The sequence below is a fragment of the Eschrichtius robustus genome, chromosome 3 (assembly GCF_028021215.1).
Source record: "Eschrichtius robustus isolate mEscRob2 chromosome 3, mEscRob2.pri, whole genome shotgun sequence".
NCBI lineage: Eukaryota > Metazoa > Chordata > Mammalia > Artiodactyla > Eschrichtiidae > Eschrichtius > Eschrichtius robustus.
The window spans coordinates 113,063,391-113,122,726 of record NC_090826.1 but is presented as its reverse complement, the minus strand read 5'-3'; the positions used below and the strand labels follow the sequence as shown (position 1 = coordinate 113,122,726).

At 54.3% G+C, this 59,336-nt stretch overlaps 6 protein-coding genes across 11 annotated transcripts; 3 read left to right on the top strand and 3 right to left on the bottom strand.

The window, feature by feature from the left end:
- The first annotated feature begins 629 nt into the window (after positions 1-629).
- Positions 630-6,417, top strand: MUC1 (mucin 1, cell surface associated). Its single transcript, XM_068540939.1, has 7 exons — positions 630-1,284; positions 1,774-4,169; positions 4,269-4,324; positions 4,476-4,606; positions 4,758-4,879; positions 4,963-5,112; positions 6,075-6,417. Exons 1-7 carry the CDS (start codon positions 1,224-1,226, stop codon positions 6,141-6,143), a joined length of 2,985 nt encoding a protein of 994 aa, XP_068397040.1. The 5' UTR covers positions 630-1,223; the 3' UTR covers positions 6,144-6,417.
- A 942-nt stretch (positions 6,418-7,359) lies between these two features.
- TRIM46 (tripartite motif containing 46) lies at positions 7,360-17,048 on the bottom strand. Of its 3 annotated transcripts, none has more exons than XM_068538240.1 (10): positions 16,918-17,048; positions 15,272-15,533; positions 14,686-15,029; positions 13,872-14,015; positions 13,656-13,751; positions 12,703-12,956; positions 12,310-12,431; positions 11,012-11,314; positions 9,879-10,176; positions 7,360-8,503 (listed from the first exon to the last, which is right to left on the bottom strand). In XM_068538240.1, exons 1-10 carry the CDS (start codon positions 16,978-16,980, stop codon positions 8,110-8,112), a joined length of 2,280 nt encoding a protein of 759 aa, XP_068394341.1. In that variant the 5' UTR covers positions 16,981-17,048; the 3' UTR covers positions 7,360-8,109. The 3 variants fall into 3 exon arrangements, with proteins under 3 accessions (XP_068394341.1, XP_068394340.1, XP_068394342.1); XM_068538239.1 differs by lacking the exon at positions 16,918-17,048 and adding an exon at positions 16,301-16,397; XM_068538241.1 differs by lacking the exon at positions 9,879-10,176 and having other exon boundaries at positions 8,338-8,503.
- A 45-nt stretch (positions 17,049-17,093) lies between these two features.
- Positions 17,094-20,297, top strand: KRTCAP2 (keratinocyte associated protein 2). The gene is made up of 6 exons (XM_068538238.1): positions 17,094-17,135; positions 17,601-17,762; positions 18,086-18,240; positions 18,377-18,440; positions 19,839-19,905; positions 20,145-20,297. The coding sequence occupies exons 1-6, from the start codon at positions 17,099-17,101 to the stop codon at positions 20,263-20,265; spliced, it is 606 nt and encodes a 201-aa protein (XP_068394339.1). The 5' UTR covers positions 17,094-17,098; the 3' UTR covers positions 20,266-20,297.
- A 9,470-nt stretch (positions 20,298-29,767) lies between these two features.
- DPM3 (dolichyl-phosphate mannosyltransferase subunit 3, regulatory) lies at positions 29,768-30,375 on the top strand. 2 transcript variants are annotated; one of them, XM_068540938.1, is made up of 2 exons: positions 29,768-29,851; positions 30,021-30,375. In XM_068540938.1, exon 2 carries the CDS (start codon positions 30,026-30,028, stop codon positions 30,302-30,304), a length of 279 nt encoding a protein of 92 aa, XP_068397039.1. In that variant the 5' UTR covers positions 29,768-29,851; positions 30,021-30,025; the 3' UTR covers positions 30,305-30,375. The 2 variants fall into 2 exon arrangements, with proteins under 2 accessions (XP_068397039.1, XP_068397038.1); XM_068540937.1 differs by lacking the exon at positions 29,768-29,851 and adding an exon at positions 29,868-29,910.
- Positions 30,376-30,808: 433 nt separating this feature from the next.
- On the bottom strand, positions 30,809-33,698 carry SLC50A1 (solute carrier family 50 member 1). 3 transcript variants are annotated; one of them, XM_068540934.1, is made up of 6 exons: positions 33,510-33,698; positions 32,677-32,754; positions 32,412-32,535; positions 31,664-31,825; positions 31,286-31,405; positions 30,809-31,204 (listed from the first exon to the last, which is right to left on the bottom strand). In XM_068540934.1, exons 2-6 carry the CDS (start codon positions 32,736-32,738, stop codon positions 31,103-31,105), a joined length of 570 nt encoding a protein of 189 aa, XP_068397035.1. In that variant the 5' UTR covers positions 32,739-32,754; positions 33,510-33,698; the 3' UTR covers positions 30,809-31,102. The 3 variants fall into 3 exon arrangements, with proteins under 3 accessions (XP_068397035.1, XP_068397034.1, XP_068397036.1); XM_068540933.1 differs by lacking the exon at positions 33,510-33,698 and adding an exon at positions 33,063-33,221; XM_068540935.1 differs by lacking the exons at positions 31,664-31,825; positions 33,510-33,698 and adding an exon at positions 33,063-33,222.
- A 523-nt stretch (positions 33,699-34,221) lies between these two features.
- On the bottom strand, positions 34,222-40,409 carry EFNA1 (ephrin A1). Its single transcript, XM_068540936.1, has 5 exons — positions 40,221-40,409; positions 36,612-36,907; positions 35,522-35,587; positions 35,310-35,360; positions 34,222-35,134 (listed from the first exon to the last, which is right to left on the bottom strand). The coding sequence occupies exons 1-5, from the start codon at positions 40,310-40,312 to the stop codon at positions 35,022-35,024; spliced, it is 618 nt and encodes a 205-aa protein (XP_068397037.1). The 5' UTR covers positions 40,313-40,409; the 3' UTR covers positions 34,222-35,021.
- Positions 40,410-59,336: the final 18,927 nt, after the last annotated feature.

Genomic DNA, 59,336 nt, shown 5'->3' with positions numbered 1-59,336 from the left:
ACCATTCTGTCGCCCCACCTATTCTCTGCCTCCTAAATACATAACTAATCTGTCCCATTCTCCCTCCCACATTCCGCTGCCCTCGCCAAATACCTCGGTGCCCCTTCCGCGTTAACTCAGGACCCCACCCACTTAGCGCCATTTCCTCCAGACACCGCCCCCACGTGCCTGAGTCCCCTCCTAAAGCTCCCAGCCCCTCCGTCGATGGTACAGTATGTTCCTCCCCTTCTCTGTCCAAGCCACTGCTTCTTCCGGCCCGGGCCTGCCCTCCCCAGCCTCTCTCTGCCCCCACTTAGGCAGCGCCACCCAACCTCCTCTCCCGGGACGAGGCAGCCCCTCAGCCCTCTCGGGCAGGCCCGGTGAGGCTCCCGGTGACCGCTAGAGGGCAGGAGAGCCCGGCCAGCGAGCCGCCGCTACAAGGTGGCGGACTGGGAAAGCAAAGACCCTAGGGTTCGGCCGAACCCAGATTTCATATTTCTTTAAGTGGAAATTTCTTCCCCCGCCCCCTTCTAGGGAGAAAGTCAAAGAAGGAACTCAGGCTGCTGGAAAGGCCGGCAGGGGGCGGGACTGTGGGTTTCAGGGTAGAACCGTGTGTGGAACGGGACAGAGAGTGGTTAGAAGAGTGGGGCTGTTCCGGGAAGTAGTTGGGGGGAGGGGGTCCAAAACTAGCAACTAGTTTACTCATTATCGAGCCTTCCCCTTCCTTCTCAGCCCCCAGAGTGGGACTCCAAGGGACCCAGGGAGAATGGGGCAATGGTGCGGGGGACCTGAGGATGAGCTTCCCGGCCTTGCCGTGCAGGACTTTGACCTAGCCCACTTTCTCTGTTACTTTTCTCACCTTGTCTGTTGTCCTGGGGCTAAAATAGGACCATGGGGACCCAGGTCAGGTTCCAGACTCCCTCCACCGCCTTCTGGAGCCAGGGAGTGGTTGGTGAAAGGGGGAGGCCAGTTGGAAAACAAACAGGTTGTCAGAGGGTCGAGTGATTGGAGCCCACGTACCCTATTTGAGGGGCCAGGAATGGTTGGGGAGGAAGAGGAAGAGGAAGAGGTAGGAGGTAGGGAAAGGGGGAGGAGGCGGAGCTTTGTCACCTGTCACCTGCTTTGGCTGAGCCTAGGGCGGGCGGGGGACCGGTATAAAGCAGCAGGCGCCTGTGCCTGCTCCACCTCGTGCGCACTGCCTGCCTGAGTCTGTTCTGCCCCCTCCCCACCACTTGGCCACCACCATGACACCGGACATCCAGGCCCCTTTCTTCTTCCTGCTGCTGCTATTCCAAGTGCTTACAGGTAAGGGGCGCAAGGTGGGGAGGGGGTCTTCCCAGCCTTTCTGTGGGTTTTGCTCCCTGGGAGATGGCATCCAAGAGGCAGAAGTTGCAGACAGGGGTGGCCCAGTCTGTGCCAGAATAAAGAATAAAGGAGTGAGGCTAAGGACAGGCTGAGAAGAGACAGCCCCCCAGGAGAGTGGGTGCCAGGGGCAGGCGAACGTCCTGAAAGAAGTCTGGAGGGGGTGGGGGTGGAGTCAGGAGAGGTAAATCTTAGGAGTGGAGAAACCCGACAAGCCAGGAGCAGACAGATATGGGAAGGGGGAGGGAGGCTGCCAGCAGCGAGGGAGGAGGAGGGCTGACCTAGGGGCCACTCCCCAAATTCTCCTGGCATTACTTCTTCAGATGCCAGAGAATGTATTTTTTCCTTGTGCTGATTTGTCCCCCAACCCAACTCTGTAACCTCAACTTCTGACAGCTGCCACCAACCCTACACTAACAATCTTTCTTACAGTCTCTCGTACAAGCAGCAGCAGTACACAGGCTTTAAGTGACCAAACCACCTCACCCCGGGCCACCAGTGGCGCCTCATCTCCGACCACCAGCCCTGCCACAGGCTCGGCTGCCCCTTCGGTCCACGGTGGCACCTCACCTGCCAGGCCCAGTGGCACCTCATCTACGACCACCAGCCCTGCCTCAGGCTCGGCTACCCCTTCGGTCCACGGTCGCACCTCACCCCGGGCCACCAGTGGCGCCTCATCTCCGACCGCCAGCCCTGCCTCAGGCTCGGCTGCCCCTTCGGTCCACGGTGGCACCTCACCTGCCAGGCCCAGTGGCGCCTCATCTCCGACCACCGGCCCTGCCTCAGGCTCGGCTGCCCCTTCGGTCCACGGTGGCACCTCACCCCGGGCCACCAGTGGCGCCTCATCTCCGACCACCAGCCCTGCCTCAGGCTCGGCTGCCCCTTCGGTCCACGGTGGCACCTCACCCCGGGCCACCACTGGCGCCTCATCTCCGACCACCAGCCCTGCCTCAGGCTCGGCTGCCCCTTCGGTCCACGGTGGCACCTCACCCCGGGCCACCAGTGGCGCCTCATCTCTGAGCACCAGCCCTGCCTCAGGCTCGGCTGCCCCTTCGGTCCATGGTGGCACCTCACCCCGGGCCACCAGTGGCGCCTCATCTCCGACCACCAGCCCTGCCTCAGGCTCGGCTGCCCCTCCGGTCCACGGTGGCACCTCACCCCGGGCCACCAGTGGCGCCTCATCTCCGAGTGCCAGCCCTGCCTCAGGCTCGGCGGCCCCTCCGGTCCACGGTGGCACCTCACCCCGGGCCACCAGTGGCGCCTCATCTCCAACCACCAGCCCTGCCTCAGGCTCGGCGGCCCCTCCGGTCCACGGTGGCACCTCACCCCGGGCCACCAGTGGCGCCTCATCTCCGAGTGCCAGCCCTGCCTCAGGCTCGGCGGCCCCTCCGGTCCACGGTGGCACCTCACCCCGGGCCACCAGTGGCGCCTCATCTCCAACCACCAGCCCTGCCTCAGGCTCGGCGGCCCCTTCGGTCCACGGTGGCACCTCACCCCGGGCCACCAGTGGCGCCTCATCTCCGACCGCCAGCCCTGCCTCAGGCTCGGCGGCCCCTCCGGTCCACGGTGGCACCTCACCCCGGGCCACCAGTGGCGCCTCATCTCCGACCGCCAGCCCTGCCTCAGGCTCGGCTGCCCCTCCGGTCCACGGTGGCACCTCACCCCGGGCCACCAGTGGCGCCTCATCTCCGAGTGCCAGCCCTGCCTCAGGCTCGGCGGCCCCTCCGGTCCACGGTGGCACCTCACCCCGGGCCACCAGTGGCGCCTCATCTCCAACCACCAGCCCTGCCTCAGGCTCGGCGGCCCCTTCGGTCCACGGTGGCACCTCACCCCGGGCCACCAGTGGCGCCTCATCTCCGAGTGCCAGCCCTGCCTCAGGCTCGGCGGCCCCTCCGGTCCACGGTGGCACCTCACCCCGGGCCACCAGTGGCGCCTCATCTCCGACCGCCAGCCCTGCCTCAGGCTCGGCTGCCCCTCCGGTCCACGGTGGCACCTCACCCCGGGCCACCAGTGGCGCCTCATCTCCGAGTGCCAGCCCTGCCTCAGGCTCGGCGGCCCCTCCGGTCCACGGTGGCACCTCACCCCGGGCCACCAGTGGCGCCTCATCTCCAACCACCAGCCCTGCCTCAGGCTCGGCGGCCCCTTCGGTCCACGGTGGCACCTCACCCCGGGCCACCAGTGGCGCCTCATCTCCGAGTGCCAGCCCTGCCTCAGGCTCGGCGGCCCCTCCGGTCCACGGTGGCACCTCACCCCGGGCCACCAGTGGCGCCTCATCTCCGACCGCCAGCCCTGCCTCAGGCTCGGCTGCCCCTCCGGTCCACGGTGGCACCTCACCCCGGGCCACCAGTGGCGCCTCATCTCCGAGTGCCAGCCCTGCCTCAGGCTCGGCGGCCCCTCCGGTCCACGGTGGCACCTCACCCCGGGCCACCAGTGGCGCCTCATCTCCAACCACCAGCCCTGCCTCAGGCTCGGCGGCCCCTCCGGTCCACGGTGGCACCTCACCCCGGGCCACCAGTGGCGCCTCATCTCCGAGTGCCAGCCCTGCCTCAGGCTCGGCGGCCCCTCCGGTCCACGGTGGCACCTCACCCCGGGCCACCAGTGGAGCCTCATCTCCGAGCACCAGCCACATTACCAGGACAATTGCCAGCAGCACTAACCAGAGCATAGTACCTCCGACCTCCTCCAGTCATAAGACTTCTCAGCAGTTGCCTATTAGGGTCTCCCTGTTCTTCCTGTCTTTTCACATTACGAACCTCCAGTTTAACTCTTCCCTGGAAAATCCCAGCACCAGCTACTACCAGAAGCTGCAGAGAAGCATTTCTGTATTGGTGAGTAGCTGCCTTTCCTCAACCGGGCTCCCCTGAAGCAGCCTTCAGAACTCTTTGAAGAACTTGCATCAAAACTTAGTCCTTTCCCTCTCACCCCAGTTTGTGCAGACTTATAAACAAGAGGATTTTCTGGGCCTCTTAGGTATCAAGTTCAGGTACAGTTCTGGGTGTGGACTCTATGTGGGATGGGTGGATGTTGTCTTGACTGTGGGGAGGGGCTGGTGCACTTGTGGTTGCGGGGGGTGGGTGGTGTGCTGACCCAGAAGCTGGGACCCATGGTTGAGTTGCCTGTTTCTCTCTGACCAGGCCAGGATCTGTGGTGGTAGAATTAACTTTGGCCTTCCGAGAGGGTACCACTGCCCACAACTTGGAGAGACAGCTTGGTCAGCTTGAAGCAGCAGCAGTCAAATATAACCTGACCATCAGTGGAGTTAGTGGTGAGACCACTTCCTCAGCTGCCAGCCAACACCACACTGCCCGGGACCCTCTCTCTCTCCAGCATCTGGATTCCTGCTTTTCCTCTTGGCACTAATAAGGGGAGGGTCACCTCCTTGGAGAGACTGCTCTGACCGCTGCTTTTCCTTTTAGTGCGTGATGCATCATTTCCTTCCTCTGCCCAGTCTGGATCTGGGGTGCCTGGCTGGGGCATTGCCCTGCTGGTACTGGTCTGTGTTCTGGTTGCCCTGGCCATCATTTATCTCATTGCCCTGGTAAGTGCTCAGTCCCCAGCCCTGACCATAGTCCCTCTGCTAGAAGGAACCCCCATGCCCCCCATTACCTCCTATCTCCCCAGGTTGTGTGTCAGTGCAGACAAAAGAACTATGGGCAGCTGGACCTCTTTCCAACCCGAGATGCCTACCATCCTATGAGCGAGTACCCCACCTACCACACCCATGGGCGCTATGTGCCCCCTGGCAGTACCAAACGGAGCCCCTTTGAGGAGGTGAGGATGGCGGAGGGAGGCAGAGGCTTTGGCTGGCAGGGGTTCTGAAAGGGTACTGGGAAAGCCCAAAGAACTTAGAAGAGGTGAGAGTGACAGTAGGCAATGAGGACCTGACAAGGCTGGGGTTGGAGGTCAGGGGAGTTCTGGGGCAAGGGCCTTGGGAAGAGACCATGGAAGAAGGGGGATCTCAGTAGGGGGTGCCCCCACTAACAGCACTCCCAAAAGAGCATTCAGTGCTCCGCTGAACTGGTGCCAGGGCTGTTCACTGGGATGCCCAGAGGCGAAATGAGTGGGGCACTGCGCCCAGGGGAGCCCTTCATGGAAGGAGCACCTGTGCCCCAGCTTGTCTCCTAAGAATGGAGGGTAGATTGAGACAGGCTAGTGGGGAGGAGGGGTCTCTGAATTGGGGAAGAAGTCTCACCAAGCCAGGTGAGCCTGGGTGCCAGGTGAGGGGGAGGTTCTTGGGAATCTCTGGAGAAGCACAGACCCCTCCTCCCTCTTTCTTCCTTTCTCTCCAGGACCTAGTAAATAATTACTTGGCCACCTGGGGCTGGAAAGCCACTCCAAGTGGGGGAGGGGAGAGGAGTTTCCTTTTCTTGACCCCATTTTTCCTCCCCCTGGGGACTTCCTTCTTCCAGTTTTACAGACACACACACACACCCTTGGGCTGGAGGAGCAGAGAATGGAGGGAAAAAGGGGCAGGAGGGGAAAGCAGGGGGAGCTGATAAGAGCTGAGGGGAGGGAGTGAAGGGGAGCAGAAGGAGGAGGAGTGGCCCTGTTTACAGTCACCTGGCTGCTGGTGGTGACCAGCAGGTGCTCTCTCCAAATTAACCCTTTGAGAGCTAGTCAGGCTCCTGGACCGTTCACCCCAGCCGCGGGGTGCCATCCAGGGGCCTTGGGGAAGAAGCTTCTCCCAGGAAAGCTTCTGCCCCTCACCCTAGATCCCTTCTCCCCCTGCCTAGGTTTCTGCAGGCAATGGTGGCAGCACTCTCTCTTACGCGAACCTGGCAGCCACTTCCGCCAACCTGTAGGGGCACGTTGCCTGCTGAGCATCCAGCCAGCGCAGACTGCCTCCCTGGGTTTCTTCACTGCTGCAGCCCACCCCCCCTTGCCCCCAACTCTGTTCTGGGCTGGTGAGCTGGGCATTCAGGTGGGCTGCCCACAGTCTCCCTCACAGGCCCCACCAAGTCCCCTAACCCATCTTAGCCCTGGCGAAGCCCATCCGAGCCCCTGGGGACAAGCCTGAGGCAGTGGCTCCCAGGAGGACTGGCGGGAACAGCTCGGAGATGGGAGTGGGAACCTGAACATGGCTGAATAAAACTCGGGCCTCCTCTTCGCTGACCGCCAACTTTTGATCTGTCTTCTGTGACCTGTTGATAGAGGGGCGGTCAAAATGTGTGTGAGGGGGTCTGGAAGAGGCCTTGGGAAAGGAGAGGGAGGAAAGAAAGCCAGAAGGAGCGGGGTTCACTTGAGAAGTAGGTGACATGGGGGCGCAGGAGTGCTTGGTGGAAGAACTCGAGTCACCTCTGTCACCTGTCCTGCATGGCTGGCGGCGCAAGAGGAAGGAGGAAACGAAACCCGGCGGCTCCATCGGCCAGCGTGACCCGGCTCTGCCCGCAGGCCCGTGGCTCTCCCCTTTCCCCGGGCCTGGGTTTCACTCCTGCGCCCTCCTCTCCCCTTGGCACGGTGCCCCCAGGCGGCTCTATTCTTAGCTGTCCGGGTGTGAAGTAAGTCCTCGGGCGGCGATAACAGCTGCAGAGTCAACAGGGCCACGATAAGCTCATGTCATATCCGGGGGCTGGCACCGGGCCTGGGCCCCTCCCTGGCCGCCCCACCCGCCTCTGGCTCTGGGGTTTGCTACCCAGCACCCTGGGAATGGGGAAGTGGTTCTGGTTCCCTGATCCCTTTGGGCCCAGGCACGGGGCCCGCCCCCTCCGCATTCCCGCAGAGCCCGGCGCCGCCGCCCGGACGCCCCGTCGCGGGGCTGACGCAAACAGCCACCGCAGCGATGCGCCCCCTGGCGGCCACGATCGGCTCGGGCCTGGGCTGGGTACAGGTGTGGCAGAAGGCGGGGAAGCGACGGGCTTGGCGACCTCCTTCCCTCAGGCGCCAGATCCACCGTGCACGCCTGCTCTGAGTTATAGCAGGGAACCCTCGATCCCCGCCCCCCCGCCCCGCCCCGCCTGCCACGTCCAGCACAGAAACTAAGAGGAATGGGCTCAGGGAAGGCAAAGATATCACAGGAAAGCCTGGCATCACAGTTTATTGTTTATAAACCATGAAAATAACAGCTGTTGCTTGACACAGGCCTAGCAGTGCCCACCGCAGGGGGAGGCAACAGCGGGCACCAGAGGCCTTGCCAGGCCCAACCCAATGGGGACACTCAACCTCAGCTGGCTCCCCAAGGGAGACTTGGCACGTTGGCATGGGTGCAGGACAGGTAAAGCATGCAAGAGGGAGAAGAGGGGGATAAGAGGCATGCGGCTGGGGGTACAGGGACCCAAATAAATAAAGCAGGATGATAGGGTCCCTTTTCCCTCACCAGGGAGTGCCTGGGCAGTGTCCAGCCAAAAAGCCTGCACGCCCCAAAGCTGTAGTTCAGCATGGATGGGTCAGGGAGCTTGGCAGGGCAGAGGGCAGAGCTGGGGAGCATGCCCAGTGTTCCAGGTGCCTTCCCTCCCAATCAGCCTGGGGAGGAGCACAGGGCAGGGATGGGGAAGGGGCTGTCTCCATGACTCGGGTAAGATGCCAAGGGCAGGTCACGGGGCAGAGACGTGGGGGTGGGAGCCTGGATTAACAGGCAGTGGAGAGAATGGGGGACATCCAGAGAGGTGAGTAGAGGAGAGTCCCTTGGTCAAGAGAAGGCCCTGGGAAGACACAGACATAGGGGAAGGGACAGGACCACATGGGAGGAAGAGTTTGAGGGAGAAGCTGCGGGAGGAATAACCCGGCTTCAGGAGGCTTGGAAGGCCAGGGCCCAGGAGAGGCCTGGAAGGGTCAGTCCAGCTTGGCAAAGCCCCCAATGGTGACCTTCCTCTCAGGCTTAGTGCCCACGGGCTCCTGTAGCTGTACTGCACCACCCCCAATGAAACAAAAGGCAGGGCACACAGGTCCCGAGCAGTCCAGGGGGCACTCCAGGAGCCCTCGGAAGGACACCGCATCCAGGAAGGAAACCCGACCCCGCTCGTAGTCCAGGCAGATGCCCAGGCGGGGCGGCAGGGGCACTGTGCAGCTGGCCGCCGGGCCATCCCTCCCTGTCAGCCCTGCATTTGAGCTGGCCCCGGCCCCCAGCAGGATCTTGCCCATGCCAATGGTTAGGAAAGCGAAGGGTGGCGACGCCTCCACTGTGGCATCCTCGGCACCGCTGTCATGCCCACTGTCCGGGTCGTACCTGCAGGGGTGGGCGTTGGGTAGGAGGATGTTGGGGGGTGGAGTAAATGTGTGGGGGAGGGGGTACCAGAGGGCTGAGATGTTGGAAGGATGGACTGTTGGGGAGCAAGTGGTTCAAAGGATTGATTTGGGGCGCTTCCTTGGTGGCACAGTGGTTAAGAATCCGCCTGCCAATGCAGGGGACACGGGTTCGAGCCCTGGTCCGGGAGGATCCCACATGCCGCGGAGCAACTAAGCCCGTGTGCCACAACTACTGAAGCCCGCGCCGCCTAGATCCCGTGCTCCGCAACAACAGTAGCCACCGCAGTGAGAAGCCCACACACCGCAACGAAGAGTAGCCCCCAGCTCGACGCAACTAGAGAAAGCCCGCGCAGCAATGAAGACCCAACGCAGCCAAAAATAAAAAAAATTTAAAAATAAATTTAAAAAAAAGGATTGATTCTGGGCATTGAGAAGAAAACATGTTGAAGAGACAGGGGTTAAAATATAGGGCTGGGGGTTTGGTTTGGTGGGAAAGGGGTGTTGAAAGGAAAGCACATTGGCCAGAGAGGTGGGGGGAGGGGAAGAAAGACAGGGTATTGCTAAAGCACACTGAAGAAATGCAGAGCTTCCAACACAGGAAGGTGGTGAGGAAATGGTGCTGGGATATCATGCTGAGAGAGCATTTTGAGGGTTAGAGAATCTTGGAAGGATGAAGGGTTAGTGACTAAGGTACTGGGGAGAGGGGGAGAGCAGAGAAAGGAAGCTGGGAAGGTGGATGTTGGGAGAGAGATGAGGGAGGATCAGTGTCTTAGATGAAGAATGTTAGAGGGATGCAGGGTTTTGGGGACCATAGGGTTAAGAGGGAACTGGTGTCGAAAAGAAGGCATTTAGAAGAAATGGGGTACTGAGGGATAGAGTGCTGGGGAGGAAGGGGTCAGGGAGAAAAGTATGTGTGGGTGGGTGTTAAACAGGATGTTGTGGATGAGACAATATGGAGATGGAAAGTTGAAGGGAAGAATTTTAGGATGTTGAGAAAAGATGTGGGTGAAGGAGGTACTGGAGGGAAAAGGCTTTGTGCAGAAAGGATGTTGGAAATGGGGTGTTAGGGAGAAAGGACACGGAGACTTGGAGAGATGGATGGAGGGAAGTGGAGATGGCTCCCTTTTCTATTGTCCCTTTCCCCAGCCACTCCGAATATCAGTCCACAAAGCTCTTTCACTGAGCCCACATTTCTCCAGACCACAGCCACCCCCCCAGCCTGGCTCCTATTACTTCCTCCTAATCTCCTCCCAGCTCCATCCCAGCAAGTGTGTCCTCCCCTTGCACACCGCCCCCCTGTCCCCAGCTCCCCCACCCAGGTCCCCAAACCCCCATCCCTTCCAGAGAGGCCTGACCTGGGGCTGATCACATCAGGGGCACCCTGGAAGCTTTCCTGAAGCTTGCTCTCCAGCCCGACGCCCACCTTCACCAAGTAGGAGGCTGGGTCTACGGCGCAGGCCCAGTAGCTGCGGCCCTGGGTCACAGCCACATCGCCCAGGACCACATCCACGCTCAGGTGGCAGCCCGTCAGTAGCCGCTCAGCAGCCAGCAGCAGGGGCAGCCCTGGAACACTCCGCACTGCTCGCTGGTCCTTGCTGATGGCCAGCCGCTCTCGGCTTGTGCCCCAGCGGCCGTCGAGGAAGAAGTGCAGGACTGGAGTTGGGGAGGGTTGAGACAGAAGGAAGGACTTCAGGGACAAACACTGGCACTGGGGGGAACTTGAGGTGTTAGCACGAGACACTGGGAGATTTCAGAACATGGAACGAGTTGCCAAGGGATGGGCAGGGGGCTCTGGGGAACAGGGCCTGGAGAACTGGAATGGGGAGCATAGGAAAAAAGAAGGGGCATCCCATCCCAAGTGGGTATGGGACCACAGGAAGAGTTTTAGTGATGACTAGTGGGCACAGGAATCAGTCTCCCAGACCCAGCTGACTCGCTATGCTGCCTCCCACCCCTTTCCCATGGCTGCACCATGGAGGGTCCCCACTGCTGTCCATTCCACCTGGTGACATCCCACCACCATCCACCTATGCTTTCCAGCCTGCGCTCTGGTGCTCTTACCTGGTCCTTACACTTAACCCCTAACTCTTCTGCCCCGTACTTGGATGGTGATGCTTCTCTATTATGCCTACACCCCAGAGTCCCCACTATTTTCTGGAGAGTCACTTTACCAACATTTATTGCGCCCTTACCATGAGCCAAAAACTCAGCTAAGCCCTTACACGTTATCATCTCACTTAATTCTCACAACAACCTTATGAGATAAGTATTGTTACTATCCCTACAGAAGAGGAATTTGAAGTTCAGGGAGGGTGAATAACTCGCCTAAAGCCACACAGCTGGCCAAGAGGCAGAGCTGGTATTTGAACTCAGGCAGTCTTGCTTCAGAGCTAGTGAGAGTGATGCACTGTGTTATGCCATCTCTCTGGGGCCCACCCAGCACCAGCTGTCAGTGCTTGGGTCCCAAGTGTACCCTGTGTCCACTCACCGGGCGCTGGGGGCGTGTGCAGGTGCACATCTTCACTGTACTCGCCGTAGCCGGCCTTGTTGCAGCCACGGACACGCAGCACGTACACAGAGCCTGTGTCAGGGTTCTCAAGCAGGGCGCTGGTGCCCCTCACCTCTTCCCGCCGCTGCCAGCGGGTGGGGCCTGGCTGGGCCGGCACATCTGTGCGCCGGAACTCAATGGTATAGTGCCAGGCAGGTGGTGAGTGGGGGGGCAGCCGCCAGCACAGGAAGATCTGGTCGTAGGCAAAGGTGCGCTGGGTGTCAATGACCGGAGCCTCAGGCACTGTTGGAAGAGACAGCGGGGGTCAGTCAGGGCCTGGCCGCGGGCCTGGCATGGAGGGTGGGCAGGAAAAGGGAAAGCAGCGGGAGCCGGGGGGGTGAGTGTGAGTGAGAGGGATCTGGAGAAGACACCTGTCTGGGCCCTGGGCAGGGATGGGCAGGGCAGAGCCCACAGGAGAAGGAGAGACAGGAGGCCTGATGCCAGTCCCGGTCTGCCACTCCTTTGCTCTGGCCTTAGGCCCGTCACGTCCCCTTTCTGGGCCTCAGTTTCCTCCTCTGTCAAATGAGGGTATGAGATCACATGGTGTCTCTTCTTTCTATGACCCTTTTTATTCTATGAATAAAGAGGAGCCCCAGGGAAAGGCAGGCAACGGCCACTGAAGCCCAGGCAAGAGGGCACTGAACAGGAAGGAGGGAACCAAATGGGAGGGAGATAGATGCAAGAGTCAGCAAGACGGAAAATAGGGGACAACAGAGGGCAAGCAAAAGCTTGATGGCAGGGGACAAGGTCAAGGGGAAGAGAAGGAAAGGCTAGAGGGCAAAGGTCACAAGGACAAAAGGTCAGAAAGGCAAGGATTAAGAAAGGAAGGCATAAGAGAGACAGAGGGCACTGGTCAGGGGAGAGGAAGGCGGGGATGGGGTCTGGTCAGGGCAGGAAAGAGAAGGAAGCCATGAGTGGGTAGCCGGGCTGTGTGGGAGTGGCAGGGCAGGGCAGGGGGCCTGGTGGGGGGCAGGACCCCTGGGGCAGGGCCGCTGACTTGCCTGGGGTGCTCCGGAGCAGAGTCCGCGGTGGCCACAGCCTACAAACAAAGAGAGGGAGAAGCGGCGCTGAGCGCGGTGGGACGGTGTGGCCGGGTGGGGTGGGCTAGGTGGGCAGGGCGCTGGCCAGGCCAGGCAGGAGGCTGGGGAGTTCCCCGGTGGGCGCTGCCCCCCGGGCCCGCTGCTGGGGAGGAAGGGAGGAAGGCTCTAATTGGGCACGGGGCCTGGCCATCTCCTCACCTCGCAGGAAGTTAAGCTCTGTCAGCAGCTTCATCTCACGCCCCACGTCCAGCTGGCAATGGCGGAAGGAGGAGCTGGCAGCTGGCCGGAACATCTGGAGGGCCTCCGTAGCTCGGGCAATCCTGGGATGGAGGCAGGCAAGGGTCAGGCACTGCCATCTGGCAGCCACCTTTCCCCTTGATTCTGCCTTGCCTGCCCCTAGAGCCTTGGTATCTGCTGGGGGGTCTCTTCCCTGTCCATTCGGGCAAACTGATATCAGTGTGGCCTGGTGAAAATCCTCAGGACCCAGCTCTCCATCGGGCAGTACTCTCGACATTGCCTTATACATGGACTACACCCACGATTGCCCCTACCCCGCAGGAGCCCATGCCCCTGTGCCATGCCCCTGAGTACCTGTTGTGCAGCTGTTTGGCTGCTTGCACAAAGCAAGGCTGGTCTGTTTCCTTAAGAACCTCCTGAGCGTAGCCCACCAGACCTGAGCCATCCAGCAGGCTCCGGTGTTCCTGGATCTGGGCGCTGAGACGGGCCAGCCGCTCCTGCTGGCACTCCTCAATGGCCTGAAGCAGTGATGCCCGCTTCTCCTCCAGCACAGCCCCCAGCCCCCGCACCAGCTGGGACACCTCCTCCTTGGCCTGCTGACCACTCACCTGCCCAGAGAGCAACATTTACTATCTTCTTCTTGAAGGCAGCACCTGCACCAGACTCCTGGGGCACCATGCCATGGCTAGGATCACAAAGGATCTGGGGAAATCCTACCTACCCATTCTAATAGGGCCAGGTTCATGGCTCCAAAGGCTCCCGTACACCCAGATGGGCTCAACTCCTGACCATTTGTGCTAACCTTCCTGGATGCCCACACCATAATCAATCCTGATCCCTTAAGGACTCCCCCAGATAAGAGGCCATGACTACACTAATGTCCACCTGCACTGTACTAACGTCTTCCAGCATCTGTGCCATCCTTATCGCCCATCCCCATATCAGCTGATTCAAGCAATCTGGCAAAAGGTATCAGAGCCATCGCCTCACCCTCCTTGGTCCAGGGATGTGCACCATCCTCAGCAGGCAGCTGAGCCTGAGGGCATCTGAGCTCCACCCCTGGGGTTTTTCAAGCTCTCCCTCTCCTGGGTGATAAACACCCTGTCTCCACTGTAGCCTCGGGTACCACCTGGCCTGGGGCACTGTTGTTCCTGATGACTTGGTTTAACCAGAACCTCGACATATCCATGGACCCTACATGGGCTTCCTGGGCTTGCAACCAGGTGATTGGGCTGTGCCCATCCACACCCCCTTCCTGCCCCCACTCCCAGGCAGGGCCCAGGGCCCACCTCCATGCCCTCCCTCACCTCAGTGTGCCTCACGGTCTCCTCCAGCTCACAGATCTGGGTCTGTACTGTGTCCTGGTTTCCCAGGATGTATGTCAGGCTCTTTGTCAGCTTGTCCTGAGGGGGAAGAAAGAGGTGGGCATCACACCTGGCTCCAAAGAAGCCAGCAGTTCAGAGGAGGTGTGAGAGGGTGTGAGTGTGGGTCAGCACTGGGGTAGAGTGAGGCGGCGTCCTCACCTTGAGGGCCTGGTAGGCACTGAGCACAGGTGTGATCTTGTGGCCGCTGTGGGTGCGTCGCACACGGCAGAGTTGGCATACCAGTCGTTGGCATGTCTTGCAGTAGTGGGTCACCTCTTCCTTGTGATCTGGGCACATCAGGCCCTAGGGACAGAAAGAGCAATGAGATAGTCAGCCAGTGGTGTGTGTAAGGGTGCTGACCTACCACAGAGCAGTTTGGTGCCCTCCCTCTGCTGGCCCAATGGGGGTGGAGAGGAGTTCAGCTGGTGGTGCTCCATGGTGCCACCTGGTGGTACACCCTGGCATCAAGGAGAGCCTTCCCTGCAAGCTCCAGGCATTAGCCTTGCTTCTCCCTTCATTTACCTCACAGAAATGTGTGGTAATAACAATAATGATGGTAATCTTAGCCTTGTGCTTAATAATTAGCCTTGGCTATCTTGTTTACTGCTGTAGCCCCAACGCCTAGAATAGCACCAGGCACATAGGTGCTTGATAAATATCTGTTCAATGAATGAATGCATAACAGACCGTTTTAGTGTATAAATAACCTACACAAACATTATCTCAGTGATCCTTTCAACAACCCTGCAAGCACAGATATTGCAGGGCAGGTATTATAATCCTCATTCAGCAGATGAGATGGAGGCTCAAAGACGCTCAAAGATTTGTCCAGTGCCTTTTTGTTACAGAAAAAGGAGAGCGGCAATGGCAACCCCCTGGCCGGCTCCTTTTGGAAGCCCCCAGTGCTGGGCACGCCCTCCCACCCAGCGCCACCATGCCCCTCCCTTCCCAGGCCCTGCAAGGGCTGGCTCACCTTGGGGCGGAAGGAGAGGGTGGGCAGGGTGGGCTCATGCTGGGCCTTCTGGGTGCCCCAGGGGTGGAAGAGCTTGAAGCATTCGTTGCAGAAGGTGGCGCGGCACTCAGTGCAGCCCTTGGTGGCCTCTAGTGGCGGGGGCTTGCACAGCTGGCACAGGATGGCGCCACCCACACTCACACTCTGGCGGTACCGCTCCACCACACGCTCCAGGGTCAGGTTCCGGAACAGACCTGCCAAGCCCCGCTCCCCCAGCTCCACATCGCCCTGGCAGGCTGGGCACGGAAACATGATCACCTGAGGGTGCAGAGCACCTCGCTTCCGCCCGGGGTATGTCCCAAAGCCTGTGGATGGGCCGGGAAGTAGGGAGGTGAAAATTATAGCTGGCTCAAAGAGTGGGGGAAGTCTTTTCAATTAAAAAATTAATTTCTATTGTGCCAGAGCGCAGCTCTCATTAGAGCCTGGATGGGCAGTATCTCCACCCCCTGAAAAACAGACAAATGCCCTTGGCCAGTGATGGACCCCTTCCATCTTCCTGATGGACATCCCAGCATCCCCACCCCCACCCCACAGGTGCCAGCCCCACCTGACTTAAGCAGTCGGTCCAAGCGGTCTGGCTTGGGGAGAGTTCTGCGGGAGAGGCGGGGACTTCGGGTAGAAGGGGTGGAGGCAGGAGAGGTGGGCTCAGAGCTGGGGTCCCCACCATGGCCTACGTAGCCCTGCTGGCCCAGCACCTCCCGGGCACAGGCCTGGCATACATTGTGGGTACAGGGCAGCACCAGTGGCTGCTTGTACATCTCTTGACACACTGGGCACAGCAGTTCCTTCTCCATGTTCTTCATGCTCGTCTGTGGAGGGACCAGGAGGTTGGGTCAGAGCTTGGACACCTGGGCTTATCTCAACAGCCCCTCAACTGCCCCTTAAAGACCTAAAGGTCTCAGGAATGGACAAGACAAGTACAAGGGACCAGACAAGCTATGGATTTTCCCCAGTACAAGCCTTGGCCTGGTCACAGGCCTTCCCAGTTCCCTGTCTCTTGCTTCTGTTTCACTCCTGCAGAGCTACAGACCTAAGGAGGAGGGATGGTTGGAGCTCGGGTCACCCCAGCCTCAAGTCCCACCCCCTTCACTGTCCCAGTCCCAGCCGGACCTGCAGCCCCTCTCACCTGGCCTTTGCCCCTATCCCCCCATCTCCGGGCCGCCAGCCCCAGGCACATCTCTCAAGGATACAGCCCATTCAGCAGCTCGGTGCGGACGCCCGCCCCCTTCTCTGGCATTCCCCTGCCCCCCCTCCCCCGCGTGACTCCTCCCTAAAGCCAGGCTCTCTCCATCCTCCTGCTCACCCAGTCTGTCCTCCTGTCGCGGCTCCAGCCTGCAGCCGCCCTCGGCTCCATTCCCCATCACTAACCCATCCGGCTCCTCCTAACCCATTCCCTTTTGCCCCCCACCATCCGGCCCTCCAGCTCCCTCCCCCGGCATAACCCGGCCTGCCGCAACCCCCTCCCCAAGCAAGGGGGAAAGGAGCGCCCCGCCTACTTGCCCCCTCCCCACCGGAAGTACCCCTCCCTTTTTTGGTGGCGGGGGTCCTCAAGCTATGCCCCACCCCCACACCTCACCTTGGTCCCTCTCTTCGCAGCCATCCCGGTCAGGGGCGCAGCTGACACAAAGGAGGGAGGGACACGGAGGGAGGGGGAAGGAAGTGGTGGGGGGGAGCAGGGCTGGCACCGCCCCTGGGAGAGCCGGGCCCGGGTTGCCATGACAACCGAAGGCTCAGAGGCAGCCCTGAGTGGGGGTGCGGTGGGGTGGGGTCTTGCGGAGGGGCCCAAATTGGGAACTAAACCGTGGGGCGGCCCTTTCCTCGCCCCCCGCCTGTCCTCAGTTTTCTTGGAAAATATCCAAGCTCACTCACGCCCCCTCCTCATAGCATAGCCCCGTTGCCCTGCAGCCCCAGCCCCGGTGCACGGCTGGAGGCTACCCCAAGCCACCCGCTGCGTCCGGGTAGCTACATGTTCCTCACACCGCAGCAGATGGACGCCTTCACGGCATTCACCTCCCGGCTGCCCCCGGGATTACCCTCTCATACCTGCATCCCGACCCTCCCAGTCCTTTCTGCCATCACCCGCCCCCTGTCTACATCCCAGCATCTTGCGGGACCCCCACCTGTTCGAGGTCCCGGCTTGCCCGGGACCCCTATACTCCCCCTCCCCTTCCCCTCGACCCCACCTTAACTCACACTGATGCGGACCAGTGCATCCATGATGGAAGTGAAGGCCTGCATTTCCTCACCCTCAGCCATGGCCCTACCATGCCCGCCCGCCCCCGTGTGCCCGATCCCGGCTGCGGCTGCGAACCCCGGGCTTAATGCAGGAGCCCGGTGGGGATGTGGGGAGGGGTGGGGTGAGATGTCACTGCGCATGCTCCAGGGACCAGCCTCGAACGGCGCTGGTCGAGGTAGGAGGTGGGAAATAGTTTTTCCCACGTGGTTCTCAGAAGGCTGTCGCGTCGGGGGGTGGGGTGGGGTTGGCTGGGTAACATGGAATCGTATTTGAGGGGGAGCCATTTCTTATGTTCGAATTCTTCATTGGCTTCTAATCTTACTCATATAAAGCAGAAGGATAGTTTCAGAGAAAGGTGGGCTCCAGAATGGAAGGACTAGATTTTGGTTTGGGCAAGAGTCCAGGGGAGATATCAAGGCAATGATCATGGGGGAGGTAGTCTTGAGGAACAGGCACTAAAGCTGACATAATTGACAAAGAAGACAGAAGTGGTCTAGAGGCTATAGTCCATGGGCCCAGTGACTTGAAGAGTTAAGTGCAGCTTGCACTGAGAGGCAGCAGATGCTCTGGGTGCGGGGAAGGGCGGGGGACGAGGGTGGTGGCCAAGGACGCTCTTGGACGCAATATTTCCTCCCTGCAGGAAGAGGGCGCTGCATTCAGGCGCCGAGAGGGAGAAAGAGGAAGACGTTGGGGAGAAGGAAGGCCACGTTGGGGGCTGACGCATGCGCACAGCCAACCGTGCCCGGTTCGGCTCTCCTCTTGTACAGAGGCGCGGATTGGACCCAAGGGCAGGGCATGATGGGTAACGGGACCAGCGGGGTCCCCCACCGGGCAGACTAGTAGGGGTCGGATTTGGGCAGATTAGCTTTCGCGGTCCTCTCCCCGCAGAGCTGACGTGTCCTGGGTTCCAGACGACGGGCATTTCCACGGGGCCGGGGGGTTCGGGGCGTCCAGGGCTGAGGAATTCTTGGGGGTTGCCGCGGGGTGTAGGGAGTTGGGGAGGGTGGCTGCAGTCCCGGGAGTGCTTGCAGGTGGTTGGGCCCTCGAGTGCCCGGACCTGCCGAATCTGCCTGCGGCTCCTGGAGGGAGGGCTGGGCCTGACTCTGCGTCTCTTCTCCACTCCAGTGGTGGGTACAGGCACATCGCTGGCGCTCTCCTCCCTCCTGTCCCTGCTGCTCTTCGCTGGGATGCAGATGTACAGCCGCCAGCTGGCCTCCACCGAGTGGCTCACCATCCAGGGCGGCCTGCTTGGTTCCGGCCTTTTCGTCTTCTCTCTCACTGTGTCCTTTTTGCGGGGGAGCGGGCAGAGGTGTTGAGAGTAGAAAGGGTGGTGGGCCACGCAGGCTTGTACCCTTCCCATTAGCCACACATCTCTGCCCCCACTGCACGTCCTACTCCTTAACTCCCTCAACCCAGGCCTTCAATAATCTGGAGAATCTTGTCTTTGGCAAAGGATTCCAAGCAAAGATCTTCCCTGAGAGTAAGTGAAAATTGGGGGTTGAGTATTTGAACCCTCTCCAGTAACCTCCCCCAACACGGTACTGAATTTCCAGGTGCTTAGTCAGTAAAGGTTTTTTAGGAGGAAAAAATATGTGTATTAAGACTGTCTGGAGACAGATGATGCTTTTGGATGCAGCACTTTATCTAGCTCCCAGAATTGGAGCTAGAAGAGAGGGCCTCTGAAAGCAAGAAACTCAGTTACTTCCTGGCCAGTTCCCAGGGAAGGTGCGAGGGAAACAGGCAGGTTTGGGCCTGTAATGAATACATCCAAGAAGGGATGTTCTTTGTTTCCACCAGAAAAAGAAGAAGAAGGGCCAAATCAGTTGAGGGGTTCCGAGGTGAAATTGACCCAATATTAGTGAATTCTGTTTATTTGAGATGATTGTGAAGAGCCTAAGTATTAGATACACCAGCTTTCTGTGTCAGCAGGAATCCTGACCAAATTAGAGTAACTGTCAGATTGTTTTCCTTTTGAAACGATTCTAATCAAGAATTGATGATTCAGTTATTTATGGAGAATTAAGTTCATAAAGCCAATTAGGCGTCAAGGCCAGATCACCTAAGGGATGCCACATGCCCCAAATTGACAGCAGATGCCATCTCTTGTGAAGCCTTCACCTGGTAGAACAAAGACCTGTCACTGTGGCCCTCGTTTCTTTGTCCTCCTTATGTTTTGCTCTTTCCACCTGGCGCCTTTGTAGGCTTCCGGAGCTCCTTTCATACAGCGGCTTCAGAACTTCTCTGTTAGATTTTATTTCTAAGTGTATTGTCTTCATTTGCTTCTGAAAGAAACCTTTGTAGTGGGGCAAGCTGTTTGGCCCTCTTCACCTGCCCTGCCCTCCCCAGCTGGGCAGGTGGGATTGCCCTTGCTATCTGCCCTCCCATCTTCTCTCTAGTCCTACTCTAGATGTCTTGAGACCCTTTTCTGCCCCCATGGGTGTGTGTATCCAGACACTCTGCTCTCCAACTTATGTCCAGGAACTGAGGCCCTCGACTTCCATAACTAGCCAGCCAGGTTAATGAATTGATCCCTATTGGCTGGCTTCTGTTGGAAAGGCCTTGACCCTCTTCCTCAAATGGGAGCAAGCCTTGCCCTTGAGATTCTGCTGTCACCTTTCCTTTTCCTTTTTATCGGAGGGAAGCCAGGATAGGGAAGTTAAGTGATATTTGGGGCAGAGCTGGTAATGAGCATGCATCTCCTGCCTCCGTGTTCTGGGCATCAGTAAGCCCATCTGAGGTCCTCCTGCTGTTGTCATGCCCTTCCCCTCCAAGCAGTTCCCCCAAGATTGAGAGGGCCCCAGATTTCTTCTAGACTCCACATATGAATGCCTGGTGTATCCATTCTGACCACCCTCCTTGTCCCCTCTTGCCTCCCCAGTTCTCCTCTGCCTCCTGTTGGCTCTCTTTGCATCTGGCCTCATCCACCGAGTCTGTGTCACCACCTGGTAAGTGCCTGACAGCTGAGTAAGGGGTGTAGCGTCCTGTCCTTTGGCACTGGATCCTCCTGTGATGGTTCCAGACTTCCCCATACGTCCCTCCCACTCTGTTCTCCCTCTGTCCCCTTCCCCATTTTCCTAAACCTGATCCTGGATTCTTTCCCTCATGCTGGTGTCTGTCTGCTCTAGGAGGCACCAGGCTGGCAGCATGCCCACTTATACCATGACCTTTCTCCTTCACCCTGTAGCTTCATCTTCTCCATGGTTGGTCTGTACTACATCAACAAGATCTCTTCCACTCTGTACCAGGCAACAGCTCCAGTCCTCACACCAGCCAAGGTTACGGGCAAGGGCAAAAAGAGAAACTGACCCTGAATGTTTAATAAAGTTGATTCTTTGTAGCTCTGTGAGCTGTGATATGCTGTGGGCCTCTCCTGCCCATGGCTGCATGGGTGTGCAGAATGTTGGGGCAGATGGGTACTTCCTGTTTTCAGACCTTGGGGATGGTGGGGTTTCCTTCCTCCGAGGTTCATTTTTACCAAATAGTTATTGAGTGCCATCAGTGCCAGGCACCTTGCCAGGCACTGGAGTGGCATATACTTGTGTAAGAGTCTCATGGAAGAAAAGTGCACGAATGATCGGCAGTCTTGCCCTTTGGGAAAAGGGGTAAAGACTGCAATGCAGGAATGCCTGCCCATCGGAACTGGAATAGATCTTGGAACAGAGGAGTCAGGGAGGGAAAGGCCCCTCATCCCTACACCTCCCCATGGAGTTCCATTTAACCTGTGAGGGCTTTGTTACTCTAGCTCCCCACCCTGAGCAGATGAGCCCCCTGCCCCTTCTGCTCCAAGCCTGCAGGTGGGAATTCCCTACTGATGTTGCCCTCCTGGACCTGTGTTCTGCAGTGTGGATGTGTGCCCGTGTTTAGAAAGACTCCCAGCTTGATCACGGTCCCTATCCTCTTTGGTCTGTGCCTTCATTTTTCTCCTCTGTTTCACAGCCAAGGAATTAAGACACTTCCTAAGTTTTAGCAAAGTGTTGAATACATAAAACGATAGGAACAAGGCCACCAACCTTGGAGCCAGCCTTAATGGAAGTGAGGGATGTGACTTCTCAGGTCCTGCTCTGTCCATGCTCTGCCATGAGGAGTGCCTCTCTGTCCAGAGTGTCTGTCCTTTGGGGCACCTAGGCACCGTCCCTCTTGCTGGGTGGTGTGGGCTTTAGGGTGCTTACCGTGCCTTGGTCAGCTTTGTATTCTCCACAGTGCCTGATAATGGGCAGTGAGGACTGGTGGGTTGGTTGAATGAAAGAACCTGTCCTCCTAGAACAGAAAATCCTATACATGGGATGTGGCTGAGTTTGGGAATGAGACCCAATGAAGATGAAGAAGTGAGTCAAAGGAGTTCTGGTCAAGGATTAGAGGCCCCCCCGCCGCCAAACCCCCATTTGTAGCCAGACTCCCGGACCCTTTCTCCTCTATGCCTAAGCTGAGGGAGTGCTATGCAGTTTACCCACATTGCCTGCAGAGGGCGGCACAAGCTCACATCTTCCTCCAGGAGACTCGCAACACTCCCCTGCCTGTTGGCCCTGAAGGCTGGGAGGGTTGCTGCTGGGTCTCAGGGTTCTTGCTGAGTCTCTCCGGTGGAAGCCAACTCTTGGAGGACCCGAAAGACTGGCCCATTCGGAAGGGCTGAAGCCTGAATCAAGTCTTCTTGCTCCTCCAGTCTGGGAATGGAGGCAAAGAGAGTTCAGTGGAGACCAGAGCCTTCCTGAGAGGGAATGGTAGCTCTAGGCTCCAACTTACCTGGTGATGGTTGGGGGGTTACCGTATGTGGGACCCTTGGGGAGAGGAAAGGTTGTCCAAAATGGGTCCTGGACCTCCGGGGAGGCTGGGTTAGTTCTAGGTCTCGCTTTGTCAAACCTAGACTTTCTCCTGACCTGGAGTGGGAGCAGTGGGCAGAGGGCCAGGTCCCAGCCCAGGTGAGCATAGACACAGCTGGGGAATCTGGCCACCTCGGGGCACCATGCCTTCCAAGATAAGAGCTTGGGTGGGGCCAGGTTAGGGGAGGACAGGGGAGAGCCCGAGCAGGTGCCAGGACGATGTCAAGGGATCTGGGCACCTGCTGCCACCCACTACATAGGCATCAGGGACAGTATGTGGTCAGGAATAATGACCCCTTGCTCAGGGAATGGGTGCCTTTACCAGGCAGGTTGGCGCTGACCTCAGCTCTCCACCCAGCCTATCCCTGGGGTGCCTAGCTGCCGGCTGCCTCCACCTGACCTACCAATTAACCCTGGGAAGGGTATCCCAGACACCAAACACCATCATTAAGTAAGGGGGCGTGAGGCCATCATGGCTTCTGGAGACCCAAAGGTGAGAAGGGCAAAGGTGCTAACCTCTCGGCCCCGGGATGCCTGGGTCTCTGCACCACCCTGGAGGCTGGAGGCCTAGGGGAGAGAGGGGCGGTCCGCCCCTGGAGGACAGAGGGAAGCCAGATGTTTCCTCCTGCTCCCTCACACGTGGCCCTGACACCCGCCAGCGCCCGCTGCCTGCTCCAGACACAGGAGTAAATAATACAGGGGGCGGGGGCCTTGGATGCTAGCGGGGAGGCTGGCGGGAGAGGGCTCCTGGCCCAGAGGTGTGCTTCTTGGGGCAGAAGGTGATGCCACCTAAAAAGAGGGTGGTGGGAAGGTGAGATGAGGGGGCTCCCCTGCCTGGGCAGAGGCTGGACTCCTCTTGGGCTGGCACTGACATGAGGGGATGCCTGGCGTTTAGGGCATGCCAGAAGGTGGGGGGGAGGGCAGGGCAGACAGGGAGGGGGAGTCTGCGCCAGGCCTTGGCTCCAGCCCTTTCCGGACCTTATTGTCCTTGGTGAGAACAGGACGCTGTCCCGTTCCCACTGCCCGGCCCCCCAGCTCTGCTCCCCAGGGGCTCGGGAAGGATGTTGGGAAACAAGAGAAGCCAGAGATTGGTAGAGACAGAGATGCTGAGAGACACAGAGACAGATACAAAGAGGAAAGTTTCAGTCAAAAGCAAGTATTGAAGCTCATTGTGAGCTTGAGCGAGCGCTGAGCGCTATGGGAACCGTGAAAGAATGGGAAGCTGGAGGCCCTGCCCTCAGGGACCTCTGGACTGGCCTGCCGTGTGCACACTACTTGACTTAGGGTTACTCACAGAGCCATCTCCTAAGCAAACAATAGCCAGAGCCCTTGTGCGGGCACAGTTGGTGGCACTTAATTGCTTCACCTCAAGTACATTCTTTTCCTCCCTCCCAGCAGGCTGGAAGTTCCTCCGGGGGCAAGGCCAAGATCATGCTCCCAAATCCCACCTCCCTACCCCCTCAGGGCTGAGAGCAAGCTGGCCACCAGAGATTGCACTATAAATGCTATCTGGTTGAGCTCCCGCCCTGGCAGAGAGAGAAGACCCCTAGTTGGCCCTAGAATTAGGCACTGCATTACCTGGGGTGGAGGGCAAAGTGTGAACTGCCTGCCCTGGGTCAGGAAGCAGGCTTTAGAGCTGCCCTCACCCCCACCCCGCCCCCGCCCCCGCCCCCTGCTTCCCCTGGGCCGCGCGAAGAGCCAGCTATTCCCATCCCAGCCTCCGTGTCCCTGGGGGCGAAGAGCCAGCTATTCCCACCCCAGCCTCCGTGTCCCTGGGGGCTCGGGGTGGGCCTCCTTCCTTCCAACTCTCCTACCTGGGCCCACAGTTCTCAGCAGCCACTCCCCTGGGAGACAGGTCCTCTGAAAGGTGGAGAGAAGTCCAGGTCCCTTCTGTCTACTGAGGTTCCAGATGCATTTCAAAATGAAGAAAAACTGAGACATGTTTGAAATGTGTACACTTGACAAATTAACACTTTTTAAGACAATATTATGATACAATATAATCATGCTAGTCGCAAGGTCATTACAGGATTTTTAGAAATGTTTCCCTTCACAGGGAACTGCAGGCCCTACTTTATAATGTAAAGTTCTATGATAATGGGCATATCAGAGTCATTGTAGGATTCTTCCTACTTTTGTATATATTTGAATATTCCACAGTAAAAGTTAAATCATTTGTACTGTAAATCCCTTCTTTCTGTTCTGTGGGAGAGTGACAGTGTGACTGAATGAAACCACACTTGGAGATAACTTCAGAAGGCTACATTTGAGGCCCTGTGTGACAATGAGGCCTGAGCCAAATGGCCCTTATGGTCTTCGAGGAGCCCTTCTCTGAGAATTCCACTCATCTCAAATAAGCTGGACATGTTTCCCCTACTTTTAGGCTGAGGCACTAACAGAAGGGACTGAAAAGTGGGATTCCCTTCTGCACAGGTCAGGACCCCACAGAAAAACCTCCCACACACCCCCATTCTGGGCCAAGAGTTGCTGTGAGGGCTGACCTCAGGCTGCTTCAAGGGAATTTCTGGGACTGAGGTGCATGTACACCGGTGTGTGAAGGCCTAGGCTAACCCTCCAGGGAGATCCCTCCCCTTCCTGCTCTGGGCCTCCAGCCCTCATTTCCAGCCTCTGTGACCCGGGCCTTTTTCTGACTCAGACAGCTTCAGGTTCTAGACATATGTGGGGCAGTAGGAAGGAGCCCAGGTCTTGAAATCAAACAGATCTGAGTTCTAGTTTTGGCTCTGACACCAGGTGAGGGTCCTTGGGCAAGCTGAGTGACCTCTCTGCACCTTAAATTCATCACCTGTAAAATGAGGATAATAATACTTGCCTCAAATTGTGTTAAAGAGGATTGGAATTAAATAACAACGTGGAAGAGCCTAGCATAGCGCTCAACCTACTAGGCATTTGACAAATGTCATTTTCTTCTCCCACGTGATAACAACCATGACCTTGCCAGCCAACTTAGTGCTTTACAGATATTCTCAGTTTCATCACTTACATCAACCTTATGAGATTGATATTCTTACTCTGTGTGGTTAATTTTATGTGTCATCTTGGCTGGGCCACATTGCCCGGATATTGGGTCAAACATTACTCTGGATGTTTCTTTTTTTTATTTTTTGGCCGCACCATGTGGCGTGCAAGATCTTAGTTCCCCGACCAGGGATCGAACCCATGCTCTCTGCAGTGGAACTGTGGAGTCCTAACCACTGGACCACCAAGGAATTCCCACTCTGGATGTTTCTGTGAGGGTGTTTTTTTTTTTTTTTTTAAATTATTTATTATTTATTATTATTTTTGGCTGTGTGGGTCTTCGTTTCTGTGCGAGGGCTTTCTCTAGTTGCGGGGAGCGGGGGCCACTCTTATCGCAGTGCGCGGGCCTCTCACTATCGCGGCCTCTCTTGTTGTGGAGCACAGGCTCCAGCCGCGCAGGCTCAGTAGTTGTGGCTCACGGGCCTAGTTGCTCCGCGGCAATGTAAGATCTTCCCAGACCAGGGCTCGAACCCGTGTCCCCTGCATTAGCAGGCAGATTCTCAACCACTGCGCCACCAGGGAAGCCCCAACACAAATACTTTTAAGGGGTCTTTTTTAGATAGCCTGACCCTGGCTGGCCTTTCCAGCCTCACCTCCTGCCACTCCGCCATGAAGCAGTCTTTGTGCCAGAGACAGACACAGAGGATTACTCACAATGAACTCTCAAGCCTCCCTGCCTTTGTTCAGGCTTTCCCTTGGCTTTGCAAGCTCCGCCCTCAACCGCCACCTGAATTCTCTTACTATCTTTCCAGTATCACCTTGGGCTTTAGGACCTATTTGATAGAGGCTCATGCCTTCCCTGAAACAGTCAATCCCTTCCTCTGTGTTGTATGTAATTTTGCATATTCTTCCATCTTTAGTGCACTTTAGAATAAGGGCTCCACGGGAATTTCCTGGTTGTCTAGTGGTTAGGACTCTGTGCTCTCACTGCCGAGGGCCTGGGCTCAACCCCTGGTCGGGGAACTAAGATCCTGCAAGCTGCGAGGTGCGGCCGATAAATAAATAAAATAAATAAATATATAAATAGAGGGCTCCAGGTTTGGAATTTGTCTCTCACTGAGACCAAAGCTTGCCAAAGGTGGGACTTCCCTGGTGGTGCAGTGGTTAAGAATCTGCCTGCCAATGCAGGCAACACAGGTTCAAGCCCTGGTCCAGGAAGATCCCACATGCCGCGGAGCAACTAAGCCCACGAGCCACAGCGCGCCTAGAGGTGGTGCTCCACAAGAGAAGCCACTGCAATGAGAAGCCCATGCACCGCAGCGAAGAGTAGCCCCCGCTCGATGCAACTAGAAAAAGCCTGCGCACAGCAACAAAGACCCAACACAGCCAAAAAAAAGAAAAAAAAGCTTGCCAAAGGAGAAAACTCCAACAAACGTGAGAAAACTGAAGCTCAGAGAGGTTAATTTACTTGCCCAAGGTCACATAGCTAAGTAAAGGAAAGAGGCAGGACCCAACCTCAGGACATCTGGGGCTCTTAAGGCCCAAACTTTTAACCCCCCAGCTGTACTGCCTTTCATACCCTGCTATAATCGTGTGTACTTGTGGCCTGCTGTAGCTGCAGAAGGGTAACGGTCTGTAAAAAGATTGAAGAGAAAGGAGTTGGACCATAAGAATCTGCTGGCTTTCGTCCAATGCTATCCAAAGCCAAAGACCCTGTGTCCAGTAGATGGGAGTCTCTGGAGTAGTTATATTTCCTGGGACCAGGACAGCTGGGTCAGTTTCCCTGGAGACCATCAAATGCTAACCTGTCCTTCCTCCTGCCCCTCATCTTACATTTATAGAAGCCCTCTGGGTTTCCCACGCTGTGCTTGGTCCTGGAGTTACAATGGTCCTGGGTGGCCCAAGCAGGGAAACAAAATACTTACAGCTCAACATGGTAAGTGCCATCTATAAAAGAGAGCCTGTGGGAGCTCAGAGGAGGAAGATGGTATCCAACCCTGCAAGACAGGGTCAAGGCCCAGGAAGGCTGCTTGGAGGACATGATGCTCGAGCTGAACATTAGACAAATATGTACCCACATTTTCTTATGGCGTATTTAGGGTTTCACTTTTCACATGAAGTTTTGTTGAATGCACTGGGAATTTATTTTAGTATAAGATGTGAGGTTGAAATATAACTTAATTTACTTTTTCAAATGGTAAGCTTGTTGCAAATGTTTTTCAAATAATCCATCTCTCCTCACTGGAGATGCCATCTCTATCATATGCTGAAATGGTGTATGTTTGATCTATTTCTTCACTTTTTATTCTGTTCCATCGATCTAGGTAGGGAGATGCTATACCTTAGTGGCAAAGTTTGCAGGCTCTGCAGTCTAGTCTGACTATCTGGGGCATACCTGTTTCTTCATTTGTGAAATGGAGATAATAATAGTACCTACTTCATATGGTGGCTGTAAAGATTGAATTAGATTATGCACATAAAGTACTCATTACAGTGCCTGGCACAGAGTAATCAATCAACGAATGTCAGCTGCTATGACGATCCCTATCTGCCCATTCCTATACCAGTAACCCAGAAAAGTGAAATTACTAAGCATATAGCTTTGAGTCAGATGGGACAGTCTGCTACTGACTACCCTGCATGACCTCGGGCAAGTTACTTACCTTTTACCTTCTCTCTGCTTTGGTTTCCTCATTCATACATGGGGATATAAAAGTACCTATTGCAGCCTGTTGTGAAAATCAAACATGCAGTGTCACAAAGGGCATGACACATAATAGCCCCTCAATGAATGTTTAATCTTCTGCTGATTATTATGACACTATAATTTATTTTCTGTCTTTATGTGTTGCAGGGCAAGCCCCTTCTCGTTATCTTTCCCCCCAGAATTTTCTGGGGAGTGGCAATCTTTCAGGGCCACATCTATTGTGGGTGAATAAGATAGAATTTCTGGATCTGCAAGGCTGATGCCTGGCCCCTGAACTGTGTTGAAAGTCGCTGTGACTAGTGAGGTCTTGAGTGGGTAACCAGTAGGATTTTGGGGAAAGGAGTGGAGGTGGGCCTTTGAAGCTCATATAGCAGGTTTCTAAAAATATTTTAATTTTGCCTTAATTTTTACTTTAACAAAGGAATTTGCATAGTTTAAAAGGCCAACTAGTTCTATAAGGCATTCAATGAAAAATAACAGTCCCCTGCTCCATTCTCCTACCCTCTCCCTACACATACACTCCTCCATAAACCACTCTCAAGTTTCTTGGCTGCTTTTTTGGGTACTTACCTCTATATATTTTTTGTTTGTTTGTTTTTGTTTTGAGCAGTGCTGCACGGCTTCTGGGATCTTAGTTCCCCGACCAGGGATTGAACCTGGGCCACAGCAGTGAAAGCGCTGAGTCCTGATCACTGGACCACTAGGAATTCCCAATATTTCTAAATAACATGTTCATATTATTATTTCTTTCTTTTTTTTTTTTCTATTTTAGATATAATCAATTGACTGCCTGCCATGGAAAATGAGGATACAGTTCTCTCTAATCCTGACTCTCCCCATATACTCCCCTCCTCCACCCTCTCAATTCAAATATATTCCAAATTTTAGTTAAGTCAACACTTAGTGTTTACATTATTATGGCTGTGAAAATATTCTACACAGCTGAGTTATGTAGTGTTTGTGCTAAGACTCTGTGAATCTGTAAAAACTGGTTTTATTAATTAACATCAGGGACATGGGGCTGAGAAACTTCGTTCTCTAAAATCATACAGTCACAGATTTTCTGTTTGAAATCAAGCAGTGAGAATGGAACATCCCACTGTTGCTGGAGGTTTAACGCATGTTGATTACTTTGATACAGAGAAACAGCCTCAATTTCCAGCCTAGGTGCAAGGCTTCAGATATTGGGGTTTTGGACATAACATTGTACAATTATCTTAATTATGTAGTTATCTATTACATAATTATCTAAAATTAGTTAACTTTGTAGTTTCCAAGTGGATTCTCAGTTCACTTCTCAGTCCAGGCTGTTGTTAACTCCTTCACTTACATCTGTGCTTACCTTGAACCTGTCAAAATACTGCTTCATTTAAATACCACCTGAACTCAACCCTTTCCCGTGTATCCTGTAATTCCTGTAATGACTTGGCTTTTTCCTTTGTTTGATGAGCGGCTCCACAGTTCCTCTGGTGTGTGCTCTCTCTTGCAGCAGCAAGTGAATAAACCTAACTATCCACCTACAGTTATGTTCTTAGTGGCCTTTATCAGACAGGCTTTTATAATTCACCTTCCTTTCTTTTATAACTCTTTGTTTTCCCTGAAGTTGATAATTGCCTGATCTTTCCTTTCACTCGGTTTTCTATATACCTATTATGAATTCATCCCCCAAATTGTGAAAGACATATACACCTTCTCTTAATACCTTAAACACATCAGGTGATTCCTCTGTCCCCACAGTTTTTTTCCCTTAAAGACACCCTCCTGAAGCACTTCTTCTTCTGGCTCCAAGTCTTACTGGTTGCTCCTCTGAGTTTCTCTTTCAAAATATGACAACCTCTGTTCTAACACCTATCTCAGGGCACCTATCTCGGGGCACCTGTTAGTTGTCAATGCATCTGCTTTCCTGACTCCTGCTTTCCTCCTTCCACCCCAGAAGGGTCCGTGTCTTGACATCTCTATTTCTCCAAAGTCTGTCGTGACGCTCAAGAAACGTTCCACTGAATGAATGAATAAAAGAATAAATAAGTGAATAAATGAATGAATGAGTGGAATTTTTGTGCAGGAGAAGTGAGTTTAAGAGGAACGATATTACATTCCCATCTTGTCGCAAGGCTTAAGGGTGTCCTCAGGCTGTCTACAAGCCCCACGCCAGCTTGGAGCGGGGTCTCGAGGGAGGGAAGCAGCACCGAAAGCCCTCTGGGCCCAGGTCGCGGCTGCCGGCGCGAAGCCGTCTGAGCACAGCCTAGGTCAAGACCGCGGCCACGAGCCTGCCAGGCGCCTCTCGAGGACTACAACTCCCAGAAGGCCGCGCGGCGGCGGAGCACGAGCCGTGGAGGATTCCGGACGCTGACGTCGGAGCCGTGCGGCGCAGGGAAGACGCTGGCCGTGGAGGTAAGTGTAGAAGGAGGGCTGAGAGCGGAGGGCGGGAGCGACGGAGGAGCGGCCCTGAGGTTAGGTGGTACGCAGTGGGGGTGAGGTAGAAGGACAGGGAATGGGTTTCAAATGAAGAGGGGGTAGCGGGGGTGTCAGGGACCTCGAGCTCTGCTTCCTCTTCCCACAGTGACCATGACGAAATTAGCGCAGTGGCTGTGGGGGCTGGCGCTCCTGGGCTCCACCTGGGCTGCTTTGACCATGGGAGCCCTGGGCCTGGAGCTGCCCTCGTCTTGCCGGGAGGTCCTGTGGTCACTGCCCGCCTACTTGCTGGTGTCCGCCGGCTGCTATGCACTGGGTACTGTGGGCTATCGCGTGGCCACTTTTCACGATTGCGAGGACGCCGCCCGCGAGCTGCAGAGCCAGATCCAGGAGGCCCGAGCCGACTTGGCCCGCAGGGGGATGCGCTTCTGACACCCTAACCTCATTCCCGCACGGACAGCCTGCTCTCCCCTCCCCCATTAAAGCGCCAGTTTATTTTCTAACTTTGGTTTGAGTATGGAGTATGGATGATGGGAATTGGGGACTCTGTGTACCAGCTGTTGAGAAGTGAGAGGTAGAAAAGCCACCTTCCTGAGGCTCTCTCAGCCTTTATCTTTGCATTCTGCTGGTACTTCCTCCTATTTGCTCCGAAGGAGGCAAAGACGCCCTTCTCAAAATCTCTCAGAATGGAAAAATCATTTCCCTTTCCTGGTCTTTTTAGCCCTGTTAGGAAGGACTTCTTGAAGCCTATTCTTCTTCATAACATCCAAGCTCTGTTCTTTTTAAGGCCTTCCTACGTCTTTACAACTTCTTGGTTCTTTCAGATACCTTTTCTGAGCCAACCCTACCAGCCCAAGAGTAACTGTGGATCAGACAGTTCCCCTCTGCCCTTCACCAAACCAGGCAGGTTGACTATCCCTGAACAGAGAACGAGCCTTGAAGGGCAAGGGGTAGGGAACAGTTTATTTTAAGGCACATTCTAAAGATTTCACCCCGACCTCCAAAATTAAAAAATAAAATCTTGAAAAAAAATAAAAGTGATTCATCTCCCAGGTTCCATCCAGTCTTCTAAGTAAAGCCCTTTCTTTAGTCCCTGGATTCTCAAAGCAGTTCTTTTCCTTTACCACAACGCACTTCACCAGTGGAGGTAACCAGCAGGAAGAGCTGAAACGAGGAGGTTTCTTTGGTAGTAGGTTGGCATTAAGGTGCCCATTGGTCAGGTGAACTCCCTCAGGTTTGTAGAAGCTGATAGTTCCTGTCTTGCTCCTGGGGGTACTTCCAGAAAAGCCAGAAGCGAATGAAGCTGGTGAGGATTCCTGGAAGGTTGGGCACCTGAAATCACAAGGGCTGCTATGAGGAGAGGAGCTGATTTTCCACCTCGTACACCTGTCACCCTGCCCCTGTTCTGCTTACCACAATGTAGGGATCTTTTAGTCGAAACCCATAGAACGTCCAGGAGGCAGAGGTGAGGAGGGTGGCAATGGTGAGTGAAAAGGAGAGACGTTGGGTCGATTTAGTACGAATGACCTTGGCCTGTGGGAAAGGATGAAAGACACTCTTAGCAAGGCACATAGTAAATCTCCCACCTTGCCTAAGAATTTCCTCAGAAAAAAAGTCAAACGTCCTCCCTGATCTTCTGTTACCCAAACTTTCCCTCCTGCCCCCCACTCACCCAACTCTACTGCCCCGTCTCCTTCCAGGATTTAGGTCTTTCCTTCCTCTGGAGTATAAGCTACAGTCTCTGGCTATGGGAGACTTATCTCCCTTTCCTCCCTGGACACCCCCACTCACCAAGTCAGCTAGTGGTGAGAGGTACATACTGATGGTGAAGACACTGCAGAAGAGGCCCAGCTGCTGAAGCCGGGTCTCAGTGTCGGGCACCAGGAGCCAAAAGTAGCCAAAACCCAGGACAAGGACCCCCAGCAGGGTTGCAGTCTGAAGGAGCACAGCATGCTGCAGAGGAGAGAGTAGCCTTACTTCTGGATGTACCAGGAGCCCTCTCTGACTCTGCTGCTGGAATTAATTCATCCTGCCCTCTCCCATGCTCCAGTTGGGGAGCCAACCTTTGCCCAAGCCTCCAGTATTGCACTTGTCACATCCTCTTTCCCACCAGTGACTTAAGCACATGTCTGATCCACCCACAACCCTGGAGGTTTCTAGGAGAGGGAAAGGTATCTTTTTTTGGTGACCTTGCTAAGCAGAGTAGGAGCTTAATGCTTGTATGAATGGGGAAGCAGAGCGGATCATCTCTCTCAGCCACTGGCACTGACTTAGAAGGAACTATGGAGACAAAATCCCTTTCCACGCAGTTTGTTGGGCAGCAAGGCACCATCAGGCTAGGCAGAGCTACCAGCATTGCCAGAATGGGGGACAATATGTGAGTCTCAGAAGGCTGGCTTCATGGCGGAAGGAGGACTGCAAGGCTGGAGGGGTCTTCCAGGAAAAGTTGGCAGTGCCAGCCTGTTATAGTCTTCTAGGAAACAATGTTTGCCCTGCCAACAAGGCAGGGCAGGGCATGCAGCAGAGGAAGGGGCTCTACCTTCCGATGGCAGTAGTGCAGATACACCAAGATATACAGGGTCTGAAGCACAGCACCCACGGTGTTGACGACGATTAGCGTCCAGTTTCCCTTCAGGGCCCCATAACTCAGCCAGCTCAGGTTGCTGCAGGGTGGAGGGGAGGGACATTCGCCCGCGGGGTTGAGTGTGAGCGGGGGGACCCGAGGGGCCTCGTCCATATTCCTCCTCACCCCTCCCCAACCTCCCTCAGACAGCCTTTCCCGCCGCAGGCATCGCCCCTCTCACTTGACATCCGTGGTGAGAAAGGGCAGGAACTGGACACTGTCCACACTCCGGGTCATCCGCATGTGCTTGAGGTCCGAGCTGTAACGGGGACCCGAAGGCAGGGGGGAGAGGTGGAAAGGGAGAACCAGGCTGCTGGGGCGTTGAAATACCCGATGCCTGTCATCCTTTCTGGACAACTGCAGACCCCCGGCCCTACCCTCAGCACCCTGGCCTTCTCCCTCAGGTAAACTGACCAGCCTTGCCCTTGTACCCCGGCCCTCTCGACCCGATTCCACTTTGACCCTAGGTTCCAGATGCAGCCTGGGGCTGCGGCCACGTCTCTGTCCCCTCTCTCTCCTTTCCTGACTTCCTGGTCCTGCCCCAGCCCAGCCCGCCCGCGCTCTCACAGGCCGGTGGAGAACATGCCGAGGGTGAAGAGCACGCAAGCTCCGGAAAGAAGCGAGTCGGCCAATCCGCCCGCCTCCATCCCTCCCCGAGTCGGATCCCGAGCTCGGCGCCTGGGGCCAGCTAGCAGGATCCGGAGCCCGCGACGCCGGAGCCCCGCCCCTTTGCGCCCCCGGCTCCGCCCCTGCGCGCTCGGTCGTCCCCCCGGAAACTGAACCGGAACCCGGCCCACCCTTAGAACGTCAAGCCGGAGCTCAGGTCCCGCCCCTCCGAGGGCCTGTCCCGACCCTACTCGCCCGCTGTCGGCTCGCAGGGTTGCCTGTCTTCCTGTTGCTCTCGGTTTTCTGGCCGGTCTCCTTCCTAAGGCTCCGCGGATTTGTCCCCGGCATCAGCCGCTCCACACTCTCTGCTTACTCCTTGGATCACCCAGACCCCCAGCCTCAACTCACTTTCCCACAGGCCGCGAGCCTACGTGGTAGAACTCAAAAGCTTGCTACGCGGACTTCAACACGCTTTCACGGAGGGCCGCAGCTCAGAACTTCAGTTGCCCAGGGTTTGGGAGATTTTTCGCTGTTTGCTGAAGCCTCTTTCCGGCCTCTTCCCTAAGTAACAGGGACTGCCAGGAATCACCAAGTCTTTGTGAGATGCCCTCCCCCTTCAGCCACATTGCCGGCTTTCCCTGACTTGGCCAATCCACTGGACAAACGTATATCACCGACCCCCCTAGTCCAACCAACTTGCTGCCGGGTACTTTCCCTCCCAGCCTCCCACACATCTCTGCTGGTGGGGCTGTGGGGCGAGCCGCATGCCTCAGCTGGCAGGCGTTCTGAGCGGCTGCCCTGACTCACCCAAGAGCCTGAGTACCTCAACAGTACGCCAAAGCCCAGCGCTGAGAGGGTGCGAGTGGGGCGGAGGTTGGACAGGAGGAACTTCCAGAGTGGGGTGCAGCCTAGAACCCGAGAGACTGCTGTGGGGAGCACTCCTGTCCTGGACAACCCTCAGAGGAGGAAACACCCCACCCTTGTGGGCTGGTGAGGGGCATGTATTCTTTTCAGAGAGAGGGGAAAAAACTCAAACCCAATTGCTACTGATATACCACAGAGCCTAGCAGCAGCAGGGACTCAATGGTCATAAATTAGGATGGAAGGGCAGAAAAGCATGTCCAAAAAAACAAACACATTGCTTTATTTTGAGACAAAGAACATTGTATAAAAAAACTCCAGTTGTAGAAATCAGCAGACACACATCTAGTTCATATACAGATTCTGTACTCGTGGGCCCTGCCCTTCAGGCTACAGTCAGTCTAGGCACAGACTCTGTGCACATGGGCACTGCCCTTACAGCTACACTCTAAGAACAGGTTGGCACAGCCCCCCTGCTGGCGCAGCTCCGTGGAGTGATGCCCCAGGGTGGGAGAGGATGTAGTGCCTGGCTACAGTCCTCTCCGTGGCACCTCCACAGAGGAAAGTCTTGGGGGAGATGCTGGGTCAGCCCAAGCATGCTGCCTCTCCTGTCCCTGGCTCCCAAGCAGGAAACTTGTCTCTTGCTTTTCCTTCAGAGCCATCCTGGCTCTCTCTGGGAGGGACATCTTCGCCAAGCTCAGTGTCCATCCATGTAAGCCCAAGCCCCTTTCAGCTCGGCTCCCACAGTGCCCTTCTTAAGAGGCCATGTCCGCACAGCTCGTTTCTTTGGCTTAAGGGCAGGAATGGAGGGGAAAGGACTGTCTCCACTTCTTTGTCCGTCCCTCTGAGGTGGAGGCGAGGATGGCACTGTCAGGCTTGCTGACCTCCTTTGGGTTGAAAGCTTTAATACTGACCCGTTTTGAGGCTGCTGGGTGGCAGCTTCTGCATGTGGTAGGAGTGGTTCCCAGGACTAGAGCTTTGGGAGGGGCCCCAGGCAGGTGAGGGAGGCCCGCCCTGCCCCCTCAGTTCTAGTTCTTACAGTGCGTGCGGCATACACCTTCATTGGGTTTGCAGCAGCAGGAATGGCAGGAGCAGCACAGCCCAGGCGAGCGGGAAGAGGCGGGGGGCGGCACTGTGACCAATGCTATGTAGAACCTGCACCTCTGGGTCATCTGCAAGGTGAGAGGGCAGAGGCCCCCAAGGTGAGCTGTCCCCGCTATTGGCACTGGCCCTCAGCCCAGCGAGGCTTCCCCTGCCCCTGCCTGGCAAAAGAGCCACCTCCTGTACCCAACCTCTTCAAGCAGACCCCCTGTTGTGCCCCAGGCCCAATTTGCTCCAGCCACCTACCTGCTGGAAGTCTCTTCTCCTGTGCATTGGCATGGGCCTGAGGACTGTGAGCTGAAAGGGTGGTCTTAGGTCAGGTACTTGGTACACCAAGGAGGCAGAGGGGTGGGAATGCTGGGTGGGTTGGGCAGTGGGACTTCCCAACCATCCCACATCACTAGACCAGGCCCAGGATAGGGATGCAGCAAGGAGACCCACAAGGCTGTGACACTCACTGATTTTGCCACTGACGGTCACCTTCAACCTCAAGCACTGGTCTTCCTGGTGGTGGATGGGTTTGGCTACAAAATAAGTCCAGAGAGTGATAAGGAAGGAAACTTTTTTGGAAGAAAATAAAAGCGTAAATGCCTCTGACCCTGCTTTCTCGGTCCTTACTCATTTTAATCCCTCTCTTCCCTCTAATCTTTGATTCTCACCTTCCTTAGTTTTTGCCCACTTTCTGCCCCAAGTTCAGTCCAAGCTCCCATTCTTGGGAATAACCCCTGACTTTGGAGGTGGTGGTAAAAAGAACATAGACACTGTCCCCTCCCTACAGCCCATCCTCCATTCCTCCCAGCCTGAAGTTGGGGGCAACCTGCACAATATGCTCCCCTTACCCAGCCACTTTGTCCTTGCCCTGCCTAAGCCCCACTGACAGGGTGAGGCCTGGATTCATTCTATACAAAGCTGATCTCACAACTTGTAAAATCCACCAGTGGCTCTCCACTGCCCTCAGGATAAAGTCCAAACTCCTTAGCACTTCTTAGGCCCCCATGCTCTGCCCTGTCTACTTCTCCAAGCTCCTATCTCCCCACTTCCAAGTGTCCCTCCTGCTCCAGTCAGTCTGAACCATATGAAGTTCCCTGAAGATGTCATGCTCCCTTTGCACATGTCCCCTTGTTTGGCCAGCTCCTCTGTCTGTCCTAAACTCTTGGGTCATCTTCCCCAGGAAGCCTTCTCTGAGGTGCCCCCCAACCCCAGACTAGCAGGTACTCAAGTCATTTCCGCAAGGCCCCTGAGCTCATATCTACCATATCACCCTGTTCTAATGGTCTGTTAATCTATGTATGTCCCTTTCCAGGTTCCTGGAGGACAGAGACTCTGTAATGTTTTATTTATCTCTGCGCCTACAGTGCCAAGCAGAGTGCCCAGGACACAGTAGACGCTCGCTTCACATTTGTAATGGGAATGAACAAAAACAGACTTCAGGATTGGAAGGGGCCGTCTGCTGCTTGCCTTCCCACTAAGCATGTACCGAAGCATGTACATCATGCCAGGTGCGTCCCCCAGTGTGTGCACCTGTGTGCATGCCTCCCGGGCACTCACAGATGTAGTAGTAGCTGTGTCCCTCTTTGAACTCCTTGCCCAGGGTAAAGGGTGTGAAGCGCTGGAACTTCTCAGACAGCTTCTCTGGGCCATGCCTGGCACTGGGCTGGTTGCACTGCCAGCGGACCTGGTCCTTGGATTGGGGTTGGCACAGTTGGTACTGCTCATGCTCCACCAGGTACAGTGTGTACCGCTCCATGGCAGCGTCTGCCACAGAGTCATCCTCATAATGAGGACAGATGATGTCCAGGTAGTCATTTAACTGCACGTGTACTGTGTAGTCCTCACTCCGAAACCTGGGCATGCGCAGAGGTAGAGAAAGCAGGTGGTCACTCGGAAGCCAGGCCAGAGCCTTGAGCTTCCAAATGTTTACATGACCCCTCACATTTCATACTGGACCACCGCCCCCACCAAAGATTCTAAAAAAATCTTAACTTCCAGTATTTAATTTACTGATCTTGATCTCTTAAATATCTTTCCACCATCTCCAAACATTCCCACCACCGTCTGCCACTAATCCTCTAACTAGCATCCACTTAGTATCTTTCAGGTACCAAGGCACTTCCCATAACCTCCCTGATATTTACCCAAGGATGGGCTTCTAAATATTTCCTCTGCTCACTCTTCTACCTATAAATATTTCCCCAACTCTATTCTACCACTTGCTCCTTTAACTGCTATTAGACCTCAATCTGAGACCCTACTGGCCCATTCTGTAATCAAGATCCACATCACCCTTTTTCTTTCCCATGCTAGTACTCGGCATCCAACAATCTGTCTTCACTTCTCTTACTCCTCTCATTTTTCCCCTTGACCCACTGAGTATATCTCACATTGTTCAACTTCACTTTTCCCCCAACACCCAGGACATCCATGCCCACAGATAATGTCCAGTCCTTTTGAGTTAAATTGCTTTAATCAATTCGTCCAGTCCCCTCAAATCTCCCCTTCTAGCTACTCAAATCTATGCTCAGCTCTCCTTGTCCACTTCTCTCAAAGCACCCCAAAACCTCTCTGTCCCTTTATCTCCAAAAGCCATACTTTCACCTCTCGTGAAATGAGCTCCAGAAATGCTGGAGTTCTCAGATCTGAGAAGGCCTCTCCTCTCCTTCTTCCCAAGGTGGAGCCAGCTCCCCTCCCCCAGCCCATTCCCCCCAGGCTCCAAAGGCTCCAGCCCGACTGCCCACTGACCCCTCCCCCCAGCTCTAGACACCTGGCTCCAGTCTAGGTGGGGCCCTAGTAGGGGAAAAAGTGCCTCCTCACCTCCCTCTCCAAGCCGGTCAGCTTCTCTGAATTCCCCCAAGCACTGCCAGCTAGAGACTCAGCAGAGTTGGCTGCCAACTTGCTTCAAACCAAAGCCAGGGGCATGGGTGGTGGGGAGAGGGGCAGGGGTTAGGCCAAGAGGCCTCTGAGGTGGGCACCCACTGCCCAGTCAGCATGACCCTTAAGAGGCCTGGCTTTGCAGGAGCATGCCAGTGCTCCAGCTGGGCTTACCAAGGCCCCTCCCCCACCCTGGGGAAAAGAGAGAGAGAGAGAGAGAGAGAGAGAGAGAGGGAGGGAGAGAGGGAGAGAGAGGGAGGAGGAGCAGAGAGAGGCTTTTAAAATTCCTCTCTGGAGAGATAAACATAGAAGCCATTTCAGAACAGGTATTTCAGCTCTGGGTCTGGCGTCTCTCCTCCATTCCCGTGACGGGCACTGACTCATTCTTCATCTACCTCTGCCACCCACCCCGGCATTCATGAGAACCTGTGAAAATTTCCCTTGTCAAATGTGGACAGCCCCCAGGACCCCAGGATGGCCCAGTGCCCACTTGCTCTGGGCACTGTCCTCCAGGCAAAGGGAGCTGACAGGTCTGGATGGGTGGGGTACCTGCCCCTCTAGCACCAAGGAGGCCAGGGTGCAGCTCACAGTGGCACTGCCCTTCTTCCCATGCTGCCCCCTGCCTGGGGCCTGGAGATCCCAGGGCTGATGCCCACTGCCCTGAGTCACCCATGCCAGCCTCATACCCACCCAGCTCATTACCACCTCGTCTTTGCCCTCAAGCTGGGCCTGGCTTGGCTGCTTGTGGCCTCCACTCTGGGCTGGCTTTCTGTTTAGTCCTGGGTATGGTAGAGTGTGTGTGTGTGTGTGTGTGTGTGTGTGTCCAGATGGACAGGGCAGAAGCTGTGCTTGGTGGGTGCGCCCATCACCCCCCTCCTGGGGGTACAATCTGCTCCACCTAGCACTCCCTTGACTCTTGCTCTCCATCTGGGAAAGGGGGGCAGCGGCGTCAGGGAAGGCGGGGAGGGGGGGCAAGGAAGAGGCTCCTTCCTGAAAGAGAGGAAACCTGGGAGCCTGGGAACGGAAAAGGCCAGGGTCCCCCCCTCCCTACTCATGGCTTCCTGTCCCCTCCTCCTCCTTCAGCCAACACCTGGCACGGGCATAAACAGGGACTTTGCTCTCTCCCTCTAGGACAAGATTGGGTCAAAGAAGCAAAGAACAGACAGCAAGGAGTGAGGTGGGGGAGGGCTGACTGCACTGCCCTGTCAGGCGGCCAGTGGGCAAGAAGGCATTGCCCTCTGGGGTTGGCAGCTGGCTGTTCCCTCCCTGCCCAACTCGCCACAGACGACAGACCCCCTACCAGGCAATGCTGCCACAGGGTCAAGAGGAAACTGGCACAGTCTATTTCTCAAAGGGAGTGGAGGGTAGGCCTGCTAGGGCTGCGGGTGGCTGGGCTGAGTGAAGTGTTTTTCCCCCCGACCCCAAGGGGTCCAGCCCTCCTCTCCTTACTCCACCTTACCCCCCTCTCCCGTTTTCCTGCAAATATTGTTCCCATAACTTCAGAAAACTCAAGAACAAAGAACAAAGGGTCCGATGGAGCTTCTCCCTCCCAGTACCATTTGCCTCACAGCCCTAAACCTGCCCCGGAGAAATTAACTCCTTCCTGCCCAGAGCCCTTTGTAACCCTTTAAACCCCTTCCTGTCCTCTGGAACCTTTCCCACGACCTCCCTCTCCCCTTCTCTTCAGTTTTACTACCTGAACCTCAGATACCCTCAAGCCTACCCACACACAGCATGTGCCTCATTCATGTGCCTCAAAAGACTCTTGAGGGGGGAGGGCTTTCCAGGGTGACCTTAAATACAGAATGAACACTTAATGCTGGCAGCCCAGGTCCCTCCTGAAGGGTCCTTCCAGGATTACAATAAGCATTCTGCTTACTCCGGATGTCAAGACCTGTCAGTGTGGGCAGATGCCCAAGTAACACACAAGGAGAGGCACAGAGGCTTTCTCAGTGGAAGGGCCTAGAACAAGAGCCTTGGCGGCCAGAGAGAGTGGCCCCTGCTAAGGGCAGGAACTGTTCAACGCGGGTCCCTCACTTCGGAGTAACAGGGGTGCCAGAGGGAAGGAAAAGAGGGGCAGAGACAGTGCCTGTGCAAGCAGACGCGGGCAGGGTCCTGCCCTGGGGTGGGGTACTCCCAGCTATGGGGGAGAAGAAAGTCTATGGGATCCCTCCCGCCTCCGGTCACCTCCCCGAGACTCAGGTTAGGGGCTAGCCGGGACAGTTAACCTGGAGGGGGGAGCAGTGCCAAGCGGGCGCCCAGGCTGTCGGCCGGAGACTCGGGGCTTACTTGGGGTTTGAACTGTTCCAGAAGACGGTGTGGCGGTCAGCAGCGGCCAGACTGCAGCACAGACCCAAGAGAGGGGCCCAGAGGAACTCCATAGCGCGGGGCCGGGCCAGGCCGGGCGGGGACGAGGGGCTCCTCCGGGTCTGGGTTCCCGCAGGCTTTCTCCGCGGCGCACTCAGCACAGTGCTCACAGCTCTGGGCCCTCCGCCTCGCGACTCCGCCTTTTGGGCCGGCGCCGCCCGACACCCCGCCCCGCCCCCGCCCCCGCCCCGCCCGGCGCGCGGCTGCCCTGGGCCTGGGGGCTGGGGAGGTGGAGGAGGGGAGGGCAGGGGAGGAGGGGAGGGCAGGGGGGGAGGGGAGGAGAGGGGAGCAAAGCGCGCACCTCCGCCCGACAAATCTGCTCAGCGCTGTGTGTTTGCTCACTCGTGGATCCGCGTGCAGCTTTGTGGGCCTGTGCGGGGTGGTGGGTCTGTGTCCCCCGCGCAGTCTCGTGCGGGAGAAGGGAACGAACTCCACGTGCGGGTCTGCTAACCAGCGGGTGCGGGACCCGGCTGGCGGGCGCCCTGCGCCGATCTTGAAGGGTGCGAGGTTGTTGATAGGTCCCGCACCTTTCCCGAGCCTTGCACACCCAGGCTCGGGCGCCCGCGTTTCCACACTCTCCTCCTACCCACCCCCTTCCTGGACTCTGCGCTCGGCTGCCCCTCCCCACACACGCTGCTGTTTGTTTTTGTTGGGTTTGTCAATGTTGTCTTTGTTCGGGAGATTGTGTCATCGCCTAGATGCCGGGAATAAAGTGCAACCCTGTGTGTGATCAAGTGTGTAACGTGTGCGGCCGGGGCTTAGGGCGCCTCTGTCCGTCAGTGCCTGTGAGAGGGAGGAACACTCGGGATTCTGGGCCCGCGAGGGGGTTCGCTCTTGTTTCTAGGGCTCCAAAGGGCACTACTGACCTGTGTGTGAGTGTGTGCTAACACGTGTGTACCGTGCGAACAGGCTTTGAATATGGACTGTGAGAATCTGGGCCTGAAGGGTGACAAACTGTAACCACAGATGTGCATCTGGCATGTGTAAATACGTGTGATGGCGCGCAAGTGTGAAAGCATTTGTGAGTAGTATCACAGCCGCGTGTGGGGAAGCGTGTGAAACTTTGACGTACGTATGCTAATGTTTGTGAACAGCGTGTGAAGAGGAGGGGAAACATGCACAGGCGAGCAACGTCTGGGGGCTGGGGGCTGAAGGCGGGGAGGGGGTTTTTGTGCAGCGTCCCAGACTGGGAGACTGGGTCTGGCCCAGTTTGGGCTGGGTCTCCCAGTCAGTCAGGCCCCAGTATCCAGCTCGCTACCCCGCACCCCGAGCAGTGTAAACAAACCCGCTGGAATTCGCCTCTCGGGGCTCCTCTCCCCGCCGGGATCTGCACCGTCTGGGGCAGGGGTTGGCGGGTGGGTGTCTGCCTCCCAGATCTCGGGGCGGAGAGGGCGGGCAGGTGTTTGATCAGGTTCGTGTGTGTGTGTGTGTGTGTGTGTGTGTGTATCTGGAGCTGGAAGTCCTAATGCTGTATGACTGCGTGCGTTTGGTGATTCATGTGTGTAATTGTGTGGCTGTTTGCATGCCCGTCCGGAGTTGATTTTGCGAGTCTGTGCACACCGCTGGCCAGCCCTTCCAAGCGGCTGAGCAACGCGGGAAGCCGCAGACCCGGGGCCCCCTAGAGGCTCGAGCCCAGCTTCCCCGGTTCCCAGGCTGTTTCATCCTCCTCTTTTACGGCCAGGCCTGGCCGCAGCCCCTGTAATTACGCGGGGTCGGACGCAGCGGCTAGTCCGGCGCTGGCCCCGCCGGGGAGGAGCCTGGGGCGGGGGAGGGCCCGGGCTGGCCCTACCCCGTGGGGGGCGCAAGTTGCTAGAGGCTCGACTCAGCCAGATTCCGCCGCGCGTAGGATAAATATTTACCCCGCGCGAACTAGGGGCTTGGCTCGGTAACCCCGCGGCCGGGTCCCGGCCAGGCGTTGCGCACGGCCCCTACCACCACCCCCTCGCGCGCACCTGCCCCCAGGCGACGTGCCCGGCCCCGCGTTTACCCGAGGTGCAGCCCGCCCCTCCCGCCGGGGCCGAAGTCTACCCGCCGAACCAGCCCCAGGGCGGCGCCTCACGCGCGTTTTGCTCACCTGGGAGGGCACCTGGGTGTCGGCCACCCACGTGTCCCAGGCGAGATTACCCCATCCCTCTGCTCGTGTCCCATAGAATCGAAGTCCCACGAGGGCAGGGAGTTTTGCTGGTTCACTGCTGTATTGCCAGCGCCTGGCACAGCACCTAGCACGCGTAGTAGGTGGTCAAGAAATCTTTGTTGAGTGAGTGAAATCACTGTTCAGTGTTACTTCTGCGGTACGTACTGCTCTGAAAAGAAACCAGAAGGGTTAGAGAAGGAAGGGGTGATGGTAGTTCTTCAGAGAGGGTGGCCCAGGATTGCCCCCTGGAGGAGACAGTTTGGGGCACGTTCCCCCGTTTCTCTGACCGCCGGGATTTCTGGGCGGGAACGTGTGGGGTACCCTGGGCTGCGCCGCTCGGGCCGGGCAGGTTCGGGCTCGCTCGGCCCAGCCCGGCGGGGCCATGTCCGTTCCCGCCCTGCCTGCGTGTAGGGCTGGAGCAAGCCGGGTGGAGAAGAGGTGGGGAGAAATTCTGGGCACGAACGGGACGCGGAGCCCTCTTTCCCCAGCTTGGCACTGTCCCCAGCATTCTCTCTGAAGGCTTGGAGCTCAATCACTCTTCTCCTATCCTAGTATTTGTGCGTATGGGGGTCTTTCGTCCGAACTAATGGGGCACCTCTAGACCCCAGCTGTTGTGATGGGCACCGAAGGTAAGGGTGCGTCTAGGATAAAATCCCTGCCCTTGATTAGCCCTCAGACCAGTAGGGGAAATAGAGAAGCCACCATTTATGCAATAGACTTGCTGCGAGGAAAAGCCGAGATTGCAGACCCACAACCGCCCTCGCACTGCCTGGACACTCCGAGAGCCGCTGCGACTCCTGGTGGACCGGCAGGAGAGCTGCAGGTACTGAGAGACCCAGACCGAGACCGCAGAAGAGACTTTGGCTCGGAGACTCGACCTACAAACCAGCTCAGCCCCATGCCCTCCCCCATCCCAGCCCCCAGCCTGCCCAGGCGGGTCTTGTCTTGGTTCTTGCTTTGGGCTACCTCTCACCACAAAGTTGTGCGCCTGTGTTGGCTCTCAGCACCGCCACCCTCAGGCAAACATCTGTGCTCAGTGGCGGGAGCCGTCTGAGGTGTCTGTCTGTCTGCCTGCCTGTCTGGGAAATTCCCCTCATGAGTCCTTTCTGGAAATTCCTCGGGGACAGGATTAACCCTCTGAGGGCCGTGGGGGAGGCCCAGCCTCTGGAGGGAGGTGCTGGGGCACTGTTGGCCTGGAGGTAACATTTCCAGTCTGAGCGCCCTGTGGTTTGGGGTGGGGAAGGCCAGAACCACAAGGCCCTGGGACACAGCTAACCTGGCACAGCCTCTAAGGGCATCACTGGGCAGTGGGATGAGGCAGGGCGCAGAGGAGGTGATCCAGAGCTTGAAGCAGTCTCTGCTCCTCTCCCTATGTCATTTTGAAAAATGAAGTGTATGTTTCCCACTTTATTAGTAATGTGTGTATATTTTTCAAAAGTTGAACAAGAGAACAGGAGAATAAAGGGGAACCACCAGCTACTGTGAACATCTTCAACCCTTCCCTGCCAGCTTTTTGTTTGTAAGGTTTTGTTTGCTTGCTTTTAGATATTGTGTTAAATATGACTCATTTCTATCTTGTAATTCTTTTTTCCCCTTTAACTTTACGACAGAAGATATTTTCGTGTATAAACTCTTTGTAAACAATATTTTAAAAAATATTTTTGAAGTTTATTTGTTGTGATTGTTTATGAGATATTTCTCTCTATATATATTTTTAATTTATTTATTTTTGGCTGCGTTGGGTCTTCATTGCTGCGCACGGGCTTTCTCTAGTTGCGGCGAGCGGGGGCTACTCTTCGCTGCGGTGCGAGGGCTTCTCATTGCGGTGGCTTCTCTTGTTGTGGAGCACGGGCTCCGCAACAAGAGAAGCCACCGCAATGAGAAGCCCTCTGCAACAAGAGAAGCCACCGCAATGAGAAGCCTGCGCACCGCAACGAAGAGTAGCCCCCGCTCGCCGCAACCAGAGAAAGCCCGCGCGCGCACAGCAGCGAAGACCCAACGCAGCCAAAAACAAAAATAAATAAAATAAATAAATTTATTAAAAAAAAAAAAAAAAAAAAGGATTGGACCGTGGTTTCTGCACAGAAAGCACCAGAAGGTGTTTGTTAATGATGCCACCAAACATTGATCACTTATATCAAATACTGTACTGGGAGGTGCTGGGGGCTCTGAAATATACCCTTCTCCTAAAGGAATCTAATCTGCTTGCAAATATGTACTGAGAATATAAAATAAGAATTATAATAGTGGTATAAATGGAACAACAGGCTGCGGGCTCACAGAGGAAGGAATGTTTATTTGGGGTCAGGAATGCTTCACAAAGGAGGGGATATATATGTTTTTTCCTCTGCCTGCTTTTGAGTCTGCCAACATGGCTGACTCAGGAGGAGATATTTGAAATGGCTTTTGGAGGATAAGTAGGCATTCATATTCAGGGATGAGGGGAAAAAAAACACAAGTAGAGGGGTTAGGGTGTGTGCAGCGAATACGCTGGTGTAGCTAAAATTACAAAATGGGTCTGGGGGAGTGGCAAGAGATGAAAGCAGAAGGTTTGGGGGCCATGTTGCCAAGGGCCTTGACTGCCATGCTCAGGATTTTGAACGTTATTCTGTAGCCCATAGATGCTTAAGTAGGAAACATAATCAGATTTGTATTTTAGAAAAATCACTGAGGGTAACAGAATGTGGGCAGAAGAGGGAGCTCAGAAGTAAGGGGGCTGGTTAGGCCTGAGCTGCAGGAGTTCCGGTGGGAGTGAGACGGGCCTGAAGCTGAGGTGCAGCAGAGTGGGGAGAGCAGGGGACAGATTAGACAGAGTTGGATGAGAGCTGAGCCATGGGCAGGAGGCCGGGAGGAGTCTGGGATGGCTTGGTGGGCAGAAGTGCCATTTACATATAGGAAATGGAGGTGAGGAACAGACCCAGGAAGGATAAATAACGAGGACAATTTTGGACATTGTATCAATTAGGAGTGATTTTGGCTGCAAATAACAGAATACCCAACTACTAGTGGTTTAAGCAAGAGGTTTTATGTTTCCCCCAACACAAAGCCCTCTGATGTGGGACAGCAGCTCGACAGTGTCGTCAAAGACCCAATGCTGTCCGCCTCTCTGCTCTGCTGTCCTCATGACTCTGGTTACAAGATGACTGATTGTACAAGAGCTACATTCAAGCTGCAGGAGCCACAGGAAGAAGGGGTGGGAGCAAGAGGGTTTCTCCTCCTAAGGGTCTCTTTCTATCCGGTAAGAAAATCTTTCCTAGCAGCTTCCTAGACAACTTACTCTCGGGACAGAACTGGTTCAGTGTCCATGGCTACAGCAGCATTTGTGCAGGAGAAGGGACGGTTGTGGAGGGCTGGGGCTGGGCCTGGGACCCTCCTCCCTCAAATGGGATCTGCTCTGTTCCCCAAAGAAACAGGAGTCTTGTTAGACTGGGAGCAGGATGAGCACTGAACAGGGCCTGCGCAGACATGTTGCGTTTGAAGGATCAGTGGAATTTCCAGGTGGAGGTGTCTAAGGGAGGCAGTTGGGGATGGGAGCCAGGAATCCTTTCCCTGTGATTTTGACTGGGGAGAAATCCTTCCTTCCCAGCTACCCAGCCTTGGTCCTCTGGTCCTCCAGGGTAGAAAAGCCGGGTGAGAGCGGGCAGGAAGACATTTACTCTCAATGCAGCTGATAAACCTCTTTTCCACTTCCCTGTCCCCCCCCTCCCCTCCCCCTAATCTTTCACTATAACGTAGTGTAAAAGCAGGAATTTAGACACTTTTATTTCAGAGCCATTACTTTTACATAACTTTCTTTTTCCTAATTACAGAAGGAATACATGATCAATGCAGAAAACTTGGAGAAGCACAGATGAAGAAAGAAAAAAAATCACCCAAAGAAGTTAAATCTCAGGAGCAAGCACAATTCACAGTTCTTTTCCCCATGGCTCTGGAATTTTTTATGGTAAATATCCTTCAGAGGTTACAGTTTAATGCCCATGTTATGGCCAGCTCGGAATCCCTTACATTTGTGTAACATTTTATGCTCTTCCAGTGTTTTCAGCTGTGTATTTTATCACGTACTATTTCATCTTTATAGACTCCTACACATTTTGAGGTGGGCAAAAGCAGGAATTATGCCCCCACTGACTAGGTGAGGAAACTGAGGCTCGGAAAGATGATGGTATTCAGGACTCAGACGGTTAGCCTCGGTGGGGCTTGGGTCCACAGCACCTTATTCCTTCCACACCTCACTGCCCAACTCTCCTGGGTATAAAGGAAAGACCTGGGCCCAAAGTGCTGAATTTGCTGTGGGCAAATGGGGGAGTGTGTATGGAGAAGGGAAAGGAAGGGGGTGGAGAGGGGGCAGTTCCTTCCCTCACCAGAGCCCTTGAGGGAGAGGGAGGAGAGGGGCTGGGGAGGTGGGAGGGGAGGGACCTGAGGGGGTTTGTGGGTCAGGCTTGTGAGATGCAGTCTTCCAGCGCTGAAGCCTGCCCTGGCCTGTCCCTGCAGGCAATAGATGTCCGGATAATGGCTTACTTTCCGCTTCACCAAACATTTTTTGAGGTCAGTTTGTTTACTAGGCACTCTGTTAGGCACTGCAGGGAAGGCCCGATAAGGCAGCCTGTGAGCAAGAGAGAGAGTGGTGCTGTGAGAGCTGGGTCTGAGTCCCAGATATGGAAACTTGGGAAAGGCATTTTTCGTTGCAGAGCCTCCACTGTTTTCATCTGTAAGATGGGGGCAAGGCTACTTTCTTCCTGGAATTATTATATGGATCAAAGGAAATAGCAGCTGTGAGGGGCCTGGTGCTAAGCCTGGGGGAGAAGACTGTCAGTAAGGACTGGTGTGTATTTCTCTTTACCTGGGCCTGACCTCCTGGACTGACTGGGGGTAAATGTGCTGACACTGGGAATGAGGAGGGGGAGTCTTCAGGATACAGGGAAGGCAATGGAGGAGGAGCCTTAGGAACACAAATATTTGTTCCTCCAGGTAGTACTTGATAAATGCCCCAGGGACAGGGCAGCCAAGAGCTCTGAGGTGCAGTGGGGGCAGAGATGAATGGGGGAAATCCTTTTGAGGGTTCCCCAGGTAGGGATGGTGGGTAAGGGCATTTCATGCCCAGAGGGAAGGTGCAGGCCTTTCTCCCCTGACCTGCAGGGGCGAGGGGAAGGAGATGGGGAGAGGATCTGTACCCCCTCAATGTTCCTTATTGCCCCCCTGGCTCCATCTAGTCCCCTCCATCACCCTCTCCATCCACTAACTGTGGGCCAGGCACTGCTGGGTCCTGGAGATCCCAAGCTGGGTCTTAAAGAGGAGTAGGAATTGATGAAGTAAGGGGGGGGGAAGGGCACACAGCATGAAAGGGCGACACAGCTCGGGGCTGGGCACAGGGAGGGGGCTGGAACCACGCAGAGAGGGAGGAGGGGCAGGAGTGTACAAATAGCTGGAATGCAGGCGGAATGTGGTAAATACCTCGGGGAGATGGGCTCCCAGTGCTTTGTGACTCGGAAGAAAGAGCTCCTGACATGGGCACGAGTCCCCATGTGGGGAGGTGTCGGGACAGACATCCTGGAGGAGGCCCTTTGGAGATGTGGCTTACAGGGAAACTGCTTTTACATGGGCTGAGGACATTCCAGATTGGGCTGGAGCAGGCCAACCCAGAATGGCCTCAGAGACAAGCCGAGGGGGTTGTATTTCATTGGGGAACCCTAGGCTGAGGGGAGGCAGAGAGAGAGGGGAGGTTTGGAGACTTGAGAGTGGATAATGGGCAGGTTGCCCTGGGAATAATAACATTAGCTCGTGTTTATAGAACACGTTCTCCATTCCAGGCTCATTTGAAGCACTTTGTGTACATTAAGCACTTACTGTTCACAGTCACCATACGAGATAGGTAGTATTATCATCCTCAGTTTACAGGTGAGCAAAGTGAAAGCACAGAGAAGTTCATAACTTCCCTGAGGTCACACAGCTGGTAAAGCTGTGAAGCTGGAATCTGAAACAAGGCTATCTGGCTCGAGGGTCCTGATTTAACCACTGCACCATACTATCCAGCTGTTCCTAGAAAGGGGCAACTAGTGCAAGCCACTGGGGGCGCAGAGTGATGCAAGGCCATTCTGGAGATGATCTCTACAGGATGCAGCAGCTGTTTGGATGTGGGAGAAAGATGGTGCTGTTAGTTGAGCATCTGGAACCCAGGTGGGAGGCAGGGCCATGAAAGCCTCCAGATAAAAGCCTTGCTCTCCCAGGCCTTTCTGCTAGAGCTCAGTCAGTCAAGTGCTTCCACCCAGGGCTCTTACTACAAAGGAAGGACTCAGAGATGTGGGGAGTTAGATTTCATTTCTCCCTAGACTCTTCCTGTGATCCTGGCTGAAGTTCTGGCTGCCCCATGCACCTTGGTCCTTGCCCATCTCCCAAGGCAGGTTCCCAGCCTTTCCATCTGTTGTGTGAACTACTGGAATTCCTTCCAATAAATCGTTTTTCTGCTTTAAGTGACCTGGAGTCAGTTTCTGTCACTGGCAAGCCAGGACCTGGACGGGTACAGAGGGAGTCGGTGATGATACCAAGGTCTAAAGCCTGGGAGACCAGAAGGGTCAGTTGCAGATGTGTATTTTGGGGGACGGACAGGGAGTTCTGTTTCAGCAGGTTAAGTTTAAAAGTGCTTGAAAAAGCCTGGAGAGGGCTCCCCTGGTGGCACAGTGGTTGAGAATCCGCCTGCCAATGCAGGGGACACGGGTTCGAGCCCTGGTCCGGGAGGATCCCACATGCCGCGGAGCAACTAAGCCCGTGTGCCACAACCACTGAGCCTGCGCTCTAGAGCCCGTGAGCCACAGCTACTGAGCCTGTGTGCCACAACTACTGAAGCCCACGTGCCTAGAGCCCGTGCTCTGCAACAGGAGAAGCCACCACAATGAAAAGCCCGCGCACCTCAAAGAAGAGTAGCCCCCACTCGCCACAAATAGAGAAAACCCGCACGCAGCAACAAAGACCCAACGCAGCCAAAAATAAATTAAAAAAAATTAAAAAAAAAAAGAGTGCTTGAAAAAGCCTGGAGAGGGCTTCCCTGGTGGCGCAGTGTTGAGAATCCGTCTGTCAATGCAGGGGAACACGGGTTCGAGCCCTGGTCCGAGAAGATCCCACATGCCGCGGAGCAACTAAGCCCGTGTGCCACAACTACTGAGTCCGTGCGCCACAACTACTGAGCCTGCATGCCACAGCTACTGAAGCCCACATGCCTAGAGCCCGTGCTCCACAACAAGAGAAGCCACCGCAATGAGAAGCCTACGCACCACAATGAAGAGTAGCCCCTGCTTGCCGCAACTAGAGAAAGCCTGTGCACAGCAACAAAGACCCAATGCAGCCAAAAATAAATAAATAAATAAAATAAATAAATTTATTTTTTAAAAAAAAGAAAAAGCCTGGAGAATGGGTTGAGAAGAAGTTTCTTCTTGGCCCCTGGGCCTGAGGACAGTGCTTTGAGTTAGAAGTGTGGAGATGGAGCAGAGAATTAGGGTTTGAGGTGCTGGAACTGACATGAGAGAGTGGAGAGCTGGTTTGCAAACAGTGCCTGCAGGGAGCCAGGCAGGAATCATGAAAGAGTGAGGGGGCCCAGCTATATTTGTCAGGGAGGCAAAATGCAGGCTTCAGGCAAGCATCCCATTGCTTTAGTCATCCCAGCAGAGGGAGAGCATCTTTACTGTTTCAGCAAGAGCCCAAGGAGAACTCGCACTGTCCTTCCTTGGACCACATGCCCATTCCCAAACCAATCCTTGTGGCCTGGGGCTGCTGTGCTGGCACTGGCCAGGCTCAGGACACTGGCTCACTACTGGACCTGGGAGGTGGACTGAGGATGAGGGGGGTCCCGCAGGAAAACTGGACTTCTGTCCTCAGAAGGGGAAATGGAAGCTGGGCAAGCAAACAAGCAGGTGTCAACTAAGGGAGCTTGGTAGCTTGAGAAGTTTGCCGAATGGAGGGAAGGATTCTTTTGGATGGAGAAATCTGGGCCCAGTTATAGGTTAAGAGGAGAGAACTACTGGAAAGAGTCTGGAGATACAGAGGGGAAACTGAGGAAGCAGGCCCCAGGAAGGACGTGTCGAGATGGGCTTCAGGCTGGAGGGTAGGAGTCCATCTTGGTGAAAGGAGGAGCAGCTGTTTCTGAGTGGAGGCAGGTAGGGAGATGATGGTGGGAGGAGGGCTGAGAGGTACTGGAAGGAAGTCACTAGAGAACCCGTTCCCAGGCCTCACCCAGGCTAAGAGCTTGGGCTTTGGAGACAGACTGCAGAGATTCAAATCCCAACTCCATCGCCTATTAGGATGTGACACTGGGCAAATCCTATCCGGAGCCTCAGTTTTCTCATTTATGCAATGAAGATGAAAATAACAGGGCCCACCCAAAGGATCACGAAGAGGATTAAATGAGATAATGTATGTAAAGTACTTAGAAAAGCTGGCTAGTGTCTGGCATATGGAAAGACCTCAGGATTAGCTATTATGATGGTAATTATTATGATTTTTATTGCAGAGGGCTCACAGTAACAGTAATGAATTCCAATACAACTGGCTCTGGCTCCCACCTGCTGACATAGGACCTCCAGCCCCCTGCCAAGTCCCCCTCAAGTATTGCTGATGGTCCCCATAGGGTGTCTCAAGTGGGTTCATCATCGTGTCTGTGCGCGCTGAGCGCTGCAGCTGTTCTGCTGGGTGCAGTGTTTTTCTGCTGGTGGGAGTGGGGCGGCAGGCATCTCCCTCTCCTCTCCTGTGTGACCTCGGTCGGGGGAGGGGAGGAAGGTCCCTGAGAAAGGCCACTGGTGTCTCCACATGATGTGGTTTGGTGGGTCAGCTCTTCAGTTTTCATTTGCAGCTGCTTCTCTCTATGAGGCCTGACAGGCTTCCCCCGGGGCTGGGCTGAGGATGGGTGTGCATATTTGCCACCTTGCTGTACTGTACTGGGACCTCTAGTCCTCTCTGAGGATGACAGCTTTGCCATGGAGCCTTTGGGGAGCTTCCACAGCCCCTCCGGCAAGGGCACTCCTGTGAGGTGTTCTCTCCTGGCTGCTTGGTGATTGCCAACCCCAGTGCACACACAAGGCTCAGGTGAGTGACCTGCCTCAGCCCCTCCTGCCACAGCAGCCCAGCTGAATCCCCAGCAGAAAGCTTGGGCAAAGAGACCGGCCTTGCCCCAGGCGAGGACAGCCAAGGATAATGGTGAGGGGCCAAGGACACAGCAGCCGATCACCAGCACCAGGCAGAGCCGGGCCCCTGGCAAGGCAGGTTGGGAGTGGGCCCTCTCTCCATCCCTGGGCTGTGCTCAGTCACCAAAGGCCCAAATCAGCCCTGAGGCCCCAAGGCCCTTATCAAAGCCAGTTATCCGCCTTCTGCCCCCACCCTTCTACCAGGCCAAGGACAGACCCAAGACCTCCCCCACTGCCTAGTCCCCATCTCTTCCCAGACTCCTGTTTCAGCAGAACTCTCTCCTCTTTCTTCTTCCAAAAAAGAAAAAGAAAAGAAAAAAAAAAAATCCCCTATGTCATTTGAAACACCTGGATCCTCTGTAGGAGTGGAGAAGGGCAGGGTACCAGCCAGCGACAATGCCCCGCCAGAAGAGTTTAATTGCTTTTAGGACCAGTAGCTCTAATCTCCAGGGACAGAAAGCAGCTCAGTGGTTGCCTGGGATAGGGGGTGGGGATGGGGATGGGGGTACTGGCTGGAAGGGGGCGTGGAGGAACTCTCTTGGGAGATGGCAATGTTCTTTATCTTGACAGAGGTGGTGATTACAGGGATGAATACATTTGTCGAGAAAGTCGTCATCAACCTATACACTTAAAATGTGTGAATATTATTGTGTGCAAATTATATTTCTCTAAAGGCGATACAAAAAAAATACAGCTAACAAACAACAAAGGTTAACTGGAGACTCCAGTTTGTGAACCAGTGACAGGGACAGTGGATGAAGCAGCTGGGGTGGCTTCCTGAGGGTCCCCTGTGGGTAAAGGCACTGGGCCAGGGGCTGGGGCACTGAGAGGGGCCTGTCTCAGCCAGCATCCTCTGGGTGCCCCAGTCCCTGCTATGAGGTCCTTTCCTTTGCCCACAGCCAGGCTCGCTCTAGGAACTGTCCGATTCATGGCAGGAAACTATGTCCTTGAGAAGTTTCCTCATAGGTCCACCCGGAGCCTGATACATGGTTTTGTCCTGGGCTGCTTGTGTGGCTGGTGCTCTGAGGAACAAGGACTGCTCCTTCTCTCCCACTGGCTACCGGGAATGCCTATAAAATAAACATGACTGAAAAAGCCAGTGACCACAGTAGACACAGATGAAATGAAAAAAAAAAAAAATCAAAATAAACAAAACCCCCAAACCCACCCTGAGCCTCACACAGAAAAACCAAGATCCCCGAGCTGGGTGGGATGTAGAGCAGGCCTGTTTGGGGTGATATTTATACAAGGGGCTTGGTTCCTCCCTTGGGCAAGTACAGCAAGTTGTAAAATTTGAAGGCACATTTTAAAATTGTTTAAAATCCTCCAAATGTGTTTCCTGTCTGGCACTGCGTATGGGGACTTGGTAATATGTGTGCATGTGTGGCCTGGAGTATGTGTTAATGAGGGAGTTTAGAAATAGTGATGCTGAGGAGACGACGAGAATCAGGGGCAAGAAAGGAGTCTTGTTGTTGGTCAGGGTGTGTGTTCCTCGTGTTGGAATGTGTGTAAAGGGCCGTGGGACCTGGGAAGGTGGTTTTGTCTGGGCAATTGGCATCTTTTTAAAAACCACCATACTTATATACATCATTAGTTAAAGGCCTATAGGGGTAATCATGCAGGTATGTGATTTTTACTTCTAAAGCAAGTAGGTGTGATAATATTTGACAACACATAATAATTAGAATGTCGCAATACACGTTTTGATCAATTAGATGATGATGATTAGTACTCCCACACATCATGGCCTTCTACCTTTGCTTAAGCTGTTTCCTCTGCCTGGATGCCTTCACCAGCTGTCAAAATCCTAGTCATGCTTCCCAGCTGGCTCAGTACCACCTCCCCACGGTGCGAATTAATCACTCCCTCTTCTGGGCCCCCATGACATTTTGTCTTTTACAATGTTTACTTTGTTCCTTCCTTTCTGAAATTTAGCTGAATAAGTGTCCGTTCCCCGTCACACATCCTTTGAGGACCAGAACTGACTTGGCTCTCAACGTCTTCCCTGCAGCTCTGTGCCCAGAGTGGGTTCTCAGTCAATGTTTGCTGAATTAAACTGTGTTTTTGTTTTTGTTCTTTTAAAGAGGGTTACTTTGCAGAAAATAAAGACTCTGCATCGGCACAGACCTAATTTGGTAAAAGCCATCACACCTTAAGATATTTTTATTTCATACTCTTTGAAGTTTGCCTCGTTTAGAGTGTTGAGTGCGCTGAATTTGGAATTGGTGGAATTCAAAATCTAATTTGAAGAAAATGTGGTATTATGTTATTGTAGTTCTGATACATAATGTTTATCTTGTTAGGAAATCCTTTGTTTGGGGACAGCTTTTGTGGGAAGGCAAGATGGCCTGTGGTAAATTTGTCTTTATTATGAAATTTCCTGGCATCTGACTGATGAAGGATGGTGACACTCTGGCAACTGGGCACCACTCCCTGTAGTGGTTTCTGGGATGGATAACGGGGAACTCAAAACTGGGTATGGAAAAAACACTTGATTAGTGTGGATAATTGAAAGGCACCCCAAATGTAGCCTGGTTAAATAGAAATGTTAAAGGGAGTGGCAGTCTATAAGTCTAGCTATTGTATTCAGCTCTCAAAAAAAAAAAAAAAATTACAAAAAGCAAAAGAGGAAGGCTCCTTGGTGTTCAGTAGTGAGGCTGTCTTGGAACAGAACTGGAACAGATGCCTGGGGTGGGCTCTCTCATGATGGTGGGTATTCACGCTTTTTTTCCTTTGCTTCCTGGCCGCCCCCTGGGAAGATGTGGTGCCTGGGAAGAGACAGGTGCTTAGGAGCCAGGCAGATGGGGGTGGGGTGTGGGGTGGGGATTTAAGTGGTCTTGAGTCTCAATTCTTGAGTCTTGAGTCTCAGTTCCCTCATCTGCAGAATGTAAGGAATAATAAATACCTTACAAGGGTTTGGGATACTCTTGTAAATTGCCCAGCACAACGCCTGACAGATGTAAGTGCACATGTGTGGTAGTTCCTCCACTTAGCTTGTGGGGGTCCCCCATCCTCTTCTCCCAGCCTGCCTATGCTACCCTTTCTTCCAGATTAGGCTTACCAGATTTAGCAGATAAAAACGGGGCATGCCCAATTTAATAAGAATTTCATATAAGCAATGAAGAATATTTTAGTATACGTATGTCCTATGGAATATTTGGGACATACGTATGCTAAAAAAGTATTCATTGCTTATCTGGAATTCCAATTCAACTGGGGGTTCTGTAGTTTATCTGACAACTCTATGTCAAGGTGCATTTTCCTTTGTGAAGCCTCCTGGGTCAATTTAGTAAGCTCCACCCTCTGAACTCTTGTAACCCTTCATGACTTTGACACTTGCTTGACATCCAGGAAACAGCACCACTTTTACTTATCATGACCACTTGTTGAGCATCTATGGTGCACCAGGCATGTGGGGTTACACAACCTGCCATATTAGCCCTCACACTAACCCTGCCTGGCTGGAATTAGTGTCCTCAGAGGCCCGAGGGGCATCAATACAGCCCAGCGGGCACACAGTGGCCTCATCCTTGAGGCCCAAGTGTGCAGGACTGAACCCAAACCCCACACTTCTGCTTCCTAGGTCTCTGTCAGTGCCCGGCCCACAGTGGCAGGTGCCCACGCTTATTGTTACGGAGAGTGGTGCTCCAAAGGAACAGCACCACTGTCAGAATTGATTTGGGGACGGAGGGGTTACGACCTGTTTCCTGAGTCCTAAAAACAGGATGGCAAAGACATGGGTTTTCAGACAAGAACAAGAAAGTTTCTAAACTTCTAGAAATTTCTAAAGTGCTGTTTGCTTTAGTGTGTAACTCTAGCATTGTTCCTTGCAGTACTGTGAAACTCATCCCTGAGCGAAGTCCTCTCTGACAACGCCTGTGATAGAGCATGTGTGGGACGCACGGTGTATACGTGGCATGTGGTAGAGAGCTGGGGCTGGCCAGGACCGAGGACATCCGTACTCCTCTGGGAGTTTTTTTGGTTTAAGCTTGAGAAGCAACTGTAGGAAGCTATGGTCCTTTTTGGAAAAGGTGTTAGGCATAACTAAGCAGCCATTTCCGATATCCAATCTCCATGGGTTTTCTTCTCCCAGATGCAGAGGATCTGGGAGTGTGGGTGAGCGGTAGATAGGTTTATGATCACCAAATGGAAATGCAGCTCCTTCTGTGGTTTGGACCTCAATTACCATATTAATGTTACTTCCTTGCTTGTGCTTCGAAGTTAGACAAATTCACCACGGTCAAGCACATTTCGTTCCCAGGATAGAAGGAAGTGACTGATGAGCATGAAGGGTTATAGCTGTGACTATACCTGAGCTAGGGGGTGGACCTTCACCCCGATAGGCTGGCTGCCTCTTTTTCCTCATTACCCCTTTTACTATTTTTATTCTCATTCTAGTTTATATGAATTCTGGGGAGTTGGTTTTATAAGGGGGTGGGGAGAGTGAAGGAACTAGCCTCTCCTAATGATAACCAAGGAGTAGGTATCATCTCCATCCCACAGTGGGGATGGAGGGGTTTAAAAGCCTTTCCAGGCTTGCAAACCTGAAAATCGTGGAGCTGGGACCTGAACTCAGGTCTGTCTGACTTTGAATCCTCAGCTTTTTCCGTGCTGATGCACAAATTCTGCCCTTTAAAAGACTTGGGGAAACAGGAGGGGTTAATCACACATGTCTATTTCTTAAAACTACACTAGAATGACTGTGAATCATTATATAATAATAATATAGCTCCTCCAAAGATGAGAGGTTTAACACATTTTGGAAGACGGGCAGCAGGTTGGGGAGTGGGAACTAATTTTTTGAGAAAGGAAGAAGCTCTAAGTTGGGTGCCTGCAGAATGGACTCTTGCCAAAGGATTTTGGAAGAGTAGGGCATCTCTCAAGGCAGGATCTGGCCCAGGGCTGGAAATGGAGATGGGGTTAGGAAAGGGGGGTCTGGGGCAGTTAGGCTCCCAGGACTTTCCCGGATCCCCAGAAGGGAAGCAATTACACCCCTGTAAACCCTACCCCATAGGAAACCTCCCCACTGCCCTGAGTGAATGAACGCCCTAAGAGATCTCATCAGGCTCCTGGCTCACACGTGCGCCGTGGCATGCGAGATCTTAGTTCCCAGACCAGGGATTGAACCCCCGGGCCCCCGGCAGTGAAAGCACAGAGTCCTAACCACTGGACCGCCAGGGAATCCCGACTCACACATTCATATCTAACCCATCCCTTGCCCTAAACTTCACACTCACAGATCTACTGCTTATGTGACATCTCCACCAGGAAGTCTAATTGGCATCCCACACTCTTGGGATGGCCAAAATGCACTCTTGATTTCCACCCCCAAACCCATTCCTCCCCCTAGTGACTCCCACCTCAGCAAATGGCACCACCTAATTGCCAAGAAAAACCAAAACAAAACAGAGCAAAATGGGAGTCATCCTTGACTGTCCTATCTCTCAACCGTCATCCAGTCCTCATCACATCTTGTCAGGTCTGCCTTCGGGTACATCCTGAAGCTGACCCCAGCTTACCACCTCCACCTCGACCACTTGGGCTGAGCCACCATCACCTCCCCTCACCTGGATCTAGGCAACAGCTTTCCCTCCAGTCTCCCAGCTTCCACTCTCACTCCTATAACCCTACTCTTTACAAGATAGCCAAGAGATCCTTTTAAGTGTAAATTTTATCCTGGGCTCCCCTGGCCAAACCCTCCAGTGGCTCCCAGTCACACAATGGAATTCAGGTGCTCACTGTGGTCTACCAAGCCCTTCATTATCTGGCCCCTGGCTCCCTCCCCCACCTTATCTCAAACCATTTTTCTCCTTACTTACCCCTGTCCAGCCACACCGGCCTTCTTGATGCTCTTTGACCTCCCCAGCTTGCTTTAGCCTCAGAGAATTTGCACTTTGAACGTCAGGCTGGAAAACTTTTCCCCAAGATATACACTTAGTCAGTCACATGTCCCCTGCATTGAGAGGTCTTTTCTGATGGCTCCAGCTTGCAAGAACTTGCACGAGGAAGGTCACACGCATGCACTCCTGTTCCTCGTCATCTTTTTATTGACATAATACAAAAGATGTTTATTTCTTACTCATATAAAGTCCAAAACAGACATCGGATTGGCAGGTGACTCTCCTCCAAGTGAAGATTTGGAACTTCCTTTATCTTGCGATTCTGTTATCTTCAAACTGTGGCATCCCAGGTCACCGTGCTTATTATCACTGGTAAAGAGAAGGCTCCACTGGATGAATACAAGGTGAACATGGCATGATTGTTATTCCCACTCCATCTGAGGCCTTGCCAGCTTCATCAGTGGTCCTGAGGTCTCAGCTTCAGTCTCTGGAGCAAGCTGGAAGTCCCAACCATCCCATCCTCGTTGCCAAACTGTCCCCTCTTCATCTTCTTATTTTGCTTTACTTTTCCTCATAGCACTTGTCATTACCTGACATTTATATTCACACACATATATATATATATATATATATATATATTTATTTATATTTAAAATAGATTTTATGTATTTATTAAATATGTATATATTCTTTTCTGTTTATTTTATATTTCTTCCCAGTAGATTTTAAGCTTCATGGGGCAAGGACTCTGTTCCTTACTGTAGAGAATAATGCCGGGAAGATAGTAGGATTTGAAAAAATAATCTAGCCCCAGGAACACCAGGCAAAAATAGGTAAAAGGAGTATAGATAAAAATAATCTGTGTGCTGAATGATGAAATTCCTGCCCCCTTCCCTACCTGCTTCCTGAAATCTAGGGCTGCACTCCCAGGAACAAGATTAGAGGACTCTTTTCTAGATAAAGTCCCAGAGAATGGTCCCAAAGAAAAGGCTAACCTTTAGAAAAGATGAGAAAGCCTCTAGATGTACTTTTTTTCCTCCCTTCTTCTTTCTATCCTTCACTTCTTCCAACCTTCACTCCTTCCAATTTTCCCTCTGTTTCTTCCTCCCTTCCTTCCTTCCACAAATATTTGTTGAGCATCTACTATGTGCCAGACAATCTTCTAGGTGCTTGGGCTCTATCTGTAAACAAAACTGAGGTAGATCTTTGCCTTGAAGAGCTAGTATTCTATCGGAGTACAGTCACAAACCCAGCTTGTACATACAATTACCCAACAGCTTTTTTTGTGCCTCATGCTGAAGTATGAATGGATAGCCAAGGATCAACAGGCATTTGAGGAAGGCTCCAAGGGGAAAAAGACAGAGATAAAGCACATAGAGAAAAAGAAATCACAAAGAAAATAGGAATAATGCAGGGAGTAGAAGAAATCTTTAAAAAAAATGGTAACTGATATTTTTAGAGAGGTAAGAGGATTCATGAAATAAAAAGATTATGTTAAAAAGCAATTAGACATTTAATTAATCAGAAATTAGACATACGTTAGTAAAAACAATTAACCAAAGGAATGAAAAGTTTAGCTGAGGAAATCTCTAAGAAAGTAGAAGAAAACAAAGTGTTGGGGAATAGGGGAGGAAATATAAAAATTAGAGAAACGACCCAGGAGATTGAACATCCAGCTAATAAGAGAAAGGAGATGGGAGGAAATTATCAAAGAAATAATACTAGAGGGCTTCCCTGGTGGCACAGTGGTTGAGAATCTGCCTGCCAATGCAGGGGACATAGGTTCGAGCCCTGGTCTGGGAAGATCCCACATGCCGCAGAGCAACTAAGCCTATGTGCCACAACTACTGAGCCTGTGCTCTAGAGCCTGTGAGCCACAACTACTGAGCCTGAGTGC

What these genes read in the sequence shown, in the direction of transcription:
- TRIM46 (XM_068538240.1), bottom strand. Translation starts at nt 16,980, where the DNA reads ATGGCTGAGGGTGAGGAAATGCAGGCCTTCACTTCCATCATGGATGCA. An exon ending in GTGCCTACCAGGCCCTCAAG is followed by an intron (nt 13,752 to 13,871) that starts GTGAGGACGCCG and finishes CTTCCCCCTCAG; the next exon opens with GACAAGCTGACAAAGAGCCT. An exon ending in GCCAAACAGCTGCACAACAG is followed by an intron (nt 12,432 to 12,702) that starts GTACTCAGGGGC and finishes CCTCCATCCCAG; the next exon opens with GATTGCCCGAGCTACGGAGG.
- MUC1 (XM_068540939.1), top strand. Translation starts at nt 1,224, where the DNA reads ATGACACCGGACATCCAGGCCCCTTTCTTCTTCCTGCTGCTGCTATTC. An exon ending in GCTATTCCAAGTGCTTACAG is followed by an intron (nt 1,285 to 1,773) that starts GTAAGGGGCGCA and finishes TCTTTCTTACAG; the next exon opens with TCTCTCGTACAAGCAGCAGC. An exon ending in AACGGAGCCCCTTTGAGGAG is followed by an intron (nt 5,113 to 6,074) that starts GTGAGGATGGCG and finishes CCCCCTGCCTAG; the next exon opens with GTTTCTGCAGGCAATGGTGG.
- KRTCAP2 (XM_068538238.1), top strand. Translation starts at nt 17,099, where the DNA reads ATGCTCCAGGGACCAGCCTCGAACGGCGCTGGTCGAG. An exon ending in TTTTCGTCTTCTCTCTCACT is followed by an intron (nt 18,241 to 18,376) that starts GTGTCCTTTTTG and finishes CCCTCAACCCAG; the next exon opens with GCCTTCAATAATCTGGAGAA. An exon ending in CGAGTCTGTGTCACCACCTG is followed by an intron (nt 19,906 to 20,144) that starts GTAAGTGCCTGA and finishes TTCACCCTGTAG; the next exon opens with CTTCATCTTCTCCATGGTTG.
- EFNA1 (XM_068540936.1), bottom strand. Translation starts at nt 40,312, where the DNA reads ATGGAGTTCCTCTGGGCCCCTCTCTTGGGTCTGTGCTGCAGTCTGGCC. An exon ending in TGGAACAGTTCAAACCCCAA is followed by an intron (nt 36,908 to 40,220) that starts GTAAGCCCCGAG and finishes GCGCATGCCCAG; the next exon opens with GTTTCGGAGTGAGGACTACA. An exon ending in GACCGTCAGTGGCAAAATCA is followed by an intron (nt 35,361 to 35,521) that starts GTGAGTGTCACA and finishes CCACCCTTTCAG; the next exon opens with CTCACAGTCCTCAGGCCCAT.
- SLC50A1 (XM_068540933.1), bottom strand. Translation starts at nt 33,142, where the DNA reads ATGGAGGCGGGCGGATTGGCCGACTCGCTTCTTTCCGGAGCTTGCGTG. An exon ending in TTTCTCACCACGGATGTCAA is followed by an intron (nt 32,536 to 32,676) that starts GTGAGAGGGGCG and finishes TCCACCCTGCAG; the next exon opens with CAACCTGAGCTGGCTGAGTT. An exon ending in TGCACTACTGCCATCGGAAG is followed by an intron (nt 31,826 to 32,411) that starts GTAGAGCCCCTT and finishes TCTCCTCTGCAG; the next exon opens with CATGCTGTGCTCCTTCAGAC.
- DPM3 (XM_068540938.1), top strand. Translation starts at nt 30,026, where the DNA reads ATGACGAAATTAGCGCAGTGGCTGTGGGGGCTGGCGCTCCTGGGCTCC.